The sequence below is a fragment of the Saccopteryx bilineata genome, chromosome 5, assembly GCF_036850765.1.
Source record: "Saccopteryx bilineata isolate mSacBil1 chromosome 5, mSacBil1_pri_phased_curated, whole genome shotgun sequence".
NCBI classification, from domain to species: Eukaryota; Metazoa; Chordata; class Mammalia; order Chiroptera; family Emballonuridae; genus Saccopteryx; species Saccopteryx bilineata.
The window spans coordinates 132,617,476-132,689,564 of NC_089494.1; the positions used below are offsets into that span (position 1 = coordinate 132,617,476).

At 43.1% G+C, this 72,089-nt stretch overlaps 1 protein-coding gene across 5 annotated transcripts; it reads left to right on the forward strand.

Annotated features, from left to right (window-relative positions):
• The first annotated feature begins 16,458 nt into the window (after nucleotides 1-16,458).
• Nucleotides 16,459-47,890, forward strand: MAP3K8 (mitogen-activated protein kinase kinase kinase 8). Of its 5 annotated transcripts, XM_066232582.1 has the most exons (10): nucleotides 17,163-17,180; nucleotides 18,654-18,751; nucleotides 19,189-19,266; nucleotides 21,208-21,566; nucleotides 28,557-28,724; nucleotides 31,057-31,318; nucleotides 32,779-32,885; nucleotides 37,081-37,233; nucleotides 37,854-38,100; nucleotides 46,775-47,890. In XM_066232582.1, the coding sequence occupies exons 4-10, from the start codon at nucleotides 21,231-21,233 to the stop codon at nucleotides 46,903-46,905; spliced, it is 1,404 nt and encodes a 467-aa protein (XP_066088679.1). In that variant the 5' UTR covers nucleotides 17,163-17,180; nucleotides 18,654-18,751; nucleotides 19,189-19,266; nucleotides 21,208-21,230; the 3' UTR covers nucleotides 46,906-47,890. The 5 variants fall into 5 exon arrangements, with proteins under 5 accessions (XP_066088678.1, XP_066088681.1, XP_066088680.1 ...); XM_066232581.1 differs by lacking the exon at nucleotides 19,189-19,266 and having other exon boundaries at nucleotides 16,459-17,180; XM_066232584.1 differs by lacking the exon at nucleotides 18,654-18,751 and having other exon boundaries at nucleotides 16,459-17,180.
• The last annotated feature ends 24,199 nt before the right edge of the window (nucleotides 47,891-72,089 follow it).

The following is a 72,089-nucleotide window of genomic DNA, read 5'->3' on the forward strand; positions in this document are numbered from 1 at the left end:
AACAAACAACAACAAAAAAATTCTCAAGGTAGCTAGGGAAAAGAAGAATACAACATATAAAGGAAGGCCCATTAGGATATCATCAGATTTCTCAACAGAAACTCTACAAGCTAGAAGAGAATGGACCGCAATATTTAAAGTACTGAAAGAGAGGAACTTTCAGCCAAGAATACTATACCCATCAAAGCTATCCTTCAAATATGAAAGAGAAATAAAAACATTCACAGATACAGAAAAGATGAGGGAATTTATCCTCAGAAAACCCCCACTCCAAGAATTACTAAAAGGGGTTTTCAAACCAGATACAAAGAACAAAACAAGGCCCTGGCTGGTTGGCTCAGCGGTAGAGCATCGGCCTGGCGTGTGGGGGACCCGGGTTCGATTCCCAGCCAGGGCACACAGGAGAAGCGCCCATTTGCTTCTCCACCCCCACCCCCTCCTTCCTCTCTGTCTCTCTCTTCCCCTCCCGCAGCCAAGGCTCCATTGGAGCAAAGATGGCTGGGGATGGCTCCTTGGCCTCTGCCCCAGGCGCTAGAGTGGCTCTGGTCACGGCAGAGTGACGCCTCAGAGGGGCAGAGCATCGCCCCCTGGTGGGCAGAGCGTCACCCCCTGGTGGGCGTGCCAGGTGGATCCTGGTCGGGCGCATGCGGGAGTCTGTCTGACTGTTTCTCCCCGTTTCCAGCTTCAGAAAAATACAAAAAAAAAAAAAAAAAAGGAACAAAACAAAACAAAACCACAAGTAAAAGCTCCACCAAGAACACAGTAAAACCAAATTTAAACTGACAAAAAAAAAAAAAAAAAAAGGGAAGAGAATGGAGATTAACAGTAGCAAAGGACGATGGAATGCAAAAGACCTCACAAGATCATGCTCTACAATGAACAGGGTAGGAACCCTTTTCATTACTTAATGGTAACCACCCTTGAAATAATCACCACAGAAGCACATGATTCAAAAAAGATAGCAACAGAGGAAAGAAGTATGGAATACAACCAAACAAAAACAAAGGATAGAAAAATGAAGGAAAGAATCAAACAATACACAAAACTAACAGAAAGCAATGTATTAAATGGCAATAGGGAACCCACAAGTGTCAATAATTACACTAAATTTAAACAGATTAAACTCACCAATAAAAAGGCACAGAGTAGCAAAATGGAAAAAAAAAAGAAAATCCAACTGTATGCTGCCTACAAGAAACTCATCTAAGCAACAAGGATAAAAACAAATTCAAAATTAAAGGCTGGAAAACAATACTCCAAGCAAATAACATCCAAAAAAAAAAAAAAAAAAAGCAGGCATAGCAATATTCATATCTGATAATGCTGACTACAAGACAGCAAAAGTACTCAGAGACAAAAATAGTCATTTCATAATGATTAAGGGGATGCTGAATCAAGAAGACATAACAATTCTTAATATATATGCACCAAACCAAGGAGCACCAAAATATATAAGACAGCTACTTATTGACCTTAAAACAAAAAACTGACAAAAATACAATCAGACATAGAGACCTCAAGACATCGCTGACGGCTCTAGATTGGTCATCCAAACAGAGAATCAATAAAGATATATTGGCTTTAAACAAAACACTAGAGCACCTGGATATGATAGACAACTATAGGACATTTCATCCCAAAGTGAGAGAGTATACATTTTTCTCCAGTGTCCATGGATCATTCTCAAGAATTGACCATATGTTGGGCCACAAAAATAACATCAGCAAATTCAGAAAAATCAAAGTTGTATCAAGCATATTTTCTGATCATAAAGCCTTGAAACTAGAATTCAACTGCAAAAAAGAGGAAAAAAAACCCCCACAAAAATGTGGAAACTAAACAACATACTTTTTAAAAATGAATGGGTCAAAGAAGAAATAAGCACAGAGATCAAAAGATATATACAGACAAATGAAAATGACAATATGACAGATCAGAATCTATGGAATGCAGCAAAAGCAGTGATAAGAGGGAAATTCATATCACTTCAGGCCTATATGAACAAACAAGAGAGAGCCCAAGTGAACCACTTAACTTCATACCTTAAGGATCTAGAAAAAGAAGAAAAGAGACAACCCAAAACCAGCTAAAGAAAGGAGATAATAGCCTGACCTGTGGTGGCGCAGTGTATAAAGCGTCGACCTGGAAATGCTGAGGTTGCCGGTTCGAAACCCTGGGCTTGCCTGGTCAAGGCACATATGAGGGCTGATGCTTCCAGCTCCTCCCCCCTGTCTCTCTCTCCTCTCTCTGTCTCTCTCTCTCTCTCCCTCTCTCTCTCCTCTCTAAAATGAATAAATAAAATAAAATAAAAAATTAAAAGGAAAGAAAGGAGATAATAAAAATCAGAGCAGAAATAAATAAAATAGAGAACAGAAAAACTATAGAAAAAATTAATAGAACAAGGAGCTGGTTCTTTGAAAAGATCAACAAAATTGACAAACCCTTGGCAAGACTTATCAAGGAAAAAAGAGCAAGGACTCATATAAATAAAATCCAAAATGAAAGAGGAGAAATCACCACGGACATCATAGATATATAAAGAATTATTGTAGAATACTATGAAAAACTTTATGCCACTAAATTCAACAATCTAGAAGAAATGGATAAATTCCTAGAACAATACAACCTTCCTAGACTGAGTCAAGAAGAAGCAGAAAGCCTAAACAGACCAATTAGTAGGGAAGAAATAGAAAAAAACTATTAAAAACCTTCCCCAAAATAAAAGTCCAGGCCCAGATGGTTATACTAGTGAATTTTATCAAACACTCAAAGAAGACTTGGTTCCTATTCTACTCAAAGTCTTCCAAAACATTGAATAAGAAGCAATATTTCAAAACACATTTTATGAGGCCAACATAACCCTCATACCAAAACCGGGCAAGTACAGCACAAAAAAAGAAAACTACAGACCAATATCTCTAATGAATACAGATGCTAAAATACTAAACAAAATACTAGCAAATTGAATACAACAACATATTAAAAAAATATACATCATGATCAAGTGGGATTCATCCCAGAATCTCAAGGATGGTTCAACATATGTAAAACGGTTAACGTAATACACCATATCAACAAAACAAAGAACAAAAACCACATGATCTTATCAATAGATGCAGAAAAGGCATTCGATAAAATACAACACAATTTTGTTTAAGACTCAACAAAATGGGTATTGAAGGAAAATATCTCAACATGATAAAGGCCATATAAGATAAACCATCAGCTAACATCATATTAAATGGCACAAAACTGAAGGCTTTCCCCCTAAAATCAGGAAGAAGACAGGGTTGTCCACTCTCTCCACTCTTATTTAATGTGGTGCTAGAGGTTCTAGCCAGAGCAATCAGACAAGACAAAGAAATAAAAGGCATCCATATCAGAAAAGAAGAAGTAAAGGTATCACTTTTTGCAGATGATATGATCCTATACATCGAAAACCGCAAAGAATCTACAAAAAGACTACTAGAAACAATAAGCCGATACAGTAAGGGTACAGGATACAAAAGTAACATACAAAAGTCCATAGCCTTTCTATATGCCAACAATGAAACTTTTGAGAACGAACTAAAAAAATAAAACCCTTTACAATTGCAACAACAACAAAAAAATACCTAGGAATAAACATAACAAAGAATGTAAAGGACCTATATAATGAAAACTACAAAGCACTGTTAAGAGAAATCGAAAAAGATACAATGAGATGGAAGAATATTCTTTGTTCTTGGATAGAATGAATAAATATAATCAAGATGGCCATATTACCTAAAGCAATATACAAATTTAATGCAATTCCCATCAAAATTCCAATGACATTTTTTAAAGAAATGGAACAATAAATCATCAGATTTATATGGAACTATAAAAAACCCGGAATAGTGAAAGCAATCCTAAAGAAAAAGAATGAAGCTGGGGGCATTACAATACCTGACTTCAAACTATATTATAGAGCCACGAAAATCAAAACATCATGGTATTGGCAGAAAGATAGACACTCAGACCAATGGAACAGAATAGAAAGCCCAGAAAGAAAACCATATATATATGGTCAAATAATCTTTGATAAAGGGGCCAACAACACACAATGGAGAAAAGAAAGCCTCTTCAACAAACGGTGCTGGGAAAGCTGATAAGCCACATTCAAAAGAATAATACTCGACTACAATTTGTCCCCTTGTACTAAAATTAATTCAAAATGGATCAAAGACCTAAATATAAGACCCAAAACCATAAAGTACATAGAATAAAATAGGTTCCTAAGCTCATAGGTCTTGGTTTTAAGGAGCATTTTGTGAATTTGACTCCAAACGCAAGGGAAGTGAAGGCAAAAATAAATGAATGGGACTACATCAGACTAAGAAGTTTTTGCTCAGCAGGAGAAACTGACAACAAAATAAACAGACAGCCAACTAAATGGGAAATGATATTTTCAAACAACAGCTCAGATAAGGACCTAATATTCAAAATATACAAAGAACTCATAAAACTCAACAAACAAACAAACAATCCAATAAAAAAATGGGAAGAGGACATGAACAGACACTTCTCCCAGGAAGAAATACAAATGGCCAACAGATATATGAAAAGATGCTTATCTTCATTGGTTATTAGAGAAATACAAATCAAAACTGCAATGAGATACTGTCTCACACCTGTTAGATTAGCTATTATCAAGAAGACAAGTAATAGCAAATATTGGAGAGGCTGTGGAGAAAAAGGAACCCTCATTCACTGTTGGTGGGAATGTAAAGTAGTACAACCATTATGGAAGAAAGTATGGTGGTTCCTCAAAAAACTGAAAATAGAACTACCTTATGACCCAGCAATCCCTCTACTGGGTATATACCCCCAAAACTCAGAAACATCGATACATAGCCCCATGTTCATTGCAGCATTGTTCACAGTGGCCAAGACATGGAAACAACCAAAAAGCCCTTCAATAGGATAAAGAAGATGTGGCACATATACACTATGGAATACTACTCAGCCATAAGAAATGATGACATCGGATCATTTACACAAAATGGTGGGATCTTGATAACATTATATGGAGTGAAATAAGTAAATCAGAAAGAACCAAGAACTGCATTATTCCATACATAGGTGGGATATAAAAAGGAGACTAAGAGACATTGACAAGAGTGTGGTGGTTACGGGGGGGGGGATGGTTGGGAGAGGGAAAGAGGGAGGAGGAGGGGCACAAAGAAAACTAGATAGAAGGTGACGGAGGATAATTTGACTTTGGGTGATGGGTATGCAACATAATTGATCGACAAGATAACCTGGACATGTTTTCTTTGAACATATGTACCCTGATTTATTGATGTCACCGTAGGAAAATTAAAAAATAATAATAATAAATTAAAAAAATAATAAAGAAAAAGAAAAAAAAAAGTTCGGGGCCTGATGACTTCACAAGTGAAATCTGCCAAATATTCAAAGAAGAACTAACTCCTATCCTTCTCAAACTATTTCAAAAAATTCAAGAGAAAGGAAGACTTCCAAGCTCCTTTTATGAGGTGAGCATAATTCTGATTCCAAAACCAGGCAAAGACAACACAAAGAAAGAAAATTATAGACCAATATCGCTGATGAATATACATGCTAAAATCCTCAACAAAATATTAGCAAACTGTATCCAACAATATATGGAAAAAATCATACACCATGATCAAGTGGGATTTATTCTGGGGAGGCAAGGCTGGTACAATATTTGCAAATCAATCAATGTGATTCATCACATAAACAAAAGAAGGAGAAAAACCCATGATAATTTCAATAGATACAGAAAAAGCATTTGATAAAATCCAGCACCTGTGCATGATCAAAACTCTCAGCAAGTGGGAATACAGGGAACATACCTCAACATGATAAAAGCCATCTATGATCAACCCACAGCCAATATCACACTCAGTGGGCAAAAATGAAAAGCAATCCCCTTAAGATCAGGAACAAGGCCGGGGTGCCCCCTTTCACCACTCTTATTCAACATAGTCTTTGAAGTCCTAGCCACAGCAATCAGACAAGAAGAAGAAATAAAAGGCATTCAAGTTGGAAAAGAAGAGGTAAAACTATCATTATTTGCAGATGATATGATATTGTATATAGAAATCCCTAAAGTCTCAGTCAAAAGGCTACTGGACCTGATAAATGAATTCAGCAAAGTGGCAGGATATAAAGTTAATACTCAGAAATCAGAGACATTTTTATATGCCAACAATGAACAGTCAGAAAGAGAAATTAAGAAAACAATCCCCTTCACTATTACAACCAAAAAAATAAAGTACCTAGGAGTACATTTAACCAAGGAGAGTAAAGACTTGTACTCGGAAAATTATAAAATATTGATAAAAGAAATCAAGGAAGATACAAACAAGTGGAAGCACATACCGTGCTCATAGTTAGGAAAAATAAACATCATTAAAATGTCTATATTACCCAAAGCAATCTATAAATTCAATGCAATACCAATTAAAATACCAATGACATATTGCAAAGATATAGATCACATATTCCAAAAATTTATATGGAACCAAAAAAGAACACGAAAAAAGCCTCAGCAATCTTTTTTTTTTTTAATTTTATTTATTCATTTTAGAGAGGAGAGAGAAAGGGAGAGAGACAGAGAGGGAGAGAGAGAGGAGAGAGAGACAGAGAGAGAAGGTGGGGAGGAGCTGGAAGCATCAACTCCCATATGTGCCTTGAACAGGCAAGCCCAGGGTTTTGAACCAGCGACCTCAGCATTTCCAGGTCAATGCTTTATCCACTGCACCACCAGAGGTCAGGCTGTTATTTTGTTTTTTTACAGTGACAGAGAGTCAGAGAGAGGGATAGATAGACAGACAGGAGATGAGAAGCATCAATCATTAGTTTTTAATTGCGACACCTTAGTTGTTCATTGATTGCTTTCTCATATGTGCCTTGACCGTGGGGCTACAGCAGACCGAGTAATGAATGCCTTGCTTGAGCCAGCGACCTTGGGTCCAAGCTGGTGAGCTTTTGCTCAAACCAGATGAGCCCATGCTCAAGCTGGCGACCTCGGGGTCTCGAACCTGGGTACTCCACATCCCAGTCCGATGCTCTAGCCCAGGGGTCTCAAACTAGCGGCCTGTGGGCCGCATGCGGCCCGCCGAACAATTTTGTGCAGCCCGCAGACTAATTCATGAAGTTCAAGAAAAGTGTTGCGTAACAGTTGCCTTTTGTAGACCTAGTGCAGCCCGCAGAACAGCTGTGACCCACATGCTGAGTTGAGTTTGAGACCCCTGCCTAGCCACTGCGCCACCACCTGGTCAGGCAGCCTCAGCAATCTTAAAAAGAAGAATAAAGGGGGAGGTATCACACTTCCTGATATAAAGTTATACTACAAGGCCATTGTACTCAAAACAGCATGGTACTGGCATAAGAACAGGCATATAGATCAATCGAATACAACAGAGAACCCAGAAATAAACCCACAGCTCTATGCACAACTGATATTTGACAAAGGAGGTAAGGAAATACAATGGAGTAAAGACAGTCTCTTTAATAAATGGTGTTGGGAAAATTGGACAGCTACCTGCAAAAAAATGAAACTAGACCACCAACTTACACCATTCACAAAAATAAACTCAAAATGGATAAAAGACTTAAATGTAAGCCATGAAACCATAAGCACCTAAGAAGAAAGCATAGGCTGTAAGCTCTCTGACATCTCTCAGAGCAATATATTGGCTAATTTATCTCCACGGGGAAGTGAAATAAAAGTCAGGATAAACAAATGAGACTATGTCAAAGTAAAAAGCTTTTGCACAGCTAAAGACAATAAGAACAGAATAAAAAGACAAACTACACAATGGGAGACCATATTTGACAATACATCTGATAAGGGGTTAATAATCAAAATTTATAAAGAACTTGTAAATCTCAATACCAGGAAGACAAACAATCCAATCCAAAAATGGGCAAAAAAAATGAACAGACACTTTTCCAAAGAGGACATACAGATGGCCAATAGGCATATGAAAAAATGCTCCACATCATTAATCATTAGAGAAATACAAATTAAAACCACAATGAGATATCACCTCACACCAGTCAGAATGGCAGTCATCAACAAAACAACACAGAATAATTGCTGGCGAGGATGTGGAGAAAAGGGAACCCTCCTGCACTGCTGGTGGGAATGCAGACTGGTGCAGCCTCTGTGGAAAACAGTATGGAGATTCCTCAAAAAATTCAAAATCGAACTGCCTTTTGACCCAGCTATCCCACTTTTAGGAATATACCCCAAGAACACCATAGACCTGCTCCAAAAGGAGAAATGCACCCCCATGTTTGTGGCAGCATTGTTCACAATAGCGAAGATCTGGAAACAGCCCAAGTGTCTGTCAGAGGACGAGTGGATTAAAAAACTTTGGTACATATATATAATACTATGGAATACTACTCAGCCATAAGAAATGATGATATCGGATCATTTACAACAGGGGTCCCCAAACTACGGCCCGTGGGCCGCACGCGGCCCCCTGCGGCCATTTATCCGGCCCTCACCGCACTTCCGGAAGGGGCACCTCTTTCATTGGTGGTCAGTGAGAGGCATTGCAAAGCATGGCGTTGCTCACGTACAGTACTACTTCTGGTGACATGGGATGCACGCATCACGGCTCCGGAAGTGCATCATATCACTTGTTACAGCTAGCAGTGACAAATATGGAACCGGACATTGACCATCTCATTAGCCAAAAGCAGGCCCATAGTTCCCATTGAAATACTGGTCAGTTTGTTGTTTTAAATTTACTTGTTCTTTATTTTAAATATTGCATTTTTTCTTTTTTTTTTTTTTTTTTTTTTTTTTTTTTTTTTACTTTAAAATAAGATATGTGCAGTGTGCATAGGGATTTGTTCATAGTTTTTTTTTTTTTTATAGTCCAGCCCTCTAATGGTCTGAGGGACAGTGAACTGGCCTCCTGTGTAAAAAGTTTGGGGACCTCTGATTTACAATAACATGGATGGACCTTGATAACATTATATGGAGTGAAATAAGTAAATCAGAAAAACTAAGAACTGTATGAACCCATACATAGATGGGACAGAAAAATGAGACTCAGAGACATGGACAAGAATGTGATGGTGCCTGACATGTGGTGGCTCAGTGGATAAAGCATTGACCTGAAACGCTGAGGTCGCCGGTTCGAAACCCTGGGCTTGCCCAGTCAAGGCACATATGAGAATTGATGCTTCCTGCTCTTCCCCCTCCTCTCTCTACCTCCTTCTCTAAAATGAATAAATAAAGTCTTTAAAAAAAGAAAAAGAATGTGATGATAAGGAGGGGCGAGAGGTTTGGGGGGGAGATGGGGCGAGGAAGAAGAGAGATGGGGTGGGGAGAGGGGAGGGGCACTGTTGGGCAGATAAAATGTATTATGCTCACTTTGTTAAAGATAACAGGAGGAGGCCGTTGCCCAGGTGATATTAATGTGTGTGGGGGTGGGCTAAAGGCAGGCAGAATCCTTGTAGCCTGGGGCTTGGTTTTAGGATTAAGCCTTTCCCGCCCTTTTTGATGTAGGGCAGTACAATCCTATCATGCCTCAGAAAGTGACTTTGTATTAGAGACTTCCCTATTTTGTATATTGGATTAAAGGTTGTGAAGCTACACTATAAAATGGGGGCAGAACGGGAGCTGGTGCTCTTGGTTCCTGGGATGATTAGCATGAGAGAGCAGAGGGAGCAGAGCAGAGAGCAGCGGAAAGAGGCCATGTGTCCAGGAGAAGCAGGCAAGATGGCAGAGTGCTGAGTGAGATGCCAGTTTGTGCAGAGTTTGTATCTGGGATAAGGAAGGAGATGGGGAACTGAGGAGAATAAGGCTGGTAAGCTAGAAACCTTTGATTCTAGGAAACTCAGATAAGTCAGTGGCTTTGTGAGCACTGAATGTGAGTGGGTTTTGGAGCTCAGTGTATGTTTTTACTTGCCCGCCGGGTGCAAGCTAGGATTAAAGACTATGGACCACCAGTTTTTGGCTCCATTGTTTCTTTACCGACTGTAAAGCCAGGAGCCGCCATCGTGGCCATTCACATGCAGGTTTGCATTGAATTCGGACAGTCGGTAAAGAAACAACGGAGCCACAACGGAGCTGGATGTTCATGTAACCTCAGAGGGGTTTGGATGGGGCTTGTGGCAGCAGACAGAGCGCCTACGGCAACCTATTGGATTTTGGTCCCAATTGTGGAAAGGTGCTGAAGTTCGTTACTCATTAGTAGAGAAGCAGCTGGCAGCTGTGTATGCTGCCCTCCTGGCAACTGAGAGTATTACAACCACAACACCGGTTACAGTCAAAACAACATACCCTATAGCTGGATGGGTGAGAGATTGGGCAACTAAACTACATAGTGGTATGGCCCAAATGTCTACCCTGGCCAAGTGGGGTGCCTATCTGCAACAATGCTGTGCTCTTAGCACCAGCCCATTGAGGGCAGAACTGCAGGAAGTCTTGGGTCCAGTCACCTATGCGACCTTAGAGTCAGGTGCAACTGGGGCTCAGGAGGCAGAACCTGAGGTCAGTCCCTACCAGGAGGGGCGGGTGCCCATCCCCAAAGATGCCTGGTATACTGATGGTTCCAGCAGGGGCCAATCTGCCAAGTGGACGGCTATTGCCTTCCATCCGGCCACTGAGACTATTTGGATGGACACAGGTACAGGCCAAAGCAGCCAATGGGCAGAATTAAGAGCTGTTTGGCTAGTTGCCCATAATGAACCTTCACCTCTGGTGATCTGTACTGACAGTTGGGCTGTCTATCGTGGACTGACCCTTTGGATTGCTACTTGGCACATTAACCAGTGGATGGTAATGCACCGTCCATTATGGGGTCAGGCCATGTGGCAGGACTTATGGGAAATAGGACACCAGAAGCAGGTGACAGTATATCATGTTACAGGGCATGCCCCTCTAGCCCATCCTGGGAATGATGAGGCAGATACGTTGGCAAGGGTGCGATGGTTGGAGACTGCACCTGCAGGTGATGTGGCACAGTGGCTCCACCGGCGCCTGCTCCATGCAGGACAGAAAACTATGTGGGCTACGGTTAAGGCTTGGAACTTGCCTGTGTCCTATGCAGAGGTACTTGCAGCCTGTGAGCAATGTGCAGTATGTTCCAAGGAACACCCTCGGAGACCACTGGTGTCACCTGGACAGATCTAGAGGGGTCATGTCCCACTGACACGATGGCAGATAGACATCATTGGACCCTTACCAAAGTCAGAAGGGTACCAGTATGCAGTCACTTGTGTAGATACTGCCACCGGGCTGCTTGCTGCTTACCCCGCTCGTAACCCTGACCAAAGGGCAGTCATACAGGCTCTGGACCGCCTGAGTGCTGCATACGGGCGACCGCTGGTCCTTGAAAGTGACAATGGTACCCACTTCACTGGTTCAACGGTGAGGCAATGGGCTCAAAAGCTGGGGGTGGACTGGAAGTACCACGTTCCCTACCACCCCCAGGCTGCTGGTATCATTGAGCGTTATAATGGACTCTTAAAGCAGGGACTGCGACAGGAGGGGGGCACCGGCTCTCTTACTGGATGGACACGCCGCTTATGGACAGTACTTCGGATTTTGAATGAGCGACCTCGACGGGGAAGCCCAGCTCCAGTAGAGGCCCTCCTGCATCGGACAGCTGCCCCTATTCAGTTGCAGATACGCACCAAGGACATTTTACTCAAGCCAGGTTTCGGACAGCAGGGCAACGTGCTCTTGCCTGCTCCAACAGCCCTTCTTAAAGGACAACGGCTTCAATGGACTTGGCCCTGGACTGTACAGGCCCCCCATCTGAGATGGGTGGCCTTGTTGGCACCATGGGGAAAGGGGTTAGAGGTGGACCTCCAGTTAACTCCTTGGGCAACCAGCATCTGGCCACCTAAGGTAGAAGTGTATTATCCCTTGAGTGCTCAAGGGGACAGCATTTTGAAGGGCACCTTTGTAATTTCTTTATGGCCAATAATGAGTTCCCCTATTTTACTATACATAGAACCAGCAGGTGCTGGTGTATTGGCCAATAAGGTTTGGTATGCCCGCTCAGGGCAGCCTCTGGTGCCAGCTATGGTGCTGTCTGCAGACAAAACTCTGGCCTGTATTCTGCCAGAGGGAAAAGATTTGCCTCTCTTAGTGCCACTGACAGCTCTCTCATTTCGCCCATAGTTTTTGATCTGTTAATCCTATTGCTGTAGTTGGTACTATTTCTGTTTATGCAATGTATCCTACTCCTTGCACAGTGACCATCATGGAAGATGCCTGTGGTTTAGATTGTAAAGCGAGCAAAAGGGGTGGAATGTTGGTCAAATAAGTTTGTAAATATGATATATATGTTTGCTCGCTTGTGACTTATATTGGGTGTGGGGGACAGGCTATAAGCAGGCCAGGTCGTTGTAGCCTAAGGTTTGGTTTTGGGACTAAGCTTTTCCCCACACCCTTGACTGATTGTATGATCTGGGTGGTGCACTCTCATGAGGAATCCAATTATGCCTTGGATAAGTGACTTTGTATCAGAGACTTCCTTGTTTGTATATTGGATTAAGGGATTTTGGTTTTCTACACTATAAAGTGGGACAGACCAGGAGCTTGGACACTCAGTTCCTGCTATCACAATTGCAGGGGCTTCCCTGATCCCTGGCCCTTCATGGGAAGAACTGGTTTTCTGCTTTTCCCTTGTCTTCTTTTGTGGTTTGCCTGTCTTGGTGAGACACCAATAAATAGGATGGCCCCCCCATCCTCTGACTCCACCATTTCTTTATCGTCTGCCCGAATCCAATGGGAACCTACATGTGAATGGCCACGATGGCGGCTCCTGGCCTTACAGAAAGCAATGTCCTATTATTGGGCAGATGAAATATATTATGCTCACTTTGTTAAAGATGGTGCTTCCCACATGGAAGCCGTCGCCCAGGTGATATTAATGTGTGTTGGGGGTGGGCTGTGGGCAGGCAGGATCCTTGTAGCCTGGGGCTTGGTTTTGGGATTAAGCCTTTTCCACCCTTTTTGATGTGGGGTGGTGCAATCCCATTATGCCCCGGATAAGTGACCTTGTATTAGAGACTTCCCTATTTTGTATATTGGATTAAAGGTTTTGATTTCTACACTATAAAATGGGGGCAGAACGGAGGCTTGCGCTCTTGGTTCCTGAGATTATCATTAGAAGAGAGAGCAGAGAGGAGAGCAGAGAAAGGCCACGTGGAGGAGGTCAGGAGAAGCAGCCAAGATGGCGGAGTGTTGAGTGAGAAGCTAGTTTGTGCAGAGTTTGTGCAGGGAGAAGGAAGGAGATGAGGAACAGAGGTGAATAAGTCTGGTGAGCTAGAAACCTTTGATTCTAGGAAACTCGGATAAATCAGTAGCTTTGTGAGCACTGAATGTGAGTGGGTATTGGAGCCCAGTGTGTGTTTTTACTTGCCTGCCGGGTGCAAGCTAGGATTAAAGATGATGGCCCACCAGTTTTTGGCTCCGTTGTTTCTTTACTGACTGTCCGAATCCAATGCGAACCTGCATGGACCGGGCTGCTGTGATGGTAGCCCTGGCTACTGGCTTTACACCTATGTTGTACTTACTAGTATAGAGACCCATTTAGGGTTGCATAGGCCAAAGCATGGTCCAGGTAATCTACCCATTGTTAATCGTTTTGATTCCATGAGTACGTAAATTGTGATTTCCAAAGTATGGACTACAAATCCATCACTGTCCCCACCTATGAGTGGAGAAAGTCTTTTCAAGTAAACTGCCACCAGTTACAACTTATTTGTAAAATGCATTTTATTGGTTGCAAACAGCTTCAAGAGAGCTGTTTTGTAATGATTCACTTTACAGCAACTTCTTAACTAACTGCACTATGCTTTGCACACTCTGTCTGGTTCAGGTGGCTTCTCATTGTCCAGTTTAAACCTCACTTTGCTAGCACTCTGTAAAGCCAGTAGCCAGAGCCACCATCACAGCCGCCCGGCCAATGCAAGTTCACATTGGATTTGGACAGTCAGTAAAGAAACAACGGAGCCAAAAACTGGTGGGCCATCACCTTTAATCCTAGCTTGCATCCTGCGGGCAAGTAAAAACACACACTAGGCTCCAAAACCCACTCACATTCAGTGCTCACAAAGCTACTGACTTATACGAGTTTCCTAGAATCAAAGGTTTCTAGCTCACCAGACTTATTCACCTCTGTTCCCCATCTCCTTCCTTCTCCCTGCACAAACTGCACTAACTGGCTTCTCACTCCGCCATCTTGGCTGCTTCTCCTGGCCTCCTCCACGTGGCCTTTCTCTGCTCTCCTCTCTGCTCTCTTTTCTAATGATAATCTTAGGAACCAAGAGAGCAAGCTCCTGTTCTGCCCCCATTTTATAGTGTAGATTCATAACCTTTAATCCAATATGCAAAATAGGGAAGTCTCTAATACAAAGTCATTTATCTGGGACATGATGGGATTCACCACCCCACATCAAAAAGGGTGGGAAAGGCTTAATCCTAAAACCAAGCCCCAGGCTACAAGGATCCTGCCTGCCCACATCCCACGAGACACACATTAATATCACCTGGGCAACAGCCCACCACGTGGGCAGCGTTATCTTTAACAAAGTGAGCATAATACATTTTATCTGCCCAATACACTCCTAAAAGAACAGGATCACTTTTGTAAGCCTGCGTTAAAACAACAGTTCTGATCAAGAAAAACGCAAGGAGTCTGCAAACTTTGTCTTTCTTTTTAGTGGATCTCTCTCTTCAGTCTCTTCTGAGCCACCAGATCCAGTCTTTGTTAGTTTTAAAATGTTTATCAGTTCACCCTGCTAGATGAAGTCTACTCTTGTATAAGTCCTAAACAGCCAGAGGGAACCCTGCTCCCTAAAAGGCAGCTACTTTTGTGAGACCTCTGTGTAGGAAGTTAGGCTAATACTTAGTTCCCAGAAGATTAGGTGTGGTTTTAATGATCTCATTCAAGCAGGGTGGGGACAGGAATGGTTTCATGTTTCTATTTTTAAAATGCTTATAAAGATCATCCTTTGTTGGTCAAAGACAGCAGATGATGGAGAGATGTGTCTCACATTATCATTTGAGGTAGCAACGGGCCAACCTGGTTCACAGAGAAAATGGCGTTCTAACTTCATTTTCAGCCAAGACTGAGAAATAAGCTCTTGAGACAAGGCCATATTCCACAGTCCCAGTCCAGACCAGAGGGGCTTCTCCTCCCTTTCCTTCCCTTCCTGGGCACCCTATGGCTGCCCAGTTGGAGCCCCAGGGTTGGTCCAAGCAGCACTCTCTCTCTCTCCAGAACCAGAAAGGCTGGTCCCCAAGATGAGCTTCTCTTCCAGGCTCCTGGGACCCCTCCACTGCCAGGTATCACCTGGAGAGTTCCTGGGCATGGAACACATTCCTGGTCATTCATGTCATGGCACTCTAGTACTTAAAATAATTTGGGGTGGGGGCCTATGATTTAGTGCAGAGTTGTTCAGTTCTCCCAGTTTGGGGCTCATTTTTACCCCTTTGCTTTCATCATCATCTGTACCTGACCTGAACCACCAGGAAATTATGGGAGTTTAGGTCCTACAAGAAGATGCTTGCTCATCACCTCAGCTAGCCCAGGTGTGCCAGCAATTCTCATGTGACTTCTTGGGGTTGGAATAACAATTCACTTTCAGGTAAACGTGGAGAGCTCTAGAGCCAGTTTGATGTAGTTTTGAACAAGTTTGGGTTCTGGAAAGGGCACAGCATGGCCTCGGAGTGATGGGGCATTTCAATCTGGGCTCTGACTGGCAAGCCCAGCCTACGGGTGGGTAGGAAGGGATGTCTGCTTAATATCACCTCTCCTCCTCCAGCTCTCTTGCCAATGTCTGGATTATATATAGTAGGTGCTTGACACTAAGGCCATATTGGGGGCTGCCAAGTTGATTTCGTGGAGAGAGATGTTACTTCTTTAGAACTCTCTTCTGGCTTCAGCGGGAGTAAACGTTTTCCACTTAAGAAGAACACTGCGGCAGACTTTACCAAATCTTTAAACCCGAGTGCGTGGGTGCACCCCGGATAGCGCCACTGTGTGTTGTGTGTGTGTAGACCTGAACCGGAATCTGGACCAGGCTAGAGAAGGTCAGACCGTGCTGCGCCTCCTGCAGCGCAGCCGGGGCAGCACGCGGTTCCTCTGTCCCCCTGGGGCGTGGTGGCCCGGGAGAGGTCTTGAGACACCGGAGGAACGCCGAGGGCACGAACGCATTAGGAAATACGATCTTCCTCCTAGGACCGCGAAGGGGTGTAGGAGGCACGGTCGCGCTGGGGCGCCCTGTACCACCAGATTTTCTGGTTATCAGGTCCCCCGGAAAACGCCTGTCTCAGGCCCTGGGCTACTGTCCTAGGCCCCTAGGTGGCATGCCGATCCCGACTCCAGCGCGCCAGCCCTCCCCCAAGCCACGCTCGCTCCTCCCTCATTCGCTTTGAGCTCCGCCCGGGCGCCCCGAGGGCAAACGGAGGAGGATGGAATTTCCCCAGTGCGGGGGCTCCGGCTTCCCCGCAATTCTTTCTGTTTACGGAGAGAAAGGGGAAATGGAAAAGGCGGGGAGGCGGTGGCTATCATACACTGCGCCGCCCCTCGGCCGGCTCAGACGCCGTGAGTCAGGGGCCAACGAGGGTGGCCGGTGCTCGTTAGTCCGCTCGGGACTGGACGACGCACCGCGCTCTGGGCCGGTCGCCCTGGTTCCGCCCTCTGCTGTCGCCGGACTTCGGGAGGGCCGGCCATCCGCTGCGCACCGAGCCGTCGGGGGGCCACAGTTGGAGCGCCCGGCCTGCAAGGGCGAGCGGAGCCCGCAGGTAGTCCAGAGTTCGAGGGCTCAGGGGTGTCTTTCTGGTCTCGGACCTCCGGAATACCCCAGCGGATCTCATCCTGAAAGGGAGGGTGTTCCCGGCACGGGCGGAGACTTCGGGGCTCGAGGAGGTGGGGTGTGCCGGCCTCCCGCGTGGCTGCGCTTCTTTCGTTAGTGCGTGCTGCAGCCGGCGCCGCTGGAAAGCACCTTGCGCAAGGGTCTCACGCTGTGTGGACTCGTGACTCCGCCCTCTTCCTCCTGTTCCCGGATCCCTAGCGCGCGAGCAGTGTCGGGCTGGGCAGTGCGCGGGGACTTGGGGCCCGTGTCACCGCCTGTCACCGTATGTGCTTCCCGAGCGGCTGCACTCTCCCTGCTGCCGAGACCCGGTGAGTGCGCTTCCGAGGGCCAGGGTCCCCCGCCACCCTCGCTGTAATGACGAGTGTTTTTATGATTTACAAACGCATTTAAGGCTTCCTTAGCCGTGGGGGACAGGAGGAGGGGAGTAAGGGTGGGAGTTGGCGGCGCCGAGAGCAGTTTGAAGCGCTGAAACTCAATTTTACGCTTATAACCCGGGAAAGGGTGAGCATAACAGAACACGAGTGCCGGGCTTGGGTCTAAGAATATTTCCCGGAGGTCTAATTCCGGAAGGCAGCGCGACGTGCGCAGAGTATATCCCAAAAGTTGACAAGGAAGGGCCACGAGCAGTTTTTAAGTGAAACATGATAATGTCTCTGTTTCACTTTTGGAAAGACATATTTGGATCCAGATTAAAGGGCGACTCCTGATAAGAACAACGAAAGAAACAGTAATTCAGCCGTTTTGCATATCTGTCGCTTAAATCTCAGGTATTTGCCAAATAGAATATAATCTGACTCCAGTCCCCAACTCTGAGGGACCGAGTTTGTGTGCAACACCTCTGGCAGATGGCCCATCAGGACTTTGTCCAATAGTAGAATTTTGGTGGTTGGGGCATCTAGACGTTTTGAAGCAGAGAGTTTGTGCTTCTGTACAGCAAACTGCATCATTCGAGGGGGCTTTTTGAAAACAGAAAGATGCCATAGAGATATGCCCTTAGGGCAAATGTACTATTTTGGCAGAAAATTTTGTTAAATGGGAAGTAATACAGTTATGATCATTGTTTGTTAGGCATAAAGCCGTTGCCTGTAATCTTACCATTTGCATTCACACCTGCCAGGAAAACCTCAAAAAAATTTTTTTTTAATGTAGATGCAAGTAGTCAGGAGTATGACATGAACCAAGAGGATTTCCTCTTGGTTTTATGGATGATTTCTGAAGTAGTTTGAAGCAAATAATTTTGACTATTTGCCCATCTCTCCATTTCTAAAAGGGGCATAGTCATCTACTTTCTTAAGGAGTAGGAATTTTATGAGGATTTTTATTGTAAACTGTCTGGAAGGGTCTTTATTGCTAAAGTAGAATACCTTCACAGTCCACACTTTTTCTACATGGGCACTGATCCTGAATAACTACAAAATTATTACCATAGTGTCTGCTTAATTTAGGCTTGAAAATGCTGAGGTCCTTTGCAAGGGTGTTTCGTTGGTGGACTAGTCTCCAGAGTTGCTTGGGAAGCACTGGTTTTTGTGCAGGAGGAACAGCCTGTTGCTTAGGAATTATGTCTGGCTCTGAAGACCCTGTCATACACTCCTCCACCTCCCCGGCCCTCCTTTCCCACCTCCCTCCCTTACTCCTCCCCCTCCTGCCCTACTCCATCCCTCCTCCACCCCAGCGCCAGAAGTTTAGGGGTGTGTGCATAAAACCTCTTACTTGGGTTTTACATATAAATATTTGACACTTTCTGCAGAACTTAAAAACCATAACCTGTCTGTTCTCTCTAGATCTCAACTTACTAGGAAACTGTATGGACTTTTCTTCCCTCTCCTTCTTGAGTCACCTTACTATAGGGAACTTTATTTTCTCTCAAGTCAGCCATTTGGTAAGTATGGCAACCTTGGAACTTTCCAGCTCAAGGGGTCCTCAGCCAGGCTATTTTTGCTTTAACTTCTGTTTTTCAGTAAATTCTGTAAGTAGAAACTGCAACTAAATGGCTCAGATGAAACTTAAGTCTCATGTCCCTCCCTAACCCTGAGAAATTCCTCATAACTCAGCTGGCTCCAGGAGTGCAAAGGGCTAAGAAAGGGAACATCTGTGGCTCTCTCAATGTAACTATAGGGTGACAGCCATCAAAGCATTTCATAGGTTTCTGCCTTGTTCTCTTTGTCTTTTGTCTTAGATACAATCTTTAAAACGCTTTCAAAGCAGCCGGGGGAATAGGTAGCCACATCCCATTTGCAGATAAGAAAGAAGGCCTAATGCAATATCTGCAAAGCCAGGTGGCTGACTCAGTCCTTGTGTCTTTTATGCACATAATAGCACCTACAGATGACACAGACACTGCACCAAGCACCTTGTGCACATGAGCGCCTTTAACCCTCACAGCCACCCTATGAGGTAGGTGCTGTTCTGATTCCATTTTACAGATGGGGGGGGGGGGGGTTGAGGCACAGAGAGGCTAAGGTAATAGCCTAAATCATGCAGACAGTAAATGAGGGGTCAAGGCTTGATCCCAAGCAGTGTGAGTCTAGATGGAATGTCAGACTGCAGGATGCTACATGGCTTCCTGAGGCACAATTCATACATCAGAAAATGAATGTCAGGGGAGTTAATGACAACACAAAATTGTGTGGTTCTTTTTTTCCTTCTAATTTTTAAATGTATTAATTTTTTAACATTTATTGGCGTGACATTGGTAAATTTATGTAGGTTTCAAATGTACATTGCTATAGTCCATCTTCTGTGTATTGCATGGTTCTTTGCTGAAATGAAATTCATTCAGAAGCCAGTGGCTGGGTAGTGAGCTGCCTGCGGCACATTTCCTGGAGCCTCTGACTGGAGTTCCAGGTTAATTGAAGCCCATGGCTTTTTGCATGGAGTATGGAGTGTTGAACGTGTTCAAGGCTTGTGCTCTTTAGGACCTGTAACATCTTTCAGAGAGAGGCTGTACTTTCAGGAGCACAGTAGTTTAAGCACACGTACAGGCCTCCAAATTCTCTTAGGTCTCTTACATATTTTTATATTTAATGCTTTGGAATAGACTTGTTCTAAAACCCTGCGCATCATTTTTTACCCTTGGTTTACCTTCTTTATCTCATTTGCAGGTTCCCAGGTCTGGCACCTGGCTTGTGTAGAGTTAGTTGGCCTTACTCGTGTTGTGCTTATTATAAATTTGGGTTTTCTGGCTTCTTTGTTTTTATTTTTTAATTTTTTTATTTTTCTGAAGCTGGAAACAGGGAGGCAGTCAGACAGACTCCTGCATGCACCCACCAGGGGGCGATGCTCTGCCCATCCGGGGCGTCGCTCTGTTGCGACCAGAGCCATTCTAGCGCCTGAGGCAGAGGCCATGGAGCCATCCTCAGCGCCGGGCCATGTTTGCTCCAATGGAGCCTTGGCTGCGGGAGGGGAAGAGAGAGACAGAGAGGAAGGAGAGGGGGAGGGGTGGAGAAGTAGATGGGCGCTTCTCCTGTGTGCTCTGGCCGGGAATCGAACCCGGAACTTCTGCACGCCAGGCCGACGCTCTACCACTGAGCCAACTGGCCAGGGCCCTGGCTTGTTTGTAAAATGACAGCCTCTGAGGGTCATTGAGCTAGATGTTAAATTAACCTTCTTGGAACCTTGAGATACATGCTTTATACTGTTTTAAAAAGTCTGGTCTTCAGAGGACTGCTGATTCACAGGTTATACATGACTCTTCTTCCCCTTTCTCACACTCATGGCTAGCAGGAGGATTTGAGGCCTGTCCCCTGTCTAAATGAGCTGTTTAAGTCATTTGCAACAGAATTATTCCTGAAACTTGATCAATCATCATCAGTTTGCTTAAATTATGATCCATTTTACATGCCTCTGGCTTCAGGACTTGAATTTTATTTGCAAGGTTAGCTCCTGAATGTGGTTAAATAGTTTGTTTTTTTCTTCAAAGGCACCCAATGCATAAAAGCTGCAGGCAGAGACCCATGCAAGGAGGAATGCCCCCTTACGATAGCAGCAGGGTTGGAAACTAAAGTGCCAGGAGCCTCTGCCTGAGCTGCTCTTATTCCTGTTTATGTTTAGAGAAAGTTTGTTTTCAGTTGCTTTGGCTGATGCCACCAACTCAGTGAGTAAGTGAGTAGGGAGTAAGCCGTCTTTATCTCAGGTTTCCCTCTGCAACGTGAGTTCCCTCTGCAATGTGAGTGAGCTGGACTAAAGGTTATCTGAGGTCCCTTTTTTTACTTGTCAGCTTGAGTTCACACACCAATAGACACAGAGCCCTTGCGCAGTTATTTTATGTCAGTTTCCCATTGATTTCAAATGCCAATACAAATAGGGTGAACCTAGTATTTTTGTATTATTTTGCAGACTCTCTGGAAAGCACAACAGTAATGGAGTACATGAGCACTGGAAGTGACAATAAAGAAGAAATTGATTTATTAATTAAACATTTGAATGTGTCTGATGTAATAGACATTATGGAAAATCTTTACGGAAGTGAAGAGCCAGCGGTTTATGAACCCAGTCTAATGACCATGTGTCAAGACAGCAATCAAAACAAGGAGCGTTCAGAGTCCCTGCTGCTTAGGGGCCAGGAGGTGCCTTCGCTGTCATCAGTCAGATACGGGACTGTGGAGGACTTGCTTGCTTTTGCAAACCATATATCCAACACGGCAAAGCGTTTTTATAGACACCATCGACAAGAATCTGGGATTTTGTTGAATATGGTATGTTTCTTCCCCATCGGTTGACTACTGTGTGTCCAACTTTACCCCTGAAGCTTCATTTAATGCAGAGTGGCATTTGAACTTGGTTTAGATGGGCTGCCAGGAATGATTATTTTAATATTTATTTATTGAGAGATGAGAAGCATCAACTTGTAGTTGCGGCACTTTAGTTGATTGCTTTCTCATACATACTCTGACCGAGGAGCTCCAGCTGCGCAGTGACCCCTCGCTCAAAGCCAGCTACCTTGGGCTCAAGCCAGTGACCTCAGAATTCTGTTGATCCCACGCTCCAGCCGGTGACCCCACACTCAAGCTGGCAACCTCAGGGTTGGGTTTTGCACCTGGCTCCTTAATGTCCCAGGCCGAAGCTCTATCCATTGTGCAACCACTGGTCAGGTCAGGCATGATTTTTTAAAAAAATGTAGTGTCTGTAAGAATCACCTTTGTGTTAAAGATGCAGATGTAAACAGAGTCCTCATTAAAAATTCCATTTAAAAAAATTGTAGGAGTAGTTCTACAAATAGGGAATGAAGTGTGTTTTGCTTTAACAAGTCATTAAAACTAATTCATTAATGTGGCAGAAGAGAAGGGCTTGAGGTTAAGGTGTCTTTAATGTTTTTAAAAGCTGAATTTTTCTCTTGTCATATCTGGAAATCTGGAAATGTCATTATATCAGTACTGGCTGTGTTCAAGTTTTTGCATAAATGTAGTCTGTAGACAGTAAATAGCTATCTACAGATTCACTCTCTTTAATTGGCAAAGTATGGATGACAAATGACATACTTGCTTAGTCATCCCAAGTATGCAAATAATCCAAAATATTGTGACAACACTTTGTTGCCATAAGAGTAGGTCAGATGATGTGTTTGGGTGTGCCTGGGATTCTCCCTGTCTCTTAGTATGTCAGAGGTGAATGTAGGTGCTAGCTAAAGGTGATCTGATTTTGAAAAAAGAACAATTTGCAAAAGAGTAGGTGGTAATGTGCTTATTGAGGAAAGTGACTCCCTTGCCTTTGGTGCACCCAAACAGCAAAATGGCTTATGTGGAGAGAAGGCCAGTGCTAAACAGTGAGGAGTCAGGACAAAGGACTTTTATTTATTTTTTTGCATGGCACATTCATTCAGTTAAAAACAACACAGTAATTTAGGTCAGCTATGTAGTGAATTGTTTTGTTAGAAGCCAGTTGTGTTCCTCTATGGCTCAGTTTGGATGAAGATTATATTTTGCATAGTTTGACTTCCTTTGGTCAGGTATACCAAATTATGTTTAATTGTTGACAAAGTTCTTCACCTTGAGGATATTATCTTTGCTAATCATTGAATGTGAAGCGATCCCTGATTTTCTTAGCTAAAATACAGCTGGGGAACTCTTGTTCAAAATTATGTCTATGTCTGTGATGACGAGCATAATTGCTTATGTAGTTCTCCTTTTTACGTATGTATTTGTCAAAATGGACATCTGAAAGGAAAACATGCAGAGTAAACAGATTACTCTTGCTTGTAAAAATGTAGACTTAGGTACATCTCCCCAGTCCATCAGACTGGTGGGGAATGGGACACAGACCTTCACTGGGGGTGTACAGAAGGGAGCTCAGAAAAATTACAAGGAGCACAAAGAAATAGCTTCCTGTAGGGTTTGGAGTTTTAAAAATAAATAAAAGCTAATGCAGAAAAGAAGAGAAATTAAGACATTTAAAGGAAGTGAAAATTTTAGATCCACTAAGAGTAAGAGTAAGATGCCACTTCCTGCTGTTGAGCCTATGCTCTGTAAATGAACAGATCCCATAGTTAGGAGAAATTTTAAGACTAAGATCTTGAAAGCTTGAAAAAGAATTTTTTATTTTGAAAACAATCGAGGCTATAAAATATAAAGTGGTAAGACTTAAAAACAAAACAGAATAACAGGAGAACCTTAGAATGCACAGGGACATGCAGGCTAATGCTCTGGTGGCAGGGGTTGACGTTCCCGTCACTGACTTAAGGATCAGATAAAGCCCTGTGACAGCTATAACCTGTCACTGTTATGTGTTTCGTGAATAATGGCCTAGGAGCCGTGACTTTCCATCCCTGATCAGAGCTGGTCTGAGACAAGATGGTACAGAAGGTGATGTTTGCTTCTAGCCCCTCCCCCCCCACTTCGTGGTCTCCTTGGAATCATCCTGTGGTCAAGACCTTTCTCTTCCCATGGTCTCCTGAACACCCTATCAAAACTTCTTTCTTTCAGGGCTTTGCCGGCTGCTCTGTCTCTCTGCTTTACAAAGCAACAGCAAATGATCTACCAAACAGATTGGGTCTATAAGTGTATCTCCCTATGGACCAAGTGCATTCATTCAGGCATTGGCTGGTTCATGTGCCAGACACAGCTGGAAGCCCCACAGCCTGTTAGGTGCTTTTCCAGGCACTAGAGGGGCAGTCTTGAACAATCTGTGCTTTCTGGTAGCATACTCCCTGGAGATTGCAGAAGGCAAGGAAACAGGTAGCTATAATGGTGGTGGTACTTCCCAGTACAGCCACACAATGGTGGCTGAGGGGAGGGTCAGGCAGAGTACCTTGCACTGCTGTGAGTGAAGACAGTCCAGGGAGTTGTCACAGAGCCTCCCGAGGGCTGTTGATGCCGCAGGTCAGCCAGATGAGGGGATGGGGAGCAGAGCGTGTTCCAGATGAAGAGAAGAGCATGTGCAAAGGCCTGGAGGCACAGGGAGTTGGTGTGTTCCAGACAGCCAACCGCCACAGTGCCTGTGGAGTTAATTAGTTAATGAGGGTGGAGGAACAGGGATTACAAAAATACTCTGAAGCTCAGGTGTGTTGGATGGTAGCGTGCGCGTGTGTGCAGGTGTGTGCTCCTTTCCTAAAAATACTTCATCAAAATTCCACCAAATGCCCGCAAGACCCAGGGAGGAAATGTAGGGGTTGCTTTGTGTAAGAGTGCTACCAGTTATGTATTATCTGGATAGTGATTTTCAACCTTTTTACACTTGGGGACTCATGAAAATAGGAGAATTATTTTGGGGACTGCTAAGGCAGAAACCACCCTAAGCATAAGCGAGTTCAGCTGAGATCACTGGGTCTGTAATCTTCATACATCAGGGTGGTCAACCCTTTCATCAACCAGCATGAAACTTTTGGTGGACTGGTCCATGGACTGGCGGTTGAAAAACACTAATCTAGACCAGTTCAAAACCTGATCTGGGATGAAGAACCTGAAATAGGTTCCAAACACTTGACTCTCGTGGTGCTGTGGGGAGCTGAAGGGCCCACGGGCTCACTCTCAGATGTGGTATGAGATGCTGTATGCTGTTTGTCGGAGGCTAGTGGGTTCCAGCTGGTTGGGGCTGCAAAAAACTTAAAGGTACGGAGCCAAATCCTCCTCTGATGCCTGACTCATCCCATTCATTGTCTCCAGTAATTGCTGGAGCATTTTGGTCTATGCTTGATTATGTGATGAAGAGGTCATCCTGTAGTGGGCCATTTGATTCCATATCTGGCAAGTTCTAATTGTAACGCAGTCAGTCCTTCCTTCAATAAAGCTGAAATCCATCTGGACTCCTCTTAGTCCTACTGCTAGTCTTTGGCCATCAACAGGTGCATGCGATGAGTAGTGGTGAAGACAGTGGGCCTGTGAATTAAAGTGCTTGTATGGCTACCAGCTTTAAACTGGATTAGCTGTGTGACCTTGGGCTAGTGATAACACCCCTCTGTGCTGAGTTTACTCATCTCTAGAAGGGGTAACATAACAAGGCTGATGATAGAACAAGTGATGGAGGCACGTGACCTGTTTACACAAAGTGAGCGTTGAAAGAACGCAGTTGCTGCGGTAGCTGCTGTTGTTTGTAATTGTTACGCTCCTTCCTCGTGACTGTCCCCATGCCTTCAAAACCTGTGTGCTTCCTCCATCTTCTTTCTTCCACCACACGTCTCACTCTGCTGCTGCTTCTCTTGCATTGTCGTCCCAGCTCCCCTCATCGTCTGAGCGGCACCCTCTGAGCTCAGGCCTGTGTCATGTCTGTTTTGTAACCCAGAACGTGAGCGTGGCAGGCCAGCTGTGGTGTGACCAGCAGAGTAAGGCAGGGCCAGGTGCACCTCTGTTCTAGATAATATGCTCCTTTAATGTGGCCCAAGGTCACGCCCATTTTATTGTAGTCATGTCTCATGGTGTGTGTGTGGGGGGTGGGGGAGTCCTCGTGCGATTTATTTTCACTGAAATACCTAAGGATTTTTCTGGAGAGCTGCTCCAGGCTCAGGATTACCCAATATCTATGACAGTGATCTGGAGGAGGAAATCTAAAGCGTGGAACATCTGCACTTGGAGATGGTTTCGATCAGTTGTGGTGCTGGCAGAGCTAAGAGGCACAGAGGCCCATAGATGCCTTGGTAGGGCCCCTAGAAGGAGGAAGAAACATCTCAAAAAAGCATCTTAAATCCAAATAGGGGAAAACCAGGGGCTGTACAGAACTGTGAAGTGGTCAGCACGTGCCTGTCACCCCTACACCAAGGCCCTTCATCAAAAGTGGCCATGGGGAGTTGGTGGGGCATTCAGAGGGGAACCCGCATGTGGGAGGTGGTGCTGTGGGGCGGAGGCCCTGATATGGTTTGGTCCCCAGAGGAGAAGGCTCAAGTGTGCTCAGAGACATGTAAACAGAGGCTTTTAATAACTGGGTTTTGATCGTCGCTCAGTTGTAATTATAGCGTCCTGGAAGATAAAAGGCTCTCGTTCACATAATAGGAGTGGTGGCTTTGGGGCCAGAAAGCCTTGAGTTTGAATCCTGACTCTGTTGACTGACGAGCAAGTTACCTAACCTCTGAAGCCAGATTTCTCATCTGTAAAAGAGATAAAAATAGTCCCTGCTGCGTAGGATGGTCGTGAGACTTTAATGAGACAATGTGGAAAGTCGGGAGCCCAGTGCCTGGTTGATAATTAGCACTTGGACATGGCTGCTGCTAGTCTTGGTCCCCTTGGGTAGAATGAGAGTACTCTGGGTCAAACTGTATTTGTAACAAATTTTGGTTAAACAGTAGTAAAGTGTTCACAGCCGTGAGTTAAGCCCTGAAGTGGATGACGGAGGGGCCATGGTGAAACTGGACCTGTAAATATTTCCCACCAAGGAAGGCGATATTCAAGTACAGTTGTGTGCGGCCAGTGTGGTCTGTCTAAATGTGGAAGAGGCCGAGGGTCATCTCATTCTCAGCTGTAAAAAGAGGCCTCTGGTAACTTGAGGTGACACACTTATTGATAGGAGGTCATATTTCAGGCAAGCCAGCCTGTGGTCTGGCCTTAGTCATTTTCCCTCTGAGGCTCTGCACAGGATCCCGCCTAGAGGGAGTGCTCAGTAAATATTTAATTTTCAGTCCAGGGACTTCACATTTCTGAGTATGGGAGTTGTTCTCTTTCGTTCCCTGACTAATAACTGTGCACATCTGTCTGAGGAGCGTGCAGCTAGGATTAGCAATCGTGGAGACGGAGTGAATAAACCTTACGGTTACCAGAACTGTTCCCAGAGCAGTGACCTGCAAAAACCCTGTTTCTGCACAGGGATCAGGTGTCCGTTGTTCCCCACGTAGTCTGCAGTCCCTTTGTGCTTCGTCTGTTCCTGAAACAACTTGATGTTGCTCTGATAGCTTCATTATTCCCAAATTTATAATCTGAAGTCATATTGTTACTCATTACACTTATGGAACACTTGTATTTTTGAGATGCTTGGAAGAACACTTGAAACATTTTAAAAATTTTTTTCTGAAGTGAGAAGTGGAGAGGCAGACAGACTCCCGCATGCACCAAGTGGGATCCACCTGACATCCCCACCAGGGGGCGATGCTCTGCCCATCTGGGGTGTTGCATCACTGCAACCAGAGCCATTTTCAACACCTGAGGCAGAGGCCATGGAGCCTCCTCAGGGCCCGGCCCAACTTTGCTCCAATGGAGCCTTGGCTGCGGGAGGGGAAGAGAGAGAGAGAGAGAGAAAGTAGAGGGGGAGGGTGGAAAGCAGATGGGTGCTTCTCCTGTGTGCCCCGGCCGGGAAACGAACTTGGGACTTCCACACGCCACGCCAGACCAACGCTATACTGCTGAGCCAACCAGCCAGGGCCTTGAAACATTTTTTTACACATATGCTCCTGGTCCTATCTTCTATGGACAACTTTATTATTAATTTGTTTTCATTTTAATTATTTCTCTTCTGAGTTTTTTTACTCTTTAAAAACTGAGATAGATTTTGTATGCAGTAAAACGGCACACCTCTTAAACATGCAGTTTGGTGAGTTTTGACAAAGGTACACACTTGTCACCCCCACTGGTGTCAGCATTTGTCTCTTGATTTCTGAGTGGACCGGCTTTGCAGTCTCTTGTTCTGCGCGCTGGCTCGTGAGCGCTTGGAGGTCAGGGGTCGTCTACCTCTATGCATAGCTGCCTCCTCAGCACCATACACTGTGCCTGGCACATATTATGCACCCAGTAAACATTCAGAGAGTCAGTAGATGAGAAATCGCTCTGCTCTTCATTTAAATGGTGCTGTCACTCATAGCTCTGCCATCCTACACTGTTTCCCAGAACCCTCCGTGAGCATCAGTTTATTTCCATGCTCTCTGTGTGTGTCATGTGTGAGTAGTCACTATGAAGACTGACAGATTAGCACACTGTCTTTGGAAGCAAGGTCCACTTTACAGGCACAGTTTATATGTATGCAATCTTTATTTTCAGCCTCTTGGTCACAGTAGTCATGCACCCAAGACAAATCATTTTCAAAGGTCTCTTTGGCAATTGATGACTCCCAAGCACATGGAAATCAGATCGAGTCTGACCAGGAATGAGCGTGTTTCTGCTCCATGCTTTCTCTGTCTCTCTGAAGCTCTTAACATAGCCTCTGTACACTGTGAGGATTACTCACAGTGACACTAATTCCCAGTCCTGTGTTAGGAATATGATCTCAAGTAACCAGGTTCCTTAGAAACGGCTTTTACTGGGATTCTCACCCTCCCACATTCTTATTTGTTGTAGGTGATCACTCCCCAAAATGGACGCTATCAGATAGACTCCGATGTCCTCCTCATCCCCTGGAAGCTGACGTACAGGAACATCGGCTCTGATTTCATTCCCCGGGGGGCCTTTGGAAAAGTATACTTAGCACAAGATATGAAGACAAAGAAAAGAATGGCATGTAAACTGGTAGGTGTTTTATGACCAGACAGTGGGCACTGCCTCAAGGTTTGGTTTCTGTATGTGCATTACTCAGAACTCAGTAGCCTTTGCCTGGGTCTTCTCTATGGCTGCACTGTCCAGGCACATTTGTGCTTTATGAAAGGATTTGCTTATGACATGGGGCCGGTCAGCTCCTAAATCTGTTTGTGTGTGTAGTTGATTTTAATCTAGTTAGCTGTGACAAAAAAGGAAAGTACTGGCTAACTTAGCACCATTTTGGAGAACGTCATCCCTCCTGTGGCAGGCTGAGGTGAAGGGGCACATTCTCCACCCACTGTGGAGGGGCTGGCGGGGGAGCAGAAGCTGGGAAAGTGGGAAGCTTTTCAGGACTGCAGACTGAAGGGCAGAATGTACATAGATCAGTTCTTGGAAAGATCCTCTCTCTTCTTATTACCTGGTCATCACTGAGGTGCCCCCACTTTGGAAAAACGTTTGGCAGTTTCTTCCTAAGTTGCACATGCATGAGCCCTTTGATTCCAGCGGTTCTGTGCCTGTGGGTACACACCCAGGAGGCCTGTGCCCAGGGTCCCCAGAAGCTATGTACTAGCAGTGTTTGTAGTAGCCCTGCTGGGCTTAGTTTCAAGTTGGAAAGTGTCCAGATGCTGCAATGTGATATGTTGACACAATGGAATACCAAACAGCCAAGAAAATAAAATGATTTACAGTGATAATGATGTCGATGAATCTCATAATCATCACAGTGAACTAAAACAGCCAGGTACAAAATAAGACCTGTAGTAGGAGATTCCACTCACATAGAGGCCAAAAACTGGCTCACCAAATCCGTGCTGTTGGAAGTCAGGTTGGAGGGCTCCCTGGAAAAGCTGTGACTAGAAGAGGCCCACTGGGGGTGAGGATAGATAGAGTTCTGTTTCTTCATCTAGAAGGTGGATACATGAGGGTGTTCAGCTGTTCATTCATTGAGTTTGATACCTAACCAATTTTACACTTTTATGTATGTCTGTTTTACTTTAACACATTTTCTAGTGCAATAAAATAAACTCACTTGACTTAACAAAAATAAAATTAAAAATAATTGCTGAATATCATTTCAATCTCTGTTATATAATTAAAGGATCAACCACATGTTGGCCTTGTTTGTTCCTTCATTAAGATTTGGTAGAATATCTGATATTAGAAGGAAAAAAAACCCAGGTGTCATAATAAGCCACTTGAAGCTTGCATTTGGAGAGGGGGGCATTTAAAATAGATCTTAGAACCGAAGCATCTCATGTTTCAGTTTTATTATAAGAGACATGAGAAAACAGCTTTGTGGCTTTGTTTTCCTTGTAGTGCTTATATTTTTTAAGCTATATATTTCTTTAAAAAAAAGGAATCATATGATGATTAACAACCCCAATCAGATTCAAAAGAGGATAGGCTGAAGAATGAGACCTCTTTTCTTGAGGGAACTGTTATGGGTTCTTATATATCCTTCCAGAAAGTCTCTATGGACATATGTGTAGTTTAATGTTTTTTTGCAAATGGGAACAAAATATATGTATTTCTGCATCTTGCTTTTTTCATCTAACACTATATTTTGGAGACCTTTCATATCTATCTACTCTGTAAGACTTTTCTTTCTTTCTTAATGACTTTTGTTCTCCTTCAGAATGGATGCCCAGTGCTTACTTGAAATTCATTGTTAACCAGGGGTCCCCAAACTTTTTACACAGGGGCTAGTTCACTGTCCCTCAGACCATTGGAGGGCCGCCACATACAGTGTTCCTCTCACTGACCACCAATGAAAGAGGTGCCCCTTCTGGAAGTGTGACAGGGGGCCGGATAAATGGCCTCAGGGGGCCACATGTGGCCTGCGGGCCTGTCGTTTGGGGACGCCTGGTTAAGAGTATGAACTGTGACAAGAAATATTGAAAATGTGACCTCAAATCTAAATGTAGAGATTACATATGTAATCAATGAGAAATGATCTCTCTTTCGATTCAATCCTAAGTGATTTTTGGTTGGGTTTCAAACACTTTAAATGAAAATGATGTGTACACTCTTTTTTTTAAATTTTCTTATTTTGAATTGTTTACCGAAAGCTGACTTCATGTACAGATCAGGGTATCCTTGAGGGCATTTAGTTGTTTTCTAGTTTGTGAATTGACCTAAATTATAGTTGTCTTGAGGGGCTTGGAAACCCCGGATGTGTCGGAATCCACAGATGCTCATGTTCCTTAGTGGCCCTTTGTATCACGTGTGTGGAACCAGCATATATGGAAGGCTGACTTTATGTATATATTTTTTTCATTGTCCTGGGGCTGGTTAGAATCTTACTGGTATTTTTGTGTTTCAGATCCCAGTAGACCAGTTTAAGCCCTCCGATGTGGAGATCCAGGCTTGCTTCCGCCACGAGAACATCGCTGAGCTGTACGGCGCGGTCCTGTGGGGGGACACCGTCCACCTCTTTATGGAGGCCGGCGAAGGAGGCTCTGTTCTGGAGAAGCTGGAGAGCTGTGGGCCAATGAGAGAATTTGAAATTATTTGGGTGACAAAGCATGTTCTCAAGGGACTTGATTTTCTACACTCAAAGAAAGTGATTCACCATGATATTAAACGTGAGTCATCTTTGGATATGTACCTTCCAGGCTTAACGAGACTGATTAGACAGGAGGCAGGTGGGCTCGTTCCTTCAATCTAAGACCCTTGGTGGTGGGGAGCAGAGCGGCCTTAGACCATTCTGCACGCCTGGCCCTTCCCCGTTTCTGAAGCACCTTCAAGTGAACCAAGAGGGGTCATTAGAACTTTCAGCATTATGAGGACGGGATCCAACTGTGGAAGAGAGTAAAGCCACATATCTGTTAACTGCCTATGCTCTGGGCTTTTAAAACACTCATTTCCTTGAAAACACACACTTTACAGCCACATCTTTTTGAGAAATCCACAGCTTCCAAGTCTTGAGTATCAGTTTATCAGTAGTTCCATTCAACAATTCTTCGCTGACTGCTTTTTAGGGGTAAGAAGCGACGAGGAAATGTGTAAAGGACACCCATTGTGGACCGGACCCTTAATACCCAGCAATGAACAGGACTAGCTAAATTCTTGCTGGAAAAAATGGATATTTTACCTTTTCTGTTTTAGAAAGTAACTTGATAAGCGTATGCTTATATTATAGAATCTGAAACTCAAGCTCTTGGGCTTTACTGTATTTTTCTTTTCCTAACTTTATTGACATATAATTGACATATAACATTGTTTAAGTTTAACACATACAATATAATGATTTGATGTATGTATGTGTTGCAAAATGATTAGCAGATTTAGGGTGGTAAGCACATTCATCACCTCACAGTTATTTATTTATTTATTTTTGGTAGTGGAAACTTTTAAAAGCTACCCTTTTAGCGATGTATAATAACGGTATTGTGAGCTGTAGTCACAACACTGTATGTTACATCCACAGAATCTACTCATCTCATCACTTTTGCCCTTTGACCACATTCACCCATTTCCCCCCACACACTGGCTCTGGCAAGTTACCGTCTGTTCTGTTTCTATGAGTTTAGTTTTCTTGGACTCTACATGTAAATGAGATCATATAATATTTAACCTTCTCTGACTTATTTCACTCTCAGCGTAATGCCCTCAGGGTCCATCCAGGTTGTCACAAATGGCAAGATTTCCTTCTTTGTGGCTGAATAATACTCCATTACATACGCACTACACTCACACACGCTCACACGCACATATACACACACCAACATCCATACACACATCACAATTTCTCTATCCATTTATTCATTATTGGACACTTAGGTTGTTTCCATGTCTTGGCTGTTGTATCTTGAAAATTACTTGTAGCTGTAGTCATTTGCATCCACACTGGCTGAATTCTAGACTGACCGGAAAGGATTTTCACCTACACTCCCCGCTGTCTCTTTTGAATATGTCACCCCTATTCCAGTATAGAAAGCATTGCAATCTATTCTGATTTGGAACTTTTTGTTTTAGATATTGTCTTCACTTTATTTATGGCTATATAGACAATTTTATACTAAAATTTTTTCTCTCTTTATAGCAAGCAACATTGTCTTCATGTCCACAAAAGCTGTTTTGGTGGATTTTGGCCTGAGTGTTCAGATGACTGAAGACATTTACTTTCCTAAAGACCTCCGTGGAACAGAGGTACAATTATATTCCCTCAGGAATGGTCAATATCTTAAGAGTGAAAATGAAAATGTTCTAGCATTACTGTAGAAAGGACAAAGAAGGGGAGAAAAACCATCACCTTAAATTGTTATTATGATTGGCACATAGTTAATGAGTACTTGCTCTGTGCCAAGTACTCATTGTAGCACTTTAAATGAATTATATATTTTAATCCTCACAACAATCCTTTTATTGGTAAATACTATTATTATAGGCAAGTACTGTTATGATTCCCATTTTATAATAAGGAAATAAGATTAAAGAGATTAAAATAAAGAGCCCAAAGCTTCTAAACTACTTACAGATCTGGGACTTGAACCCAGTTGTTTTCTGCATCTAAAGTCTAGGATCTCACCACTGTATAACTTTTGAATATAACTAATAAATATATATTCTTAGTTTAACTAATATTATTGTTTTGGTTCATTGACAGCCATAATTTTCATGACCATTAATAATATTTATTGAGTTATAGGCCTATCTTTAAACATAGGGGATCCTATAATAAACCTCAAGCTTATTATGGCATAAATAAGTCTTCTTGAAGATATGAACTAGTGATAATACTTCTATTTGTAACACAAAATAAAGCAAAACCAAAACAAAACTTTCCAGAGTCTAAATGAGAGAAAATTGGATTCATGGGCTTTCAAATACTATGTGTAATTTAGCATCCACATTATTAGGTTGAAGAGTTGATTCATGTAATGAGTGTCTGTTGAGCACCTGCTATGTGGCAAGCTGTTGTAGGTACAGGGATGGAACAGAGGACAAGGCCAGCAAGGATCACACCCTTGTTAGAACTTCAGGAGTCCTCACTCTTTGGTGAAAGGAATTATGTTCAGTTTATCTGAATTATTAACAGATCAACAGTTTAGTTCACAGTTGGTTATGATGGGCAATGGGGGATACAACTGGGAAGGTAAATGGGTGTAGTAGCTGCCTCCCTCACCCACTGTACTGGGTGCTTAAATATTGGCCTCCCAGCCCCATGCCCTCCTCTCTACTGGAGGTGCCCCAAGAAAATGGAGAGAGGGCACTTGACTGTACCTTTGCTGAATGTTACCAGGCCAGTCTTAGTGCTTAACCAAGTAGCAACTCTTAGTCTAGCTGGTAGAGATCGATTGCCCAGAACTCAATTGCAATGCAAGAAAAATAAAATCTGTTTACTTCAAAATAAGATTCTGTAAGCCTTTTCTTAACTCAAAGCAAAAACTGTCCTGGGTAGCAGAAGAAATCCTTGTTTTTGCTGAAGTCATTATGGAAAATATTTGAAAGAGGATTCTTGATAGTCCTCTTTGAGCAGAATAACATTCAGAAGAGAAAAGAGTAGACGTTTCTTTCTTTTTTTATAAATACTTTAGTGCAGTATATTAAGACTAGTTCACCAAAGCACAAAATCCAATAAGACTTAATGCTTATGACATGGATTTTTTTGGGAAATGTTCAGCATGTTTTGGCATTAGTCAAAAGCTCATGTAAATGGCACTCTGCTGTTTTTCCAGGAGCCAGCTTGAGATAGAAACTATTTATGGTGTTAATGATGGAAAACACCTTTTTCTTCCTGGCAGTGTGATCAGATCGAATATTTTGCAATGTCTGGAGAAAGACATGCCCTTTCTGAGATTCTTTTTTTTTTTCCTCTGAGATTCTTTAGCAGAAAAATAAAAAAAAATGTTTGCTTGAGTATGAGATAATAACAACATAGTGTTTACTCCTGAAGAGCATGTGGATTCAGTTATTTTCACCAAATGTGAATTGCTTTTTATGAATTACTAATTGGCTTTGTTGTCTAGTGTTTATAGTTATGCCAACTCTTCTATTCAATCTGCATTTACTATGTGTGTGTGGTATTGAGCAAGGTTGGGAAGTCACCGGTGGAACCTTGCAGCAAACTTGTTGTTATTCCTTGTTCTTTAAGAACCAGTGAGGTGTAGTGAGTCAGAGTCCACTGTGAGGATTTGCTTTCCATTAGAGCTTGTTCACCTGATTGCTTCATAGGTGTCTGACGTTTGTCCCTGCGTTATAGCTCATCACTGCAGACACTGGTCACTTGTCTTTGATCTCTTTCTTTCTGTTTACATTCAGGATGTTACATTATAACTACATAGCACATGCAGGGGTGGGCAAAAGTAGGTTTGCAGCTGTGGGTATGTGAAACACTGTTTATTCTTATATTATTACTTATTAATTATAGTATCTGTATTGTAGCTGTAAACTTTTTTTTTTTTTTTTTTTTTTTTTTTTTTCATTTTTCTGAAGCTGGAAACAGGGAGAGACAGTCAGACAGACTCCTGCATGCGCCCGACCGGGATCCACCCGGCACGCCCACCAGGGGGCGACGCTCTGCCCACCAGGGGGCGATGCTCTGCCCATCCTGGGCGTCGCCATGTTGCGACCCTCCTGGGTGTCGCCATATTGCGACCAGAGCCACTCTAGCGCCTGGGGCAGAGGCCACAGAGCCATCCCCAGTGCCCGGGCCATCCTTGCTCCAATGGAGTCCTGGCTGCGGGAGGGGACGAGAGAGACAGAGAGGAAGGCGCGGCGGAGGGGTGGAGAAGCAAATGGGCGCTTCTCCTATGTGCCCTGGCCGGGAATCGAACCCGGGTCCTCCGCACGCTAGGCCGACGCTCTACCGCTGAGCCAACCGGCCAGGGCCTGTAAACTTTTGACCACCCCTGCATTCTGGTTAATCTGGTAATAATTTAATCTATTGTTTTTTAACTACATGGTGCAGAGAAAGAATAAATCATGAACGTAAATAACTAATTAGAATAACTTACAGCATGATGATTTTTTAAAACTTTTTTTTCTTTTGATTCAGTGTTTGGTCTTACTTTATGTAAATTGCCATGTAATATCACATGTATAGACACACACACACACACACACACACACAGTCTCTTTCGCTTTCTAATAAATGTGCTGAAAGGTGAAGACCTTGACCTCGACTAGATGCCTAGGTGCCAGCGCCTATGCCTGAGGGCAAGCCGCTCTTAGAGAGCCTTGCCCAGGTCTCACCAGGCCTGTTTCCTGCCTTTCGGTCTGCCAGCCTGCGTGTTTGTGACCAGCATGCCCTGCTGTCCTGACTCTTGCAGAACTTGAGGAAGCAGGAGCTCTGAGCCACTGAGCCGTACAGCGCTGGGCAGCCTGCCGGAGGGGCAGCAGTCAAGTGGACAGGACAGTGCCATCCCCTCGTGTTTGGTCACATAGAGCGTGAGGAGCCCCGTTATGTAGCTCCTATTGGTTCTACCAGCAGTAAATACTTTACCTAATCCTTTTATGGGGGGAGGAGGTGAACAGTTAATCCTATCCATTGTGTTAGTCCTTAGTCAGTAACTTGGTGATTCTGTACTGCTCACAAAAATTAGGGGATATTTCCCATCCAAGTACTAAGTACTAACCAGGCCCGACCCTGCTTAGCTTCCGAGATCAGACGAGATCGGGCGCGTTCAGGGTGGTATGGCCGTAGATGGGGGATATTTCAAAATGAATATGAAGCAACAAGAAAAAGAAGCATTTGATTTTTTTTTTTTATTAAACAAGAACATCAGAAAAACAAACGACAAGTCAAAGAAAGTTTTTCGATTATACAAATGAGATGCAAAACCAACTTTTATATCATTGGTGAAAAAGCACTGTACAAAGGCTGAAAGTACTGGTGTGTCTGCATGTTTCCTGATACCTAATTTTTTTGAGTGTATTTAGTAAGAAAGCCCTTCAGGCTCTATTTGTGCTTCAGGGAAAGTTTTAACTATCCATAGAAACAACTTACCAGGATCACTTTGATAGTATTGCACTTTTTAAAGTTCTCTTCCAGGTGATGAATGTTAATATCATTTGGACTTCTGCCACCTTTTCTCACTGCAGATAATTATAGAGTTTTGGCAATTTAGTGGCAAACTGGAGGTGAAGAAGAATATTTGTCGTGTCCATTTAAATATAAAAGGAACTGATAAGAAACATAAACACATGCCTCACTTCTTTGCAGATCTATGAGGATTGTGAGGAGTGGGGGCCCAGGGTAGCTGTCTGTTAACTCCCCTTAGATTGGGGGAACTCTGCGATGGTGCTGTTGGGAGGGGTGGAGCCAGCTTCCAGACGGGATTCAGCAAATGGACACCCAGACCAATGAGGGCAGTTGGACGAATGTTTCCTGCTTCTTTTTCAGATTTACATGAGCCCAGAGGTGATCCTGTGCAGGGGCCATTCCACCAAAGCAGACATCTACAGCCTGGGGGCCACGCTCATCCACATGCAGACAGGCACCCCACCTTGGGTTAAGCGCTACCCTCGCTCAGCCTACCCCTCTTACCTGTACATAGTAAGTGAGGGTCAACCCAGCTGAGAGGGTGGGATTCCACCTGCTCAGGAAAGCTGCTCCCCTTCCAGAGTGGGATGGTGGTGAACTAGGGACGCACGAGGGGCTGCCGAAAGTACATCCCACATGGAGGAAGGCCCATTCTCCCACAGAAGGCATTGCTTGTTTAGTAGGAACTTACTAAAATATATGTGGGGGCATTTATTATGTGCTATTCTGTTAGACATGTAATAATAAAATGCCACTTAGTAGACTCCCAGTAGCATAAATCTTTGAGCCAAAGAAGTTGTATATGTTCTTTGAACATTTTCAAAACGCAATCTTAGATTATAGATCCCCACACCAGTTTGGCCCATAGTGAAACACGTACCTCACGTTTTGTCAGTGAGAGACTCAGGAGTAAACACCCCCGTTATGGCGTGGTGGCCCCTGGGCTGCTGCTTAGAGAGAGAAAGCTGTCACTGTTTATTCAGATGTAGCGGATATATTGGACTGCACTGAACCAACTGTTCATTTGTGCACTGGGACATAAATGGCTTCCCAGGTCATGTGGCTATAGACTACTGTTCCTGTTGACGGGATATTTTCCTACATTGATACTAAGAGGGCTGGTTTGCTGCTAGATCCACAAGCAGGCCCCTCCGCTGGAGGACATTGCGGACGACTGCAGTCCTGGCATGAGAGAGCTGATGGAGGCCGCCCTGGAGAGGAATCCCAACCACCGCCCCCAGGCAGCAGACCTGCTGAAACATGAGGCCCTGAACCCCCCCAGAGAGGACCAGCCACGCTGCCAGAGCCTGGACTCTGCCCTCTTTGAGCAGAGGAGGCTACTGAGCAGGAAGGAACTGGAGCTTCCTGAGAACATTGCAGGTAGGGCCACCCTGCTATGTGCAGGGCCCCTGACGTCCCTCCTTTCTCTGTCTGCATTGCCACTGATGGAGCTGGTGAAAGCCCATGAAGAACTGGGCTCCTGGGGGTTTTTGTTCAAGAAATTTCAGGAAGAATGTTAGCAAAAGCATTAAAAGTAAATCAGCTAATTTATCAGCAAGTTATCACAGGTTTTTAGTGCAGTTGAAGGTAACACAGTCAGAATTGCCTCTGACTTGCTTTTATTTATTTTTTTGCAACAGAGAATATCATTTGCCTTTTAAAAGCAAATCGGAGAGTTTTGCTGTCAGTAGAGAGCAAGGTGCTGTTAAATTCAGTTATGTGAGCTGCGCCAGCCCTTGGTTGGAAACGTCCTGGCACTGCTCTGCCCAGATAAAATAATTGAGTAGGAAGTCCATTTGCGTTTCTGTCTTCCTGTGCGTAAACTCTTTGCCAGCTAAGAACCTTTCCCATTTAGGAATGTCAGTTCCTATTGAGGCGCATTGACTACGCATGGAAAGGGGTTTCTATTTTTGTTGTTAAAATCTGTGGCGCTCAATCCATTTAGATCCAGACCAAGATGTCAGGCCTGGAATGCTTGTTTGCATTTCTGTGCTTCTTGTCTGACTTTTCCATATTTAAAGAGAACCATCTGGGATGTTGGAAAATTATGCCAGGATTTCCAGCTGTCACTGACACTTTTTTGAACTCTTTCTTTTTTTCTTTTTTTTTTTTTTATATAAATTTTTATTAATGTTAATGGGATGACATTAATAATTCAGGGTACATATATTCAAAGAAAACATGTCTAGGTTATCTTGTCATTGAATTATGTTGCATACCCCTCACCCAGAGTCAGATTGTCCTCCGTCACCCTCTGTCTAGTTTTCTCTGTGCCCCTCCCCCTCCCCCTAACTCTCTCCCTCCCTCCCTCCTGCATCCTCCCTCCCCCCACCCCTGGTAACCACCACTCTCTTGTCCATGTCTCTTAGTCTCGTTTTTATATTCCACCAATGTATGGAATCATGTAGTTCTTGTTTTTTTCTGATTTACTTATTTCACTCTGTATGATGTTATCAAGATCCCACCATTTTGCTGTAAATGATCTGATGTCATCATTTCTTATGGCTGAGTAGTATTCCATAGTGTATATGTGCCACATCTTCTTTATCCAGTCTTCTATTGAAGGGCTTTTTGGTTGTTTCCATGTCTTGGCCACTGTGAACAGTGCTGCAATGAACATGGGGCTACATGTGTCTTCACGTATCAATGTTTCTGAGGTTTTGGGGTATATACCCAGTAGAGGGATTGCTGGGTCATAAGGTAGTTCTATTTGCAGTTTTTTGAGGAACCACCATACTTTCCTCCATAATGGTTGTACTACTTTACATTCCCACCAACAGTGTATGAGGGTTCCTTTTTCTCCACAGCCTCTCCAACATTTGCTATTACCCGTCTTGTTGATAATAGCTAATCTAACAGGGGTGAGGTGGTATCTCATTGTAGTTTTGATTTGCATTTCTCTAATAACTAATGAAGCTGAGCATCTTTTCATGTATCTGTTGGCCATTTGTATTTCTTCCTGGGAGAAGTGTCTGTTCATGTCCTCTTCCCATTTTTTTATTGGATTGTTTGTTTGTTGTTGAGTTTTATGAGTTCTTTGTAAATTTTGGATATTAGGCCCTTATCTGAGCTGTTGTTTGAAAATATCAATTCCCATTTAGTTGGCTGTCTGTTTATTTTGATATCAGTTTCTCTTGCTGAGCAAAAACTTTTTATTCTGATGTAGTCCCATTCATTTATCTTTGCCTTCACTTCTCTTGCCATTGGAGTCAAGTTCATAAAATGTTCTTTAAAACTCAGGTCCATGAGTTTAGTACCTATTCTTCTTCTATGTACTTTATTGTTTCAGGTCTTATATTTAGGTCTTTGATCCATTTTGAATTAATTTTAGTACACGGGGACAGGCTGTAGTCGAGTTTCATTCTTTTGCATGTGGCTTTCCAGTTTTCTCAACACCATTTGTTGAAGAGGCTTTCTTTTCTCCATTTTGTGTTGTTGGCCCCTTTATCAAAGATTATTTGACCATATATATGTGGTTTTACTTCTGGGCTTTCTATTCTGTTCCATTGGTCTGTGTGTCTATTTTTCTGCCAATACCATACAGTTTTGATTATTGTGGCCCTATAATATAGTTTAAAGTCAGGTATTGTAATGCCCCCAGCTTCATTCTTTTTCCTTAAGATTGCTTTGACTATTCGGGGTTTTTTATAGTTCCATATAAATCTTATGATTTTTTGTTCCATTTCTTTAGAAAATGTCATAGGAATTTTGATGGGAATTGCATTAAATTTATATATTACTTTGGATAATATGGCCATTTTAATTATATTAATTCTTCCTATTCAAGAACAAGGAATATTTTTCCATCTCATTGTGTCTTTTTCTATTTCTCTTAGCAATGCCTTGTAGTTTTCGTTATATAGGTCCTTTACATTCTTTGTTATGTTTATTCCTAGGTATTTTATTTTTTTTGTTGCAATCGTGAAGGGGATTATTTTTTTGAGTTCGTTTTCTAATATTTCATTGTTGGCATATAGAAAGGCTATGGACTTTTCTATGTTAATTTTGTATCCTGCGACCTTACTGTATTGGTTTATTGTTTCTAGTAATCTTTTTGTGGAGTCCTTCGGGTTTTCGATGTATAGGATCATATCATCCGCAAAAAGTGATACCTTTACTTCTTCTTTTCCGATACGGATGCCTTTTATTTCTTTGTCTTGTCTGATTGCTCTGGCCAGAACTTCTAGCACCACGTTAAATAAGAGTGGAGAGAGTGGACAACCCTGTCTTGTTCCTGATTTAAGGTGGAAAATCCTCAGTTTTACGCCATTTAATATGATGTTGGCTGATGGTTTATCATATATGGCCTTTATCATATTGAGATATTTTCCTTCTATACCCATTTTGTTGAGAGTCTTAAACATAAAATTGTGTTGTATTTTATCAAAAGCCTTTTCTGCATCTATTGATAAGATCATGTGGTTTTTGTTCTTTGTTTTGTTGATATGGTGTATTACGTTAACCGTTTTACCTATGTTGAACCATCCTTGAGATTCTGGGATGAATCCCACTTGATCATGATGTATTATTTTTTTAATATGTTGTTGTATTCGATTTGCCAGTATTTTGTTTAGTATTTTAGCATCTGTATTCATTAGAGATATTGGTCTGTAGTTTTCTTTCTTTGTGCCATCCTTGCCTGGTTTTGGTATAAGGGTTATGTTGGCCTCATAAAATGTGTTTGGAAGTATTTCTTCTTCTTCAATTTTTTGGAAGAGTTTGAGTAGAATAGGAACCAAGTCTTCTTTGAATGTTTGATAGAATTCACTAGTATAACCGTCTGGGCCTGGACTTTTATTTTTGGGGAGGTTTTTAATAGTTTTTTCTATTTCTTCCCTGCTGATTGGTCTGTTTAGGCTTTCTGCTTCTTCATGACTCAGTTTAGGAAGGTTGTATTGTTCTAGGAATTTATCCATTTCTTCTAGATTGTTGTATTTGGTGGCATATAGTTTTTCATAGTATTCTACAATAATTCTTTGTATATCTATGATGTCTGTGGTAATTTCTCCTCTTTCATTTTGGATTTTATTTATTTGAGTCCTGTGTCTTTTTTCCTTGGTGAGTCTTGCCAAGGGTTTGTCGATTTTGTTGATCTTTTCAAAGAACCAGCTCCTTGTTTTATTGATTTTTTCTATAGTTTTTCTGTTCTCTATTTCGTTTTTTTCTGCTCTGATTTTTATTATCTCCTTTCTTCAGCTGGTTTTGGGTTGTCTTTGTTCTTCTTTTTCTAGCTCCTTAAGGTGTGAAGTTAAGTGGTTTACTTCTGCTCTCTCTTGTTTGTTCATATAGGTCTGAAGTGATATGAACTTTCCTCTTATTACTGCTTTTGCTGCATCCCAGAGATTCTGATATGTGGTATTTTCATTTTCATTCATCTGTATATATCTTTTGATCTCTGCGCTTATTTCTTCTTTGACCCATTCATTTTTTAGAAGTATGTTGTTTAGTTTCTACAATTTTGTGGGTTTTCCCCCCTCTTTTTTACAGTTGAATTCTAGTTTCAAGGCTTTATGATCAGAGAATATGCTTGGTACAATTTCAATTTTTCTAAATTTGCTGATATTGTCTTTGTGGCCCAACATATGGTCAATTCTTGAGAATGTTCCATGTACACTAGAGAAAAATGTATACTCTGTCGCTTTGGGAAGAAGTGTCCTGTAGATGTCTATCATATCCAGGTGTTCTAGTATTTCGTTTAAGGCCACTATATCTTTATTGATTTTCTGTTTGGATGACCGATCTAGAGCCGTCAGCGGTGTATTGAGGTCTCCAAGTATGATTGTATTTTTGTCAGTTTTCGTTTTAAGGTCAATAAGTAGCTGTCTTATATATTTTGGTGCTCCTTGGTTTGGTGCATATATATTAAGGATTGTTATGTCTTCTTGATTCAGTGTCCCCTTAATCATTATAAAATGACCATTTTTGTCTTTGAGTACTTTTTCTGTCTTGTAGTCAGCATTATCAGATATGAGTATTGCTACACCTGCTTTTTTTTTTGGTGTTGTTTGCTTGGAGTATTGTTTTCCAGCCTTTCACTTTGAATTTGTTTTTATCCTTGATGCTTAGATGAGTTTCTTGTAGGCAGCATACAGTTGGATTTTCTTTTTTAATCATTCTGCTACTCTGTGTCTTTTTATTGGTAAGTTTAATCCATTTACATTTAGTGTAATTATTGACACTTGTGGGTTCCCTATTGCCATTTTATATCTTGCTTTCTGTTAGTTTTGTATCTTGTTTGATTCTTCTCTTTTGTTTTTCTGTTGTTTGTTTTTGTTTGTTTGTATTCCATACTTCTTTCTTCTGTTGCTACCTTTTTTAAGTCAAGTGTTTTTGTGGTGGTTTTTTCAAGGGTGGTTACCATTAAGTAATGAAAAGGGTACCTACCATATTCATTGTAGTACCCTTTCTTATGAGTATTTCTGCACTTCATCGTCCTTTGCTACTGTTAATCTCCATCTTTTCTCCCCCTTTTTTTTTCTTTTGTTGTCACAGTTTAAGTTTGGTTTTATTGTTTTCTTGGTGGAGCTGTTACTTGTGGTTTTGTTTTCTTTTGTTCTTTGAATCTGGTTGGAAAACCCCCTTTAGTATTTCCTGGAGTGGGGGCTTTCTGATGATAAATTCTGTATTTGTGAATGTTTTTATATCTCCTTCATACTTGAAGGATAGCTTTGATGGGTATAGTATTCTTGGCTGAAAGTTTCTCTCTTTCAGGGCTTTGAATATTGGGGTCCACTCTCTTCTAGCTTGTAGAGTTTCTGCTGAGAAATCTGATGATAATCTAATAGGTCTTCCTTTATATGTTGTATTCTTCTTTTCCCTGGCTGCCTTGAGAATTTTTTCTTTGTCATTGGTTTGTGTCATCTTCATTATGATGTGCCTTGGAGTGGGTTTGTTGGGGTTAAGAAAACTCGGTGTTCTGTTTGCTTCTTGAATTTGAGGCTTTAGTTCTTTCCACAGGCTTGGGAAATTCTCGTCTATTATTTGTTTGAGTATATTCTCTATTCCATTTTCTTTCTCTTCTGCCTCTGATATACCTATTATTCTTATGTTATTCTTTCTGATGGAATCAGACAATTCCTGTAGGGCTTTCTCGTTTTTTATTATTTTTGAGTCTCTTTCTTCTTCTCTCTGTTGTGCCTCAAGTTGCTTGTCTTCTATTTCACTAATCCTATCTTCTATCTGGGCTTTTCTATTAGCTAAGCTTGTTATTTCATTTTTCAGTTCGTGAATTGAGTTTTTAATTTATGTTTGATTTGTTTTTATAGTTTCAATTTCCTTGGAAATATATTCTTTGTGATCGTTGAGTTGTTTTCTGATTTCCCTAAATTGCCTTTCTGTGTTTTCTTGTATATCTCTGAGTATTTTTAAGATTTCTATTTTAAATTCTCTGTCATTTGGCTCCAAGGCTTCCAATATGTTAAATCTTTTCTCCATAGATTTTTCCACATCTATTTGTGTTACCTCTGTATCTTTTGTATCCATAATATTCGATTTACTTTTTCTTATTGGCATCTGAAGGTGGTCTTGTTGATAGTGTTAATTAGAATTAATAAAAAATAAAAAGGGGAAAAAAAAGAAAAAAAAAAAAGGGAAAACACTCCACACACAAAAAAAGTAATAATTTATTATTTCCCCCTTTTTTCTTTGATCTCCTCCCCTCCTCTCACCTCTTTAGGGAAATATCGTGATGACCTGTGAATTATATTATGCTAAATGGAACAAAAACTGCCTATAACGGAGGGCCTGATTTGGGGTGAAGAGTTCAAGGGGCAAAAAAGGGAGTAGGGACCTACTAAATACAAAAAAAAAAAAAAGGGAGAATATCTTAGACAAGCATAAAATGATTTGCTTGTAAGTGATGGTCGACTAAGAGATATAATGAGAGGGATAAGAGGGAAACAGAAAAAAGGAGAGAAAAAATAATTATATTTAAAGAAGAAAAAAATAAAAATAATAAGTAAAAATCTGTTGTATTAAGTGGAGCGAAGACTAAATACAGTGGAGACTTTGGGTTGGGAGGAATGCTAGTGAGTTAAATAGCAATGTAAAAAGTACCCAAAATGCCACAAAAACAAACAAATAAAGGAAAACCAAGAACAAAAGCAGATAAAAAACAAAAAAACAAAAAAACTTGAGTCCCAAATTAAATAATTTGTTCGTGATTGAGGATTAACTGGGAGGAAAAGTCAAAGGAGAAAAGAAGAAACAAATAGAAAGCAAAAAATAATAAAAAGAGAGAAACAAAGGAAGAAAAAAAAAAAGGAAAGGGAAAAAAAACCAAAAACAAACAAAAAAAACCAAAAAGAAAACAAAAGGGGAGAGAGTGAGAGTTAAGGGTTTTGGAGTGTAACCCTAAAGGATAGTAAGGATGAAGAAAAGAAATAAAATGTAACACTCATGGGTAGTGTAGTTCAAGAAAAGGGTAGCATAAGATGGGCAGCGAATAAAAGGACCAAGGTGGAGGAAATACAAATAATAATAAATGAAATAAGAAAGAAGAAAGTAACAACAACAACAAAGAATTAGTGGAACAAGTTATAACGTCTGTGGATTTTTCTTGATTTTGAGAGGTTAACTTCTTCCTTTTTCTTTTCTCTCCCTCTTCCTGGTTGGTGACTCTGTACCCCAGGTTCTGCCCCTGTGTCACGCTTAGGTAGGGATTTGCAGTTGATGGGATTCTATGGCAATGTCATATAATTGGCTTTAGTCTCGCTGGTAGTCAAGGCTTGTTGGCGTTTGCAGAGTCCAACAATGAGTTTGCTTTCCCAGAGCCTCTCCCCTAGTCTCCCCTTCCTGAATTAGCAGCCTGGTGATCCAGCTATGAGGCTGCCACTGCTTCTGTCTGGGGAGCAAGAGGCTCAAAGAGCTGGGAGATCCCCACTCTATCCTCACTCAGCGCCAGGCTCTGGGTAAGGCTGTGGCAGTCAGAGCCTCCAGCGTAATCAGGTGGGGCTGGGAGTCAATTGTTGTCAAGGTGACTGTTCAGCGCCTACCATTCAGTTGGACCACTCAACCCAGGCTTTCCACACTTTGTAGCCTGTTTTGGCTGGGGAGAAGATGCACTATTCGCTGCTTGCTGTATAGATCTTAATATCTGCCAAGTCCCTCTTGTTAGATATAGCCCTGAATATGGAGGCTCTGTCAATCAGAATTGTCCCTTCCCCTTCAGCGAACAGCACTGAAAAATATTATGCCTCTTGTCTTGGATTGCTTAACTGGGAGAGATCTTATCAATTAGAGCCCCGTGGGTGCGCAGATTTCGTGGTTTACGCTAATTTCAGTGATTGGATCCGCAGCTGTGCTCCAGGAAGTATTTCAGGCTGCCTGCGCGCCCCTCCCCCAATGGCTGGGTGAGGTGCCCCGCCCATGGAGAGAATCTCCTGACTAGGAAAGACAGGTTTGGCGCCCCTCCCGGACTGCGGCACAGGCGCGCGCGCCGGTAGCCGGGGAGCTGGGCTGGGCCGCGGCACGGGGCGCGTGCGCAGCTTCTTGCCGGGCCGAGGCACGGGGCGCGCGCGCGTGCCTTCTTAGCGCTCGCTGGTAGTCGGGACTCCCCGGGCCGGGCCTCAGCACGGGGCGCCCGCGTGCGGCTTCTTTGTGCACACCAGTAGCCGGGGCTCTCCAGACCGCGGAGCGGGCAGCTGCACGTGCGTGTTGACTCACCACAGGCGTATTCCCTTCTCGGCAACAGTCCTTTCGCTTTCAGTGTGTGTGTGGAACTCCGGGATGCTCCGAGGATATATTTTTCTGTTTCTAGTTGATAAATTTGTTGAGATTTTGGGGAGATCTGTCGGACGCGCTGCTCACGGCGCCATTTCCGTGACGTCACTCCTTTTGAACTCTTTCATGTATGACATATTCTATGAATTAACCCGTAGTGTTCAACTTGATAACTCTTTAGTAAAACCAGGGTTTTAAAATGCTGTTTCCTTACATCCAACCTATTATTATTATTGTTGTTTATTTATTTACTTTTTTTGTAGAAAGAAGAGGAATTTATTATTGAACACTTATCCAGGTCATTCATTGCATGTTTCCATCTCTCCCTTTTCAGATACTTCGTGCGCAGGAAGCACTGAAGAATCCGAGATGCTCAAGAGGCAGCGTTCTCTGTACATCGACCTCGGAGCCCTGGCTGGCTATTTCAACCTTGTCCGGGGTCCACCAACGTTAGAGTATGGCTGATGGATGACATCTTGTGCTTTCAGTTAAGACTCAGCTTTTATCCTGGGGTAGCTGGTTCTGCTGACGGCCCAGGGGCTCTGTCTGGTGAACTGTGCCATTCATTGGCTGGCAGCGCAGGCTCCCATGACTTGTGAATGTGACTTGCACTTGGCTTCTGCATATTGGATTGGCAGAGCTGCCCTGTCACCCACCAGGTCTAAAGATTCTCACTGGTCAGGTGGTGTGACTCTCGAGGGGAGGAAATTAAGGACTCTTAGAAGGATCATTTCTGGTGACTGATTCCATTCACTGTGCACTTTGCTTGAAATTTCAAAAAATAGCAATTATAAGAATAATATATTAGCCTGAAATTACTGTTCTTCGTTCTGACTTACATATGGGAACTTCATTTAATGCAGACTAGTTGTTTTGTGTATATTAGTGTATATTATAGATGAATTTTTTGAGCCTTTGTCAGTAGATTCTAGTTTAAATTAAAATCTTTCTGGGTGACTAGAACAACTTGAATGTTGTAACAATAAGCTGAACTAGTGTCTTGAAAATGGCTGGCAGATGAGAGAGGGGTCATCTGACAGCGGGCCACTAGTGACGGGTTCTGTTCTGTTCCTATGGAAACATTTTGTATTGTACATGCTATGCTTAAAACATTTAAAACATGATGTTTTGAATGTGGATAGAACTGTGTAAACCACATAATTTCTGTACATCCCAAAGGATGAGAATGTGACCTTTATGAAAAATGGAAAACTTTTGTCAATTCTTAATGATGCTACTTTTGTAACTCCTGTGACTATAGTCTTTTAAGCATTTGTATATTAAAATAGCATACTATGTATGTTTTATATCAAATGCCTTCACGAGTCTTTCTTATAGTTACATATTTTTTTTAGCATTGTAAAGTATCATGACTATTCCTAAAGTATGTTTTACATCATGCAGATGAAACCAACACTTTTATCCAATGCAATTGATCAAATCAACTAAATAAATTCAATATTTTGCCTTAACTGTTGTGAAATGTGTGATTCTCACCTGGGACTGGAGATGGGCTCTGGGGGTTGGGATGTAGGTTGGAGGGGAACATATATCATGAGGAGGCGAAAACACCGGAGAGGTTTGCAAATGGTCTGTCCGTCTGCTCCCTCTGTCGCTGCTGTGTCAAATGCTGTCAGCCAGATTGGGTTGCGTCCCTTCAGTACTTTGAAGTGAAAAAAAACTGTGAGCCACTGGTTTAGGCTAAGTGTCATTCTATTTCTGGACCTTGTTTTTCTATATTTATACTACCTTGGAATAGATACTTGCATGCTCTGTGCCTATTTGTGTTTGGCAAAGTTAATAGTTAACTTGCCTTTGTATGAGATAGATTTCAATCATGCACACCAAATTCTAAAGACAACTCTTTTTTTTTTTTTTTTTTATTGAGACAGAGAGTCAAAGAGGGACAGACAGGAACAGAGAGAGATGAGAAGCATCAATCATCAGTTTTTTGTTGTGACACCTTAGTTCATTGATTGCTTTCTCATATGTACCTTGACCGTGGGCCTTCAGCAGACTGAGTGACCCCTTGCTCAAACCAGTGACCCCTTGCTCAAACTTGGGTACAAGCTGGTGAGCTTTGCTCAAGCCAGATGAGCCTGCGCTCAAGCTGGCAACCTTGGGATCTTGAACCTGGGCCCTCCGCATCCCAGTCCAACACTATCCACTGCGCCACTACCTGGTCATGCTCTAACAACAACTCTTGAGTGGGAGTTGGACCTGTCATTCAGGGAGTGAACAGTATTACACTTTCACACATGTTATGCAAAGCACACCAGCTCTGTGATCTCCACAGCATGCATGTGAGAGATGGGTTGTTCTCTCTGGTTTTTTTTTTTTTTTTACAGAGACAGAGAGAGGGATAGACAGGGACAGACAGGAACGGAGAGATGAGAAGCATCAATCATTAGTTTTTCGTTGCGTGTTGTGTCACCTTAGTTGTTCATATGTGCCTTGACCGCAGGCCTTCAGCAGACAGAGTAACCCCTTGCTCAAGCCAGTGACCTTGGGTCCAAGCTGGTGAGCTTTTGCTCAAATCAGATGAGCCCACGCTCAAGCTGGCAACCTTGGGGTCTCGAACCTGGGTCCTCCACATCCCAGTCCGATGCTCTATCCACTGCACCACAGCCTGGTCAGGCGTTCCCTCTGGTTTTATTCAGAGTGGGGAACAATGCCAGTCAAGAAACAGAGCTGGTGTTGGAATCCCGTTCCTTCTGACTTCATCACTCAAGGTCTTCCTGCTGCTATGCTGCTTGCAAATGACAGATCATTTCACTACAAAGCCAGCATGAGGCCCACTGGGATTCAGGTTTCTACAGAAGGGTGAGCTGCATTGATCGCAAAGCGAGGTACCTCAGCCTCGGTTCCTCACTTGTGTGGACCCTTCCAGGACCCTGTGCCCACTTTCATGTTATCCCTGATCCAGCCTAACAATACTTGGACCTGGGCCTAGGTATCCAACTTTTTGATGATTTTCACAAAAATGTAAATAGTCAATGTGAATTGAGTTCTAGGTAACGAATTCCACATGGGAAAGAACCCCATTCTTTATAAACTTGTGGAGAGATTTGGTGATGTTTGTTTTCCAAGAGATAATCCATGGTGGCAGTGGCTGAGGAAGGTGTCACAGAGCTATGAGGAGCCATTCCACATGGGATCAGAGCCCTGGGCACTGGGAGAGCTGTAGACCCGGGAAGCCAAAAGTTGCAGACTGAGAGGGGTCACTGGCTAGAGAACCAGCTTAAGAGAAGCAATAAAGCCCTGAGTGGGTTCTGAGAAGGTGAGCAGTGAGACTGTCAGGTGTGAGTGTACCTACGACGGGATAATGGCGTCCTGTAATGCTTCCCACCTTGATACTCCCTGCTGCAGGCCATAAGGCTTCCGACTGTGTGGTAGCATTGGGGTGCCTCATGGGAGATAGAGGGGACCTTTCTAAACTGGTCATCGGAGAGTATTTGTCTCAGCCCTTTATGAGGTAGGTGGGTATGAAGACATGCTCGCTGGACAGTACTAGTGTTTTTGATTATCAGCAACACCCTTGTGTTTGCCTGGAGGTCAGCAAGCCTGAAAGAGTTGATAAAGACCCCTTACCAGGAGTTTGCTGAGCCCAGTGGGGACTTGCCCAGCCTTGGCGAGTGGGAACCAGCCAGCACACCTACAACCCTAGGGCAGTGTAGCTGAGCATCACAGTGGGGCCTGAAATTGGTGGGCCTGATTTGTCAGTTCCCAGTGTTCCTCCCTGGTGCATGTCCCTTGTGTGACAGACTGAAGTCAATTTATCTTTTATCAATAGCGAATTTCTGTGGTGCCACTCAAAATGAAAGCCAGTGTTTTCCACACAGCCGGGGATTTTTTTTTTTTTTTGTCTGCCATGTGATTTGGAGCAAAGATTACTTTGATGCCATAGATCCAGGGCCAACCCTTGTGTGCAGTAAGGAGGGACAACCCCCATTGAGGCAGCAGGCTATTTAATGGAAGGTCAAAACTCTGGGGATCCACTCTGAGCAAGGAACTGTGCTGGCCCCTGCAGGGGACACAGTCACAGCGGGTTATAGCCCTTGTTTCTTTTTTCTTTTTTTACAGGGACAGAGAGAGAGAGAGAGAGTCAGAGGTCAGAGAGAGGAATAGATAGATGGGGACAAAGAGAGATGAGAAGCATCAATATCAGTTTTTCGTTGCACGTTGCAACATCTTAGTTGTTCATTGATTGCTTTCTCATATGTGCCTTGACCGTGGACCTTCAGCAGACTGAGTAACTCCTTGTTTGAGCCAGCGACCTTGGGTCCAAGCTGGTGAGCTTTGCTCAAACCAGATGAGCCCACGCTCAAGCTGGAGACCTCGAGGTCTCGAACCTAGGTCTTCTGCATCCCAGTCCAACGCTCTGTCCACTGAGCCACCAACTGGTCAGGCTAGCCCCTGTTTCTTATCCACTCCGTGCTGAAAGTTCCAATTCTATTTTTGAATTGTTGAAATCTTTGTTTCAATACCTGGCCCTGGTTCCAGAAAGACATCCTTGGCCAAGCATTTTACTTGCAGTTTTACCTCTTTTTTTTTTTTTTTTTAAAGAGTACTTTATTTTTTATTTTTTTTACAGAGACAGAGCGAGAGTCAGAGAGAGGGATAGATAGGGACAGACAGACAGGAACACAGAGAGATGAGAAGCATCAATTATCAGTTTTTTGTTGTGGCACTTTAGTTGTTCATTGATGGCTTTCTCTTATGTGCCTTGACCATGGGCCTTCAGCAGACCAAGTAACCCCTTGCTCAAGCCAGCAACCCTGGGCCCAAGCTGGTGAGCCTTGCTCAAACTAGATGAGCCCGCGCTCAGGCTGACGACCTCGGGGTCTTGAACCTGGATCCTTCAGATTCCAGTTTAATGCTCTATCCACTGCACCACCACCTGGTCAAGCCAGTTTTACCTCTTGTCTGTGAGCGCGCGCGCGCGCACACACACACACACACACACACATTATTACGATAACATGTTTTGGGCATTCACATCAGGTTTCAAGAGTTTACTTTGGGCCACACTGAGAAGATATGCAACATAGTTGTATACGAAACACTGCTGTAGTAACATGCACGCACCCTAGGCAGGATTTCTGCCGGGTTCTTTCTAAGGATGGTGTGAGCGTGAAGAGGGCATCATGTTTTTTATGCCACTGCACAAAGGCCCTTGACCCCGGGCACGGCTGCTGCCCCCTCAATAGCTGGGTCTTGTCTTTTCCCTCTAGGAAGGCTGACTACAATTTCTCCCTGTGTCACCCATATTTAAGGGGATATATCTCTTCGGTCTCCTTTCAAAATCAAGGTGAGAGGCAAGTACTCAGAGCTCCCACATGGAAGAACATAGTATGTGCTTCATATATTTTCAGGGCTGGGACCTATTCTGAGCACTTCACCAATTCAGAGACATCTGTTTCATCAGAAATTATAGAGATAGAAGTGATAAAAAACTGGCTATCCGGCCACCCAGCCCGCAATAGCTGATGTAAGGAGATCCCCTAGATTCTGGGGGCAGTACAAGGGAAGCCGGCTGGACAGACCAAGAGTGAGCAGTCAGTCGGGGAGTGTGGCCTGCTCTCCTGTGGCTCCCTGTCGGCAGAAGTGCCCGGAGTTGGTCTAGCAATCGTGTTGTGATACAGATAACACTCAAGATAAGAGGTGATATGGAATTACTCTACAAGTGTTGGTTATAATTATGTTCTTTAATTGATTCAGGCTAAATTCTCTCCCTATGAAGCCCCATATGCTGCAGCTCTCTCCACATGAATGCAGAACTGCAGAAAGTGGAGACTGGTCTCTTTTCCACTGGCTCAGCAGAGCGGTCCAGCTATATACACTCTAACAGACTGCCCGTCTGAGCCTAATGAACATTCTTCCAAGGAGCCAAGGAGATGGAGGAAGAAGAATATTTTCAGGAAATAGAAGGTCAATGGGCACCACTGGAGGCCTAGAGCTGGGAGTGGAGTTGGCTCCTGGTTTATTGAAAATGGGGGTATGTGAACTGTGGGGACCGTGAGTCCCCAGGCCCTGGGGATAATGGAGGTGACGGGGCCAATGCCTGGGACCAACAAAATCTTCCGTGAACTGCTGGGCTTATGGCATCAGAAAATGGCATAACCTTATGGGTACACACTTTCCCCTCTTTTGGCCTTTGTATTTCTTCTGCTTGGAAATTCGGTTCTTGCCAATGATTTGCTCCCAAATAGGAGAGAGGGCTGGGCGGTGACTCAGGCCTAGGAGACTGACTCCCTGCACCTTTTGCAACTTTCCTGGGGAATGTACTTCTGAGTCCTTGCCAGGGCCCGTGAGTAAGAAAGCCCCGACTGTTTCTATCTGTCATTCTTTCATGAAGCTACACAGGAAAGAAAGAGAAAGAAAAGGTAATTAATTCTGATTTTCTCACTGAAACCCAAAGTTAATTTTTTTTCTTTCTTTCTGTTTTTGTGGTTGACCATCAGGCAAGGGGAACGTTTGGCAAGTGCCTTCCTCATCCTCCTCCCCAGCCTGGCGCTCAGTCCGGATCCCCCGCCCCCCCCCCCCCCCCCCCCCCGCACCACCCAGTTCCCAGTTCTTTTCAGGAGCAGCCATAGCCAGCAAAGATCTCTTGTGCAAATGCAAGCATAGGTGTTGTTTTATGCCCTTCTTTGTAAAACAACAACAAAATATGTGCACAGTAGCATGCTTTATACAGTTTTATATGTATTTTTTGACAGACTATTTTCCAGTGATAACAAAAGAGCATATTTTAAAAAAAGCAGCCATATTGAACCTGAGTTTTGCATTAGTCTTAGACAAACCCCCGCCCTGCCTCATTTCTGCTGCAAAGGGTAGAGGCAGGGGGACTCGCCTGCTTTTCTTTCTTTTGGAAATTGAGAGATGGAGCTAGGTGACCTCTCAATGTTCTTCCAGCCGCTGAAATCTTTAAGATTCATTCATAGGAAAGAAAATTGAACGGCAACAAGTTTATGGACTTGCTTGAGGCCCACACTTAGTTGTGTGCAGAGCAGGGATGGGAACCCACTATTGACTGCTAATGTCAGGATCTCGCTGCCAGACCACACTGCTGTTTGCTGCTTTACTGCTTCCTTTTTGGCTGCCAAGGACCTGGGAAATCCCACAGCAGAAACCAGACAGCCACCTACACTCATATTACCCTTGGGTGGCAGGGGACTGATAGGCGCTCTCTGGCTAGACTGACCAGGTGTCTCTTCTGTTAATACCTATTTTGTATTGAAACAGTGAGAGACAGACTTTTTGCTACATAACTAAGTAGCCAAATTAAGGAGTCTTTATTTTAAGGCCGGCGACCGCATGGAGATCTAGGTCATCCAAATCATGTGGCCCCAAACACAGTTTGGGGCTACCTTTTAAAGATAAAATTGCACAGTGACTGAGAAATGGGGATGAGGGGAAGCATAGCAGTAAAACAAAGCAGTGAAACAGGCTCTCTTACAATGCTCATCTACAGGATTAATTCAGGGAGAAACATTCTGGGAACCTCTGCAACCTTGCAGAACCAGCCCAAGGCCACTGCCTGGGAAACCAGCCTCCAGGCCAGGGGTAGGGAGTCTTTTAGAAAAAGTAAGTTCTGCCAAAAGTCTCTTTGTTTTAGAGAAAATAAGTTCTGCTAAAAGTTAGTTATGCTAAGAGCCTTTCTTTTCTACATTTCACCTAGAGACGGGATCCTGTCTCCATCCGATGTCATGAAAGGTGAACTTTGTGGATGAAAATTGTCCCCAGGGTAAAAGATGGAGGGAGAAGAGATTCTCCTCATGGAGACAAAATCAAGGAGTGTTAACAGGAGAATTTTTTGGTAGAAGAAAATAAAAGTCAGGAGCTCCTCATTGAAGTTAACAATGGGTAAAGAATGTTGCTAGGTACCAATCCTGTGTTCAAAAACTGTGGGATGCCATTGTGGGTTATATTCCAATGAGCTAGCTCCGTGGGATTCAAACTTCTGTTCACATAATGGGCATGATTATTTCTGTTTAGAATGAACAGAATCACAGCAAATGGTGAGTTTGTTAAAGTGATGCCAAATGTTCTCAAAACAAATCTCTTCTCAACTAAACTTGACCTTAGAATTGGCAGGTGTGTTGGGGAGTGCTGATCTCTTTGGTAATTTACTTTGGTGGCTGAGGCTCAAGAAGCAAAGGCCAGAGTGACTCAGATCTATCTGGTGTGAGCTAGAGCCCAGGCCCTGGCAGGGGCGGGCAGTGCTCAGGATTTACAAAGTCTGTTCCCTTAGAAGTGGCCAAAGTGTTGCTGAGCCATTGTCATATGAAGTGTCACGCTGTCAGGCAAGGGAGCAACCTCAGAGGAAATGGACACTAACATTTACAGAGTGCTAATACTGTGACTTACATTGTGGTAACCACTTTTATGTATATAAGTATAAACTAAGGAACTGAGACTCAGAGAGGTTGGGCAAGTCAAGTAAGGACACTGCTAGTAGATCTGAGATGGGAACCCAGGTCCACCTGCATCCTTTGCACTCAACTGTACATTTTCTCCATGACACTGAAAGGAAAGAGACTTGTTATGACTCCTATATTATGGTTGTCTCTCTAGACATGAAGTTACTCGAATTATTAAAATGTTTGTTAGTGGGACATACCTTCTTATTCAATACAAATATGACTACAGATGAGTTTACAGTAAGATCAGGAACCATAAAAGTGACTAGGTCATTCAGTGTAACTGAGGACAAAGTTGTGTGGCTTAGGTGCTGTGTGAACACACGCAGAATATAAAGCTGAACTAAGAAGAGCTGGAAGGAATCCCCCATCAGACTAGACTTCCTAGGAAACAGCGTGAGGCACAGGTAAGTGCTGCTGCTTTAGGGGGCAGAGAGAGTGAGGGCAGGGAGGGGAGAAGGAAGTACAGCAATTAAAACGTGATGTCTTACTGAAGTGACCACATTTTAGGAAAAAGATAGGTGGTTACTGAATCATGTGGGATATCTTCAGAGGCCATAGAAAACACAATGTTCTAGAACAGTCCATTGACAGAAGAAAGGAGAAGGGATTCGTTTTCTTTCTCCCTCCTGTCACTTACCTTATTGGTCAAGGTCTGAGCATGTGGTTCCTTGCACTTCTGAGCTTTGGGCAGACGCCTTTGGGCAGTTGCTGGGGAAGTCGGCTCCATAGGCTACAGCTCAACACTTCAGACAAAGCCACAGTGAGGAGGGAGGGACCAGAGTCTCCCGGTTCCGGCTGGCCTGGGCATCAAAGTTACTGTGTGTCCTGCTGGAATGAAAGCAGTGGAGGCCATGTTGGAGCTTGCGCCCTCCTGGTGGGGGCTTGGAGATGGTCAGTGCAGGCAGATGTGGTGTGAGCAGCTGCGGTCAAGGGCAGAGGTTGGGAGGGGTGTCTCATGAAGGCACAACAGACAAGTGGGGTTAAATGTATCTGAGGAAGTGCGTAAATTGTATCTGGCAGAGTTCCACTGTTGATTTGAGAAGTAGGGTATTGTGGAGTATCATATTTGGGAGTTATGGTAACCTGAGAGAAAAGCACTCACGGGGGCACTCTTTTCAGAGAGCGCTGTTCAGGGGACCTCTGGGGATCATCTGATAGCTCTGGACTTGTAGCAGCAGAAGTGTTACCAACTCCGGGTTGGAGGGACATAAGAGAGAGACCAATGACCAAACTCGAAAGGATCTCCTCATACAGATGAGGCCATCTCAAAAGGAACAATGATCTTAAAGATGGAGTTAGAGAGTAAGAGCTCCAAATGAGAAGAGTGGATCTGGAAGGGCTTTGGAAGATCTCTGGCACTGGGTCTCAGAGGACACCTAGTCTGGGTCTTTCTCCCAGCACTTTTTAAAATTCTGTGGGGGATGATAGAGCCTGCTCAAGGCCTTAGCATCAGGAGAGACTTCACAGGGTGAGTAGGGTATGACTGGGCAGAGGAAAGAAGGGTAAAGCATTGCCCTGGCACAAGAAGAGCAAGGTGAGTTTGTGGAGCCCTGAGAGGGTTGTCCTGACCCCATAGAAGTTGCAGGACTGCAAGAAATTCTGGTAACTGGGTGGGGGTCATAGTTTGAAGGGTCTTGAAAGTAGACAGGTCAACCTCCCATTGGTGTGGTAGGAAAGAGACTCCTCTTATGGTTTCGAGATGAAAGCAGTAAGATCAGAACAATAAATTCACTTTAGACAGAAGGGAAATTCAGAGAGTCTAGTTGGGAAACTGCTGAATAAATACAGAGGAGGAGTAATGCCAGGCTAGATTTGAGTATAGGCAGAGGGGACCATTGTAGGCTGTGCTTCAGAGGGAGAACTGGTGGGTGTTGCATATTGGGGGATACAGGGGTGGAGGGGAAGAATGGCTAATGACAAACACCAGTTTTTAAGTCCAGGCTACTGAGGGATGGCAGAGAGTTTGACAGATAGGGCAAGCGGAGATGGGGAACCATGGAGGGCAAGGGCAGGCACATGTTGAGATTGGGAAAACCTACTGCTTAATCATTTCTTCTCATCATGACATGTACGGTCAAGGGTTTCACCTGTAAAAGTGTGGAGGGGTGGCAGAGCCAGCGTGAACAGTTAGAGCTGCCTACTGGAGAGCTGGGGGCAAGGGGTGCATTGTCTGTCAAGAACTCACGAACAAGAGTAAAATCATCTGAAATTTGATGTGCTTTGGATTATTTCTGTACCACAGTTAGTGATATAACTTCTCCTTCTTGAAAAAATCTTTTGTTGATCTAAATTCTAAAGAATTGCTGTTGTCTTTGTTGGTTTTTCATAACATTCAGGTTCTGGCAAACGTAGGTTTACAGTTCTGAGTATGCAAAATACGGTTTATTCTGTATTATTATTATTATTATCATTTTCTTCTTTTCTGAGTGAGAAGAGGGGAGATAGAGAGACAAACTCCTGCATGCACTCCACTGGGATCCACCGGGCAACTCCCATCTGGGGCCATGCTTGCAACTGAGCTATTTTTAGTGCCTGAGGAGGATGCTCCAGGGAGCCATCCTCAGTGCCCAGGGCCGATGTGCTTGAACCAATTGAGCCATGGTTGTGGGAGGGGAAGAGAGAGAGAGAGAGAAAGAGAGGGAGAGAGAAAAGAAAGTGGTGGAGAAGCAGATGATTGCTTCTCCTGTGTGTCCTGACCTGAAATCAAACCTGGAACATCCACACGCAGGGTTGATGCTCTATTACTGCGCCACTGGCCAGGGCCCATTTTGTATAATTATTTATTAATTATTATATTATTTATGTGTATTACAACTGTAAACCTACTTTGCCCACCCCTGTATTATAAACTTAAAGTCACACATAATTACTTATCTTTTTCAAAAATTATTTTTTAAATTGTGGCAAATCATACCAGATAAAATCTAAAGTTTATCATTTTAACCCATTTTAAGCATATGGTCTGGTGGCACTAAGTCCATTTACATTGTTGTGCAACTAACACCAAACTATATCCACAGAACTTCTCTCATCTTGCAAAACTGAAACTCCAGCCTGACCAGGCGGTGGCGCAGTGGATAGAGCATTGGACTGGGATGCGGAGGACCCAGGTTCGAGACCCCGAGGTCGCCAGCTTGAGCATGGACTCATCTGGTTTGAGCAAAAGCTCACCAACTTGGACCCAAAGTTGCTGGTTCCAGCAAGGGGTTACTCGGCCTGCTGAAGGCCCATGGTCAAGGCACATATGAGAAAGCAATCAATGAACAACTAAGGTGTCGCAACGAAAAACTGATGATTGATGCTTCTCATCTCTCTTCATTCCTGTCTGTCTGTCCCTATCTATCCCTCTCTCTTACTCTCTCTCTGTCTCAGTAAAAAACAAACAAACAACAACTGAAACTCCACATGGATTTAACATTAACTTTCCATCCCTCCTCCTCCAGCCCCTGAGACTTATAATTTGACTTTCAGTCTCTATGAAATTGATCACTCTGAGTACCTCATAAGAGTGGAATTCCTCCTTATCCTTTAATAAATATAGTATGCTAGCTAATTTGGGGAACTGATTGTAAAAAGGTCCACGTATAGAACTCAGACACATGTAATGTGTTTTGAGGGTAAGCTCCTAAAATTAAATTTATCGAGGTAACCTTGGTTAATAACATTATATGAAGTTCAGATGAACAATATTACAATTTCACATCTGTATACAGTCTTGTGTGTCCACCACTCAAAGTATGGTCTCCTTCTGTCGCCATCATTCCTCCACCCCCTTTACCCTCCAAAAGCCACCATTCTGTTGTCTGTGCCTATGCATTTGTTTTTGTTTGTTTTGTTAGTTAGTTAGTTTGTTACTTTTTGTTTTCTATTCTACAAATGAATGAAATCGTATTTTTGTTTTGTTTTGTCCCTTTCCATCTGACTTATTTCACTTAGCAACTTGAGCATCGGTGACGGATGGTTGGATAGAGGTGATATTGTATATCTAGCCATCACAAGACTTTGTTCAGCCAGAGCAAGAGGAAATACTGTTACTTGCAACAGCAAGGGTGGATCTTGAAAGCATTGTGTGAAGAGTAAGTTTTTAATGGCATGTCACTATTTAGGTTCACCCAGGTGTGGCTGGTGTCCACAGGCCCCATGATCTTACACATCTGTACATTCAAACAGGAAAGTCAAAGCAAACCATGATTGATCCTCAGTGGTTTCAGAGAAGAAAAACCAGAATGTGAGTCACTTCAGTTCTGTCACCTTACATGATCATTTGGAGTTTCTATCTGTGGTTAAAATTTAAAACAGTAAAATAAAGTATAAACTGTGAGGTAAAATATTTTTGTTTGGTAAGTGTGAAGTTGGGTTTATATATATGTACTTTTAAATTAAAACAACATGGTTAACTTTAAAGTTAACTATTTTATTTTAATTACTAATTGTTGCTTTTTTTTTTTTTTTTTTTTTTTTTTTTTTTTTTTTTTTTTTTTTTTTTTTTTTTTTTTTTCATTTTTTCATTTTTCTGAAGCTGGAAACGGGGAGAGACAGTCAGACAGACTCCCGCATGCGCCCGACCGGGATCCACCTGGCACGCCCACCAGGGGCGACGCTCTGCCCACCAGGGGGCGATGCTCTGCCCATCCTGGGCGTCGCCATATTGCGACCAGAGCCACTCTAGCGCCTGAGGCAGAGACCACAGAGCCATCCCCAGCGCCCGGGCCATCTCTGCTCCAATGGAGCCTTGGCTGCGGGAGGGGAAGAGAGAGACAGAGAGGAAAGTGCGGCGGAGGGGTGGAGAAGCAAATGGGCGCTTCTCCTGTGTGCCCTGGCCGGGAATCGAACCCGGGTCCTCCGCACGCTAGGCCGACGCTCTACCGCTGAGCCAACCGGCCAGGGCCACTAATTGTTGCTTTTAAAACTAAAAAAATGAATCAAGAAAATAAAACTATTTTGGAGGGATGGGTCAACTCCTGCTAGTCATCAGAAAGGAAAAAAGAATGAAACAGGAAGTTGAAGCTTCATAATGTCATGGTTTCATAAATGTCTTCCAAGTACCAAAAGTGCAGAAGACATAAATACTTTATTAATTTTTTTTAAAGTTCCTTGTTTTGTCTTTGCTGGAGACTGCTCACAGCTGAAATTTTAAAAACACAGCCTCCACTTACATAACTGACTTTAAAACCTGAAGACGTTTAATTTTTAAGTCCTTGACTCTGAGCTAACTGAATCACATCTCTCTTGTTTAGAGAATGAAAATTTCTAAAATGGATCAAGTGCAAATAGGTTAAGAAAGGAAAAGTAGTGAGAAATTTTATATCATCCTTTGGACCTATTTATGTTTTTAGCCTAACAAAACCTTCATAGTTAAAGAGTAGATATATTATCAGGAATCAAAAGAAATTTGTTGGCACTGGTAGATAGAACCTCCAATTGCAATCTAGTTTTGAAGGAACATTTTGTAAAAGTCGAACATTTTATTTTATTTTTTTAGAAGAGAATTTTATTTCATTTATATTTCCTCAAAATTCAAAATCAATTCATTCATCCTTCTGGGAAATGACATCAAATTGAAAATAGTGGCAGATGCTTTTAAAATCTTAATACATTTGCATTCTTTCTATAGTACTCTTGATATTTCTGACAGTTATCATTAATTACTTGAAGTGATCAGATGTATTCACAATGAAGGTGGTCAATTTGAAATCATCATTTGAGCATCTTCCCTATTTCTGGGAAGATTGTTGCTGAATGCCTCAGAGAAGTCTCTGAGTGATGCAATTTGGATGACCTGAACATAAACCTCTGTCATGGTCAAGGAAATAACAGCACTGTGGCTCTGACCAGTGTCTACCGTGGTGTCCAGCAAAGAGCTATGACATTGATCAGTCCTTGTTTGTGCCTTTCGCAAACCGGTCTCTGCACCCTGGTAGAATTTACTTTTTTGGATGTGTTTCTTCATGTACGACATTTTTCCATCTTCATATGGACAAATTTTATTCATTCTCAGTAATTTCACTTCACCAGAGAAGAACGCTGCAGACCAAAGGTGACAACCTGACAGCCTTTCCCAGAGAAGGCGCAGCGCTCTGTAGGAAGCTGCCCAGACCACAATGACTAATTTTGAAAACTGAATGCCAACTTTGAAGTTTAGAGGCTCAGCTTAGATTTTATGAAGAAGGCCTTTAATTCTGCAGCAACAAAATTGGAGCAAGTGACATTGACATAGGAAGTAAAATTAAATGTGAAAGAAAAATGCAGAGAAATGAAAAAAGGTGCTGGCCTTGCTTTGCCAGAAGAAACCGAAGGGCAATGTTTGAATGCCGGATTCATTTTCCCCAAGAACCGGCCACTGGTGCTAAAAGAGCAGCTCGAGTGATATCTATGTTCACTCCATGATTTTCATAGAGGAAAAATTTTGAAAGCTTTTAGCAAAGACAGAAAAAATTAATAGTGAATTTTCTGGAGAAGATTGTTAGAAGGTAATGCAAAATTTTGGAATGTAAAGACTTTTGGAAGCCGCTAGGACCAGTTCCCAAGAAACAAAACGTTGACGGTATTGCAACTTCTGAAATGTACTGGAACACGGGTTTACATGAGCCTCTGCTAGACTACATTCTTTCCCTCACTATCTGTATCTCAGTTTCCCTGCGTGTAAGGAACTTTCTAAAATTGAAATGAACAGACGTTGTTCTTTAATCAACTATGAGTGAGAAAAAGATGTCTTGCACAGGATCATGCAAATCAGCTCAATCAGAGCTATGTGTCATGGACAGAGTTACGGGACCTACAGCTGCAAAACACAAGCTGCCATGTACTGTTCTTTATTATGACAGAAATACATAGTGGTCTTCTTCTTCTGAAATACGTCAGTCCTAATACAATGTCAGTCCCTTACATTTTTCTTGTTTGAAATACAATATTTATTTTAATTTTAATGTTTTACTTACATACACGTGAATGTCAAGAAAAGAACATTTTCATTATCTGTGCTTCTTTTCTAGTCATAACTATAATCTACCTCATTTCATGATTATGACTGAAAGTGATTCTGTCATATAAAGGAAGGGAGTGTTGCAAATGGTGTGCTTGGGGTGATGTCAGGTGCGCCACTGTGACGGAGGCATATCTGTGGGCTGCACAGAGGTCTTCTCTGTTGCTGTTGAGATATTCAGAACATTGAGTAACTTTTCTTAACTTAAAATTTTTTATTCTTTTAGTTTTGACATATAATATTATATAAGTTCCAGGTGTACAACATAGTGATTAGACATTTATATACCTGATGAAGTGCTCACCCGGTAAGTCTAGTGCCTACCTGACAACAGACAGAGTTATTACAGTATTGACTATGTTCCCTTTACAGTACTCTACACCCTTGGGACTGTTTTATACCTGGCAATTGATACATCTTAATCCCTTCCCCTTTTTCTTTCTTTTTTAACTCTTTTTTTTTTTTCCAGAGACAGAGAGAGAGTCAGAGAGAGGGATAGACAGGGACAGACAGAACAGAGAGAGATGAGAAGCATCAATCATTAGTTTTTTGTTGTGACACCTTAGTTGTTCATTGATTGCTTTCTCATATGTGCCTTGACCATGGGCCTTCAGCAGACTGAGTAACCCCCTGCTGGAGCCAGCGACCTTAGGTCCAAGCTGGTGAGCTTTTGCTCAAACCAGATGAGCCTGTGCTCAAGCTGGCGACCTCGGGGTCTCGAACCTGGGTCCTCTGTATCCCAGTCCGACGCTCTATCCACTGTGCCACCGCCTGGTCAGGCCTTTTTTAACTCTTGATCAAAGTTTGAGACTAGGGCTGAAACCTGGGTCGCACTTCACCTGAGCGAGATTAGCAGACTTAGAGCTAATCATCATAAAGTTTGTGCAGAGCAGGTGCCTCTGTGAGCATGTCTTGAACAAATGAGTGAATGAGTTAGTGAAGGAAGGACTCTTCAGCTTGACAATCTCCCTTCTGCACAGAGGAGCAGGCGGAGTCTTCACAGGACTTGGCAGGGGTTTTAAAATACACTAAAATGATGCCAAGGATGAGACTGTTTATTAGTTAAAGGTTTCTGGAAGACTTACACACTTTGCTGTGGCTTTTAATATCTTAGGTAGTGAGAAATTATGAACCATGAAAACAGGGTGTTTCCTTAATAAATAAGATTTAATTTGAGAGGAAGCTAAGTGGTAAAGATGACAAATTAACAAGAGGTGTTACAATGAGTAGAACGTAACATAGCAAAGGAAGGACACCACTTTGCCTTAATAGTTATAGCCAATATATGTTTTGGCTTTTTGACTCCCCAAACCAGAGAAATGGGGTTTTAGTATTTAGGACACGGATATAAAGCCTGATAGAACTTTGGATTCAAAGCTTCAACTGTAGGTTTATCAGGTCTGACCTAAAATAGCCCAGCTACTCAGAAGGGTGTTATTTGCTTCCTTCCTCTTATACATCACTGACAGTAATAAACAGCGAGGCCTAGAAAAAGGCCTGAAAAAAAGAGGAAGTGTGTGTGAAATCGATTGGTGTGCATTTTCAGTGTATTACGGTCACTGTGTATACTGGTAATTCATCCCCATGGTCTCTCCCACTAGGACTTGTAACTTTCAGAAACACATGCGTCTTGTCCATGGGGATCTCTGCTACATTCACTTAGGAATCTTATATATTTAATAAAATACATGTTATGGAGGGTTAGCCATTATACAACAGAGTGGATCTGTGCTCCATTATTGTTGATAGCGATATCTGATGAACATATCTGATATGCTCAAAAGGAACTCTCTATTGGTCTTCTGATAAAATGCGAACTCAGTAATCTAGTTATCTTTAAAATTAACCACCAATCTTCTGTTGCCTTCCCCTTGATGCTGCACATGGGCTGTTCCCTTTGCCTAGCACAGTCCTTCCCTATTGGCTGCTAATTCTTCAGATCTTGTTTTGACCCTCACTCCACTAGGAGAGGCTGCCCCAACCACATGGAGGCACAAAACTTTGCAGTTTCTGTGCAGTACCATAACTGCCCCATTACTTTCATTCTAGACCTAAAGGCTCAGTGATGGTGTCTTTTTCACACAGGAAAACCCTCAGCGAACATCTCATACATGAGTTCTAATATTAAGTGAAAGTAGAAGGACTGACAATGAATGTGTGATCTGATTGTAAATGTATATATATAAAATGCACTTTTTTTTTTTTTTTCATTTTTCTGAAGCTGGAAACAGGGAGAGACAGTCAGACAGACTCCCGCATGCGCCCGACCGGGATCCACCCGGCATGCCCACCAGGGGCGACACTCTGCCCACCAGGGGGCGATGCTCTGCCCATCCTGGGCGTCGCCATGTTGCGACAAGAGCCACTCTAGCGCCTGGGGCAGAGGCCACAGAGCCATCCCCAGCGCCCGGGGCCATCTTTGCTCCAATGGAGCCTTGGCTGCGGGAGGGGACGAGAGAGACAGAGAGGAAAGTGCGGTGGAGGGGTGGAGAAGCAAATGGGCGCTTCTCCTGTGTGCCCTGGCCGGGAATCGAACCCGGGTCCTCTGCACACTAGGCCGACGCTCTACAGCTGAGCCAACCGGCCAGGGCAAAATGCACCTTTTAAACAACAGACCAGACATTTCAAACAAAAAAATATTTTAATCACCAAACTTCTACTGCAACCGCGTATTATATATTTTTACAATAATGAGGCACCACTTTGTTGCTTTAAAAATGCAACAACAACAAAAACAGAAAACTATCTGAATTCAACGGTCAAGTCAAGAACAGCAGTCAAGCATGATGCCTATACCTGCAGGCTGAGTTAAGAACAAGGGCTGGGTACTGTTTGGGTAGAGGGAAGTTCCACTGGTACAGGCTGACTTCACGTAGGCCACTGCAGAGGTGGGCACAGACGAGGAGGAAATGAAACACATGCTGGCAAGGAGCCACATTGTGAATGGCAAAGACCACCAGAGAGGTTCCAGGCAAGGATGGGGTGGGAGTCGAAGAAGAAGAAGATGGTTAGTGGGGGCTGAGCACATGGGGAAAGTGCCCCAGAGTCGCTGGGATCATGCCCAGGGACAGGGAAGACAACAGGAGAATAGCCTGCCTCATTTAGATCCTAAAGTGAGAGAAAGAGGGACAGAGGGATTCTGAGGACATCAAGTGGTGGTGATGGCTGATGGCTGAGGTGTATGAGTCAAAGGGTTGTATGGATTGCGAGGTCCTCAAAAAAGACCCCAAGAGAAACTTCAAGAAGGGTATGGGCATCTTGACAGATGTGAGCATCAGATGTTATCTGGGGGAAAAATAGTTCAAGGTGCCAGGAAGAAGAGTGTCAAAGGTGAGAGGAAACTTGGGAGTTCAACTGAGACAGAGAAATCAGTTTGCATGGGGAAATTCACATGACAAACTGGGCGGGGCTGGGGACACAGTCTGGTGGAGGGAGGGGCCACAGAAGCCAGAGAGTGAGGGGGTGGAAATGAGAAGTAGTTTGTTGTGCTAGAAAAAACTGGGTGGAGATGTCAGGGATGATTTCTGGCTGGGTTGGCAGTAGGCTGGGGCAATCATAATGACAGTTTGTAATGACCTTCCCAAAATAATAACCTCACCGGCAGCTGATAATAACACATGAAATAGAACAACAACAAGAAAAGAAGCTGGAGGGAGCCGTGCTGACAAAGCCAGTACCTGCTCGGCAGGACAGGGAGTGACCACCCAAGGGTTAAGTCCGGAGGATGAAAGGGGGATGGCTTCCCTGATTTACCTGGGCAGTTCGGAGGGTACATAATTTCAGTGTCAGGGAACCTCTACAAATCCCAGCCCAGTAAATCCAATCCTGTGCTTTTGCTCGGGGTCTGGCTGATTTGTTTAGATCTGGAGAATCGGATCTGAGCTGGTTTCTGGATGTTTGGAAAGGAGACCCGATGCCATGAAGTTACCTATCCCTGTGTTAAAAGCACTAAAGGTGTTCCTGACACTCATCAAGCACCGATAGTGAATCATCAGCAGTGACTGGCGGAAGGATCTGAGCCAAGATGAGAAGCAGCAGAAACTGACAGTGTTCCCCAACCCCTGAGGTAGCTGTCTTGCGAAGGCCATGATCACCAAGCAGTTAGGACAGTGGTTCTCAAACTTTTTGAAGTTGGGTTGCATTTAAAATCCTACAAATAGCCTGACCAGGTGGTGACACAGTGGATAGAGCGTCGGACTGGGATGCTGAGGACCCAGGTTCGAGACCCAGAGATCACCAGCTTGAGTGTGGGCTCACCTGGTTTGAGCAAAAGCTCACCAGCTTGGACCCAAGGTCGCTGGCTCGAGCAAGGGGTTACTCAGTCTGCTGAAGGCCCGTGATCAAGGCACATATGAGAAAGCAATCAATGAACAACTAAGGTGTCGCAATGCGCAACGAAAAACTAATGATTAATGCTTCTCATCTCTCCGTTCCTGTCTGTCTGTCCCTGTCTATCCATCTCTCTTATGCTTTCTCTGTCTCTGTAAAAAAAAAAAAAATTCTACAAATAATTGTAGGCGCACTATATACAAATTACTGAGAAATATATTATAATAATTAAGTCAAATATTAAAGAAAAATATATAAAGTCCAAACATGCTTTTATGGTAATTAAACAAAATAAATACAACAAAATTAAATTTATTCTGACATTAAAAAACATTTTTATGTTACATTTTTTGAGTTCTGCTTTTTAGAATTCATAAAAAAGAGGGGTTAAAAAAATAAAAAAAACAAAAAAGTTATCTTTTTATATATATAGATACATTCTTAGTAAGATTTATAGTAAATTTGGCAGGTCTCAGCACGAATGTGTTAAGTTTTTTTATTGTTGTGTTTATGAGAAACATGAACCTGATGTGTCCTAGCAATTTCTTCAATGTTCGGGCATATATTATTTGAAAGGCAAACTCTCATTTCCTCGTCAATACATTGAAGAATTCCCCTCTTTTTACTCTTAATTGTGTTGAATGCAAAAAACCCCTACCATAAATATCACCTTAACTTTACACCAAACAAAGGATAGAAGAAACTTGCCTCCAGTCTTTCTGGGGAACATGGGGGGTAGTGTAAACAATCCAGCACCATAGCTTAACAGCCTTTTGCAACCTAATCAGGCAAGTGAGGTGGGAGGTTGGGCAGACTGTCAGCTTACAGCCAATTCCTCACACCTCTGTCTCCCAGAAATCTAAACTCCATAAACCCTGTTGGCTTTTTGGTCCCCAACAGGCACATATTTCTCTAGAATACCACAGGGCACACCTGGACATCTTTTAGGGCACAGCAGTGCACTCTGGAGCACACTTTGAGGACCACTGAATTAGGAGATCATGCTCTTGAACTCAACAATGCTTCAGAGAGAGAAGACTGTGCTTTCCCGGCCTAGTGTGATCTCAGGGGCTCCTGGTTGTCATGCCCCCAGGTCACACTTAGGAATTGATGGGAATATACCTGTGGCTGTGCACACACGCACCATTAAGGTCCAGAACTTGGGATCTCAGAGACTGCATATCTTGGCACATGGTAATGGTAACGCTAGTCATCAAGGAGTGAGACTCAAGCAGATGACCCCAAATAGGACAAGAGGTGTAGACAGAGTCTGGGTGGCACTCAGATCTCTGGTTCTGTCTTTCCTCTGCATCCTGTCCTTCCTGTTGTCAAAAATTTCCTTAGATCCTGGAGTCAATGAATTCTCCTTTTCTGCTATTCTAGCCTGAGTTGGGATTCTATGTTTTACCAGCAAAACGATACACAAGGCTAGTGAAATCGGTGTGGGCATGTGCCCAAAAGTATGTAGCTACTGAGGAAGAGGAGCACAGACCTCACAGCAGAAGGCCAGCAAAGTCTAGATATTTACAATTTTGACTTTGGGAAGGTCCTAGTTGCTGCAGGTGCCAGTGGGCACACTAAAAAGATGGATGATCAAATTAAGCTGGAAGGTTGGGCCAAAAAGGGTGAGGGAGATGAGAAAGAAGCCGGGGAGAGGAGGGAGGAAAGGCAAGGTTGCATCTGTGACTGTTATCTGAATTGCAACTTCAGTGATCATGATGGTCACCATGGCGGCAGGTTGAACCACCCACTTAAGGAGCTTGTCCCTCGGAGGAGGAATATGGCTGATGTAGGGGACAGTCTGTGATGTGCAATACGTGTGACTCAAGAAACCAATATGGTCAGAGATAGTGCTTCATATCTGTAGAATGAGGACACAAACTGATCTCAAAATAAAATGATAAGAAGTTTTAGTGGTATAATATGTCATGTCTGCATACAATCAGTTGACCATAAAACCCTGTTTGGGACAGTCTCAGTTTGCACCTATTGTTTTGTTGTCATTGTAAACTGCACTCTCTTTCACACTCAAAACTATCCCGGTTGGAATAAATTCGATGGTGGCCCTCATGAACAGTTAACTCACTGCTGTGTCTCTATTGAAGGAGAAGCTGATCTCCAAGCCACCAACATGGAGGGGAAATGGTGACTTTTGCCCAGAGGAATACAGAGAGGTTACAGGGAACAGTGAGGGAGAAAAAGGATGTGGCAGCCTTGGGAAGAAAGAGAAAAGAGGAAAATGCTATCCAGTGTTGGCAGGAAAACTGCAGGAGATAAAAGACATAAATAAAATGGTATATAAAAAAATTAGTGGCCAGAAAAACACTGCTGAGAACAGAATGGGTGGAACTCAGACCCACTAGGACATGTGATCCCAGGCACAGCAGGATGACCTTGGAGAACACTGAAACGGCATTGACAGAGAGGGCTGAGTCATGGAGGTAGAACCAGACTGAGCAGAAACCAGGGCTGAGTAATTTGCTGCAGGCAGTCGGGTCAGCACGTGCGTCACTGCCAAGGACCAGGGCTATGCAGAGCTGGTGACAAACAAGTTTGGGACTCAGGTCTGGTTTAAGAGGGGGAAGAGGACACCTTTGAGCACTCTGAGGAAGCCGTCACTCTGACGTTCTCAGGTGATTCAGGGTTGTTTTTTTTTTGCCCTGAGAAATTCAAAGTTATTGGTCACCCTGACTCTGGGGCTAGACATTGAATCCTAAAAACATGAACATCAAAGACAAACTTCTCAACTTGGGCAAAGGAGAAAAATGAGATCCACAGGTGTTAGTGACTCGCGGTGTCCTCACGACTGGCCAGCACCGCCGCAGCCTGATCACCAAGGCAGCGCTCTGGTGTACTCTAGAGAAATGGACCCCTTACACGAGGGCAGTACAGGGCTTGAGAAACCTTGCCGTGAAAATCCAATTTAGCCCAGGATTTTCTAAACTTATTTGACTCTGGTAACCTACTTTTTCAGGTAATACATCTTTTTGAGAGGCACATCTAAGAACGTACTTTGGAAATAGGTCCTGTATGGTACTTGGCTGCTTAGATCAGACCAGAAGGTCTACCAGAAACCATTGCAATGTGGTCTAAACATATAGCCATGACTTTTTGGTTGATAAGATCGTCAACAAAAAACTCGATGGTTTTGTTTTCTTTTTTTGATGTGTGTGTGGGTTTATCAGGTCCTATGGTCCATGCGATAAACAGTGGTACCTTGAGATACGAGTTCGTTTGTTCTGTAACCAAGCTCATAAGTCAGTCAACTCGTATATCAAATTTCTCCCATTTAAAATAACTGAAATAGATTTAATGTGTTCCAGCCCTGTGAAACATCCCCAAACCATCCTAAATTATGAAAAAAGATATGTGTTTTTTTGTGTGTGTCTTTGTGTGTGTGTGTGTGTCTTTTTTTTTTTTTTTACAGAGACAGAGAGTCAGAGAGAGGGATAGACAGGGACAGACAGGAACGGAGAGATGAGAAGCATCAATCATTAATTTTTCATTGCGCGTTGCAATACCTTAGTTGTTCATTGATTGCTTTCTCATATGTGCCTTGACCGTGGGCCTTCAGCAGACCAAGTAACCCCTTGCTCGAGCCAGCGACCTTGGGTCCAAGCTAGTGAGCTTTTGCTCAAACCAAATGAGCCTGCGCTCAAGCTGGAGACCTCGGGGTCTCAAACCTGGGTCTTCTGCATCCCAGTCTGACGCTCTATCCACTGCGCCACAGCCTGGTCAGGCAAAAAAGACATGTTTTTAATTAAGAAACACACATGTATACTTTACCAATGCATAACAAAATATATGAAATAAAAGAAAAAAGTGTTATTTAGTACTGTATTCTTACCTTGGAGACAGACGAGTGGGGCTAACAAAGGTGAATGGCGGAGGAGGAGAGAAGGAGGAAGGAATGCAGGCACTGTAGACACGTAAACTAAAACTGCACTTTCTTAACACTAATGTAAACTAAAACTAAATTTTCTTTACTTTAAACAAAACCAAAACTGCACTTTCTTTACTTAAAATGAAACCACAAAAACTTAATTGTAAAAAAATGCACTTTCTTAACTTTAAACTTAACTTAAGCTTAACATTATGTATTTTTCATTTAATCATCACCTGTTTTTGCCTTTTTGGCTGCACTTTCAGCACTTTCACTTGCAGGACTTTTGAATAAAAATGTATCCAAAGAGGTTTGCTTTTGCCTGCCTTTTAAAATGTTACAGAAATGTGACAAATAAGTGTCATTAAAAAGTGCTGAAGCACAACCAGTTGAAACTTTTTCTGGGTGTTTTTTTTTTCAATGAAACTTGAAAGCTTCTCCCACATTGCCAGCATGTCTTTAATTTCACTTGTAGAAATCACTTCCTCTGACTCTACCTCCTCCTCACTACTAACCTCTTCCAGAAGCTCTGTATGTTGCATCATCTGTAGCTCCTTCAACTCCTCAGTTGAGAGTTCCTCCTCATGGTTTCTCGGTGAGCTTGTTTATGTCACCCTCATCTACCTCCAGACCCACTGACTTTCTGAGGGACACAATCTCCTCTAATGCTTCTACCTCGGTCTTGGTCTCTGGTTCGAATCTTTCGAAGTCCCTGTCTGCAACAACATCAGGCCATAACTTTTTCCATGCTGAGTTCAAGGTTCTTTTTGTAACCTCTTGCCATGCCAAATCAATAATGCGTAAACATATCACGATGTTGTAGTGATCTTTCCGAAACTCTCGAAGGGTTAGAATTGTATTCTCAGTCACATCAAAGCAGTGGCAGAACAAGTGCTTTGTGTAAAGCTTTTTTTTTAATAAATAAATTTTAATTAACTTGAATGGAGTGACATTAATAAATCAGGGTGCATATACTCAAAGAAAACATGTAAACATGTCCAGATTATCTTGTCATTCAATTATGTTGCATACCCTGCACCCAAAGTCAGATTGTCCTCTGTCACCTTCTATCTAGTTTTCTTTGTGCCCCTCCCCCTCCCCCTCCTCCTCTCCCTCCTTGTGTAAAGCTTTTTAAAGTTGGAAATGAACTGCTGATCCATAGGTTGCAAGATGGAAGTCGTGTTGGGTGGGAAGTAGAGGACTTTAACAAATTTGAGCTCATTGAGAATGTCATCTTCAAAACCAGGTGAGTGGGCTGGAGCATTATCAAGGATTAGTAATGCTTCATCGGGAGTTTATTTTCTTGAAGATATTTCTTCATTGCAGGACCAAAGATGAGATTTACCCATTCAATAAAAAACAACTGCATAACCCATGCCCTAGCATTGGTGTGCCACATAACCTGCAGTTTTTCTTTAAGAATCTTGTGAGTCTTACAGGCTCGAGGATTTTCAGAATGATCCACTAGCAGTGAGTGGCTTTACTTTACAGCAGGGGTCCCCAAACTTTTTACACAGGGGGCCAGTTCACTGTCCCTCAGACTGTTGGAGGGCCAGACTATAAAAAAAAACAATGAACAAATCTGTATGCACACTGCACATATCTCATTTTAAAGTAAAAAAACAAAACGGGAACAAATACAATATTTAAAATAAAGAACAAGTAAATTTAAATCAGGGGTCTCAAACTCACGGCCTGCAGGCCACATACGGCCCGCCGAACAATTTTGTGCAGCCCGCAGACTAATCCACGAAATTCAAAATATTTTGGATAAAATTAAGTAAGCCTAGGGGCCTACTTGTATTTTTCATTTCTCTAGCATCCTAGCTAGATATTAGCTTAGTTAACAGCAGTTGTGATGCGAACTACAGTTTCTGGTCGTTTTGTGACACTGAGTAAACTGCATGTATGATTGTGCTTGTTGTACTGATTTTTTTTTTGTTTTCAAATGCAGTGAGAAAAGTGTTGCGTAACAATTGCCTTTTGTAGATCTAGTGTGGCCCGCCGAACAGCTGTGATCTTGCTCTGT

Excerpts from the sequence above, each read along its gene's own strand:
- MAP3K8 (XM_066232581.1), top strand. The coding sequence starts at position 17,137 with ATGTGCTTCCCGAGCGGCTGCACTCTCCCTGCTGCCGAGACCCG. Across the intron at positions 17,181-18,653 it reads CTCCCTGCTGCCGAGACCCG|ATCTCAACTTACTAGGAAAC; the intron begins GTGAGTGCGCTT and ends TGTTCTCTCTAG. Across the intron at positions 21,567-28,556 it reads CTGGGATTTTGTTGAATATG|GTGATCACTCCCCAAAATGG; the intron begins GTATGTTTCTTC and ends TATTTGTTGTAG.